Source organism: Antechinus flavipes, chromosome 3, assembly GCF_016432865.1.
Source record: "Antechinus flavipes isolate AdamAnt ecotype Samford, QLD, Australia chromosome 3, AdamAnt_v2, whole genome shotgun sequence".
NCBI lineage: Eukaryota > Metazoa > Chordata > Mammalia > Dasyuromorphia > Dasyuridae > Antechinus > Antechinus flavipes.
Window position 1 is genome coordinate 369,402,062 of NC_067400.1, and position 72,089 is coordinate 369,474,150.

Genomic DNA, 72,089 nt, shown 5'->3' on the forward strand with positions numbered 1-72,089 from the left:
TCAGAAGTTAAATCTGAATTCAAGAGTCCCTGAATCTAGTTCCTTCTCTCAATTCACTGTGCTACATAGCTTTCTGGAGGCCAAGTGAAAGCTATAATATCATATGGAATAGTATTGCACTAATCTGGAATAGTCAATAGAAAAATACTAATTCTAAGTATTTGATATACTTATGAGCTGAGATTATGGTATGCATTAATTGGAGTCCATTGACATAGGGCAGCTGTTTTTAAACTTGTGATCTTTGAACCCCTTTATACTCTTAAAAATGATCAAGGAGCTTGCTCTTCCAAAGAACTTTTATTTATATAGGTTATATCTGCCATAATTCACCATATACAAATTTAACAATATTATGAAAATAGTTTTGATTTCATGGACCTCATCAAAGAGAGTCAAGAACTTCCAAGGATCATCAGCCAAAACTTTGAGAATGGTTTTGAAAATGCAGAGCCTTCCACTGGAAGCATAAAAGATCTGAATTTGAATCTTCAGATATTTATACTAGCAGCATGTCTCTGGACAAATCTCTTAACAACTATCTGTCACTGCTTCCTCATCTGTGAAAGAGGGGATAATAATAGCATTTTCTGTATAGGACTACTAGGTGGATCACATAAGAATGGTGTGTGAGAGTGAATGGAATTAAAAACCAATTTGTACTAGGAAAAAATATAGGAGATCAGAGTTTCATAGCTGAAGATGATTAAGAATGCAAAAGACCCTCTTGTTGAAAATGGTATAATTTGGGTTGCCTTTTATCTCCTTAATTTTAAATGCTTCTTTTCTGCATACACACACACACACACACACACACACACACATACCCCTACATAATAGGCACAAATATATATATAAAATTAGATAGAAAAAACTGAAAGTATTGTACAAATATCAACTGAAATATGTTAAGAATGTTAATAATTATAATTATGCATAAAATTTCAACTAATACTTTAATAATTATTACTGGTTATTATTAGAAATTAACAATTAGTAATGAAAGGAATTTATGACAACACAAGGTGATTTTTATAGTCTCCCTAATTTTTTTGTGATTACTTATGATCTTTGATAAGTGTATGTGCATGTGTATGTATCAGCTAGGTGATATAGCATATAGACAGACCTAGAGTCCAAAAGACCTGAGTTCAAATTCACTTTAAGAGATTATCTGTGGTAACCTGGGCAAGTCATTTAGCCATTTGCCTCAATTACTTTATCTATAAAAAAAGTTGAAGAAGAAATGACAAGCCAAACCCATGGGGTCATAAAGCATAAGTAAACAGCAACAATATATAGATAAAGATATGCATTTTATATATATATATATATATATATATATATATATATATATTATATATATATATATACACACATATGCATAAACACATATATAATTAACAGCACATATATGTATACATGCATATATATGCATATATATATAAATACATACACAAATAGTTATCATTTATTCTCAGTTTTCTATAAAATGCTAACAGACAGTCAATGATAAAGCCTTCTCTGCAGGGAAGATAGTTTTGGAGCATTTTTTCATTGGCTCACTGCAGGATTTCACAAATCTTTCTCTGCAAGGAATTCCTCTTCAACAATCTCTCATCTATTACATCTGCCTAGAAGGCCTTGAAAATGTCCCTTTGCTGGTGGTAGGTCATATATTCTAGAAAAACTGAATTAGTTTAATGATAGGACTGAAATATATGTGCCTAAAAGCTACTTTTCAGAATCATATTACTTGAATCTTTAAATAACATAATTATCCAGTGCTTTGAGTGATACTTTGCATAGACAATCACCCTGAGGAGACATATGATGTTCATGCAGGTTGAAGTACTACTTTATCTCTTACATCAAATCAGGTCATCATTTTGTCCATTTGATTAGCTATAAATATAGTAGGAAGCAATCTGCAACTTTTAAAAGCATAATTTAAAAAAGATTTATCAAACTAGATGTTCATATATATATGAACATCTAGTTTGATATATATATATATATATATATATATATGCATTTGCTACACAGGTATGTATATACCTACATATGTATGTATGTATGTAGTGCACATATACATCCATACATAGATATATCTCCAACACATTCACATGAATGTATACACATATTGTACATATATGTGCATGTGAATTTCTTACCCTGTCATCTAATGCCCTCTATAATCAAGAGGCACCTTAGTTTTCCAATTTTTTTTTTCTTAATACTGTCACATAAAATCCTCCATCTTTCCAGTTAATTGAACTCTCTCATGTTTCTTGAGCATCCATTCTAGCTCTTGTTTTTTTGCTCCTGCTTCTCCTCTCACACAAAACAATTTCTACTTTCGACTGTTTATTGGGAGTCTTGTTTAGCTCAAGTCCTTCCTTTCTATAGTCTTTGCCAGACTTGGATTATAGACCTTTAGAGATGTCTCAACCACAGAATTTTGAAATTATAAGGAACTTCAATGTATTTCTACTTCATCCATTAAAACATACATGATATCCCAATTAATTAGTCTCTTTATGAAGTCTTCCAAATAATAGGAACCTGTTATACCTCATTTTATTTCAGGATCAATTACATTGTGAGAAAGTTTCTTTTTAAACCTAACATTGATATCACACATAAGTAATTGCTGAGATTTTCCACATCTTCTTAATAGAAACAGTCTAGAAACATAAGTGTTTTAGTTTGCTAGGACCTGCCAAAGTTATATTCTTCTGATGCAGTCCTCAAAAACCCAAAGTAACCTCCATTTTATGATGAAGTATCATAACAGGACTTAATTGCCTTGATGGTATTATCTATTCTATCTTATTTGTTTACTTAGAAACTTTATGTTATAATTTTTAATACTATTAGGAACTCCTTTCTATTTTTAAAGTAGTTATTTAGGTAGAAAGCCAATGTGGAAATTAAGAAAAGTTTTGTTGCTATGTAAAAATGACTTTTTAAAAGAATTTTCTTGATGATATTGTTGACTGAAATTTTGGAATGGAATTTAGAAAAATTTCAGAACTGTTACTAATTTTGCATGATTCATATATTATCAGCAATATGCAAAAAATACATCTAGAGCTTTTGATTTATTGAATTTAAAGAAATCAAGAGTGTTTAGAAATCTGAAAATTAGATTCATAGATTTAGAGCAAAGAGATATCTTAAAAGTCACCAATTCCAACATCTATTCCAATTCCTTTACTGTTGTCATTCCTTTTATTTTTTTGCTGAAGTAATTGGGGTTAAGTGACTTGTCCGCATCATACAGCCAGGAAATAAGTATCTGAGGATTTTTAGAGAGGACCAATGGCTTAAGGAGAGTGATATTTTGACATACATGTGAATTGTATTTAACTTTAACAGGATTATGCAAAGTCATTAACCTATCACTCTCTTCTCCAAAGTCATGCAATGGGAGAACTTGGCCTTTTAAAACTAAAGTCTTTCCTACATATGAGGTAACACCTATTTAGGGATTAAAGGCTGAGTAAGAATGGAGACAAAAGATGACCTAATTAACCTTCTCAAAAGAATCCATCTGAGAGGGAAAACCCTCAAGGTTTCTGGCCAGAAGAAAAATAATTATCATTTATATATATTCTGCTACTATTAAAACCCAAACAATGCTCAAGAGGGAATTGGGGAACAAAGTGAGGTTACCAAAAGTAGAATGACTTGTCCAAGGTCACACAAGGTACCTAGTGACTGTGTTATAAATTAGAATTGATAGAAAGGTACATAATTAAAATACAAGAGCTAAGGTCATTGATATTCTGTCTATAGTCAAGATAAACCTTTTTAAAAAGCCAAATATGTATTTGCAGTATTGAAGCACATTTAGCACCTGAGATTCATTGAATTACTCCTCATTTAAACAATATATTTTCTCACAGATAGAATATTCTGCTCCTGAAGTAATAAAAAAGACAAATAAAATCTTTAAAAATCATCTCTTTAGCTTTTTTTTCCACAAAGAAATTAACTTCCAGAAAATTCAATCATGAACAGAACTATTCTTTAGGAGAAGACTCTAAAGAAGGCATTAGAAATATAGTTAGATATAGCAATATAGATAGAGTTGAGAAAAAACAGCTACTGTTTGGAATATGTTCCCCACAAGTTCAATGAACTGATCTCTGGTGATGGGTTTCCTACCAGTCTTCAATAGACTAAAAATAGGTAGATGATGAGAAGCTCTTATATATGTGTTTTTCAATGTCTACCCTGAGTTCTTTATGAGTAATCTTCTATGTAAGAGTATGGTCAGTCCTAGGGGGAAAATGGCATTATTTTATTTGGTGTCTTCATGGTTCCTTTATATTTTCTACCATTGCCTTCTGTTATTTCCTGGAATGTCAATAGCTCAACCTCCCTCATACTTATTCCCAAAACTTATTTTTGTTACCTATTTTTTTCAAGAGGTCAACTAGTACTTGCTAATGCATTAATTGTTAATGTGGCATAGATTTAAACAATAAAAAGCTCCTATTGCATCTTCTTGTTTTTTTACATGAAAAAAAAAATGATGCTCTAAGTTGTACAGGGACTTATGCCAGGTTCTACAAGTATTGACTGTGATAGAAATGGGCTAAGCATGAAATATCTACTGGGGCTCTTTTCCAGTGCTTTTTCTCTTAAATTCATTACCTTCTCCAAAGAACAAGAAGTGTTTTTTATGAGAATATTGGAGCTTTAAAAGAAGAATCATTAAGACTAAAAAAAAATTCTGGAACAAAGAAGAATATCTGATTATATTTTTTAAATGATGGAATAGTGATATTAGTGTCTAGTACCTCCTTTGCCAATATATTTTTGTAGCCATTTATTTTGCCCATGGATAAAGCCATCCTTCATCCTAAGGTCATGCATGACAATATATGTGTAAGATTCTTACTAAATACATAAATATATGACTAAAGGCCACAGCTCATTGAGATATGACATTCAGAGACAGAAGCGCCTCTGTCTTTTTTTGGATTAAGTTTCTCAAGCTCACCACAACATGCTGAATTTTAAATAAACTAGTTTACTGATAAACAAGTGCAAAATAGAGGAATTTAGAATAGAAAGACCAGCCTATTACACATGTTGGCTATGCAATATGAATTAATCACTTAAGTTCTAAGAGCTTCAGTTAACTCACTAGTAAAATAATATAAAACAGTTGACATTTTGGATCAATGGAGTGATTTCAGTGGGTGGGAGTTCTCATCACTGATCTAGATCCCAAGTTCAGATCTTTAAAAAGAAGTGAAAAGTTTTTGCAAAATACATTTTATATTAAATCAACTTTACTCAATTCAATTCAAATTATAGTTTTGTCATAGTATTACTGGAAAAAAGTGACATATATTTTGAATCATCCTACATGTATTCTGAAATGAGTATTCACATTTTAAAATGTTTTCAACCATGAGTTCTGAGAATGCTTTCTATTTTTAGCAAGACTAGTATTTTTCCCATCTTCTCTCAGGAGGTAATCAAATAAATTCAATTTAAACTCTTTCCTTCTCACCTGACATTAATTGCTACTCAAACAGGCTGAGTGTCTAATACATAAATGATCATCTATATGGTTCATTTGTCAACACTCGAAATATTTCCACAGAAAAGTCACTTTTTACATAGTATTTAGTATGAACATCCCATAATACCTGTAAAGAGACCGTTATCTGCTTACATGAATTTACACGATATACTCTAATATTTAAATATGTATTTAATGCTTGATAGAAGATAATTTTTCTCTTGAGGAATTTATATGCAGAGACAGTATGTATTTAGTTCATTTCAAACTATAAATTAATTTTCTGATAGATTCAAGAAAATTGAATAAATATATGCAGTACTAAAGGATGGATTAAAATAAGTATATTTACATTGTAATCATAATCATTCATAATGAAATTAACAGAATGAATGTTAAGTGTAACAATTTTTTAAATAAATGTATAAAATGTATTTATACAGTCACAGTAATATGCAAGTACCCTATAGTAAATACCTCAAAGTTCACTTTCAGCTGCCAAATTTATATTCTTTGTTTTTTTTTTTTTTTCCTGGTTGTAACAATCTGTTCTTCAAATGGAGCAACAAAGGAATTAATTTCTTGATTGTGTTGTGAAGCAATTTTTAACAATATTAGGATGGAAAGCTATCATGTCTCTGTCAAGGTATTTTGAAAAAATAGGAAATGCTAAGGAAATGTTAATAAATGTGCTATTCTCTAACTTGAGTGCCACCTTCTACACAAGGTCTTTGCTCATTCTTCCCAGTTGTTATTACCTGATATCTCTTGAAATTACTTTGTATCATAGAAGAGTAGAGGAGGATTCATAAGGTTCAATAGACAAGCAGAATGGTTTGATACCATTTTATTTTTTAAACACTGAAATGTTCATAATAAAATACATTACATGGTACATACTTATTAGTGTATATTCTTTATATCCTCATCCCCTCCCCAAAGGAAATATGTTATTTGAAAGAAGCTATTCCATTTTTGTCCTTGTTTCACCATTGCCTTGAAGAATTTCTTATGATACAAGCAGTTGGTCACTGCTTGTAGAAATGAAGCTTGAAAGCTTCTTTCTTTATTTCAATTACATTACTCTTGATAAAGGAACAGTTTTTAAAATTTGTTTTTGATTGATTGTGTGTATGTCTGCTTTTAAATCTGGGTCCTTGTTAATAACAATCCATTGTTACCAGTTTGACTAATCAATTAATAGCTCTTTAAATCATTCATTCATTGAGAGCAGTCAAATTGGATTGAACCTTTCAACACAATTATATTTTAATTTCAAAATTCTTTTCAAAGTGTAGTAATCTTAGTATTCAGTGATTGATTGTGATGGACCAGCTGATACCACCCACAGTCCCTCTCCCCAAATACCTGAGATTATTGCTCCTCTTTTTTAAGTCTTTTATTGATGTACCTATTTTATTAACATTCCAAATATTTACAAATTATTCTTACATTGTAAGAGGTTCATTGTAATAAAGTAAACCTATTACAATAACAATAGACTGATCTCATTTAAAAGTGCATGGCATATTTCATTATTGTAGTGTTCCCCAACAATACATTTCTCTATTAAAAAATAACAATAACAAATCTATTTTCTCTCCCTTATATTCCATACTTCATTAGAAGAAAAACAAATAAATAGATTTCTTGTAACAGTTCCTCATTGTCAAATGAGGTGAAAAAAACTCCCCCAATTGCTGTACATACAACACAGATATTTATATGTCCATAAACATGTATTCACAATATCTGCATGTATGTACATGTATGTACAAACATAGCAATTATGCCTTTGTGATTTATCTCATTTTGTACCCTAAATCCATGACATCTTGCATGTTTCATCATCAGTTGTCTGGAATCATCAATGATCATTGTATTAATCATAGATCTACAACTCCCAAAGTTTTTTTTTTGTTTTTATAATACTGCTGTTTTTATGCAAACCTTCCCTTAATCTCCCTTCTGTCTCATTCTGCCCTCCAATTAACTAACCACACTATCACTTTCTCTTCTGATGATGATCTTAAAATTTTAGGAAAATAGAGTAGTTCCTCCTCACAAAGCCCATGGTTAGAGCAATGCCTTGCCCATATTAGACTCTTTATCAATTGATGTTTGCAGAATTTTGTTCACCATATTGCTTCATCAAATAAACATCTTTTTGAATTACCTCAGCAAGTACTTAAATGGGAGACTTCTCCATGGGTTAAAGTTTAATGCTATAATTCATGTATCTCAAGAAGGCTACCTCAAAAGTGCTCATTATCTTACAAATAGACCAACAAAAGTCATTTTCTCCTTGGTTGAGATGGAACACAGAAAATATCAGAGAGAGAACATTTCCAGCTGTGTTAATCTGCTCTTGAAAACAGAAGTTCAACCTTCTAGTGAAGATGCAGCTAAACTAAAGAAATCAACTGAAGTTAAAAATCTCATTGAAATCAAATAACAGTTTACCCAGTTCATATTTCACAATCTATACCTAATTTTTTTCTTCCCCACAAAAGTCCTTGCTGTGGTTTAGTGAATCATATTTTTGTTATTAGCTAACCTTTTTTGAATATAGTTTCTTGCTGGATCTGAGATGTTCTCTATATTAAAGAACAACAAATTTTAAAAGTTCCTCACAATGGTGTCAGAAATACAAAGTCCTGCAGTTTTCAATGTCTGGTTTCTAACATGCAATGCTTACTCCCAATGTGATTATTGGAGAATGCAGTAATTGGTCCCTTAGTTCAGAAAAGTTATTTCATGCTGTGTTTTGGTGATTGGGAAGAGAAATAAGAGACAATGAGAAATGAGGCAATTTGAATAGCTCTTCGTGTGTGTGTGTGTGTGTGTGTGTGTGTGTGTGTGTGTCTTTTCACACAAATATGTGTACATGAAATCTTTCTGATTATTGGTTTATATATTCTTGAGTCTTTTTCATATAATTTGTTCTTTTTAAATAAATCTTAACCTCAAAAATAGTCTCAAACTGTTTAAAATCTTACATATAAATCAGAAGAAAAGGCAAGCTATTTCAGTTATGCTTAGCAAGGCAAACTTAGAAGAATTAGGACAGGCATTTTTCCCTTATGAGTATATATGACACTTATTAGTATATAAACATATTCCTGCAATTATTTTCACTTCATTAGTAAAATTTCACACCTTTTCCCCCATCAAATTGAGTATAATATGTAATTCTTTTCTATCTAAAAGACAGGAAATGACAGGGAAAGATAAAGTTGGCACTAAAACAAGATCTTTTGTAAATATGATTGTATTCAATATAGAAATTTTTGTGAAGCTTTAGAAGTGTAGTTTTGTTTCAGGCAGCAGATAACCTCAATTAGCACAGAGGCTGAATGTTGTACTTTAAAGACATGCTATTCTCTACTGTCTAAAATGACCTTTTAAAAACTGATATTAGCTTAAATTAAAATCTAATATACTATATATTTTTCCTCTGGTGGTTTTGATAAAAATTAGCCATCACTAGTCAAAGTATTAAATAGAGCTTTTTTTTTTTTTTTTAAATCTGACAGTAAAAAAACCAAAAATGTAAAAACAGATTAATTTAATTATCCATGTCATGAAGAGGCTTATTGCATTTTCAAAGGACTTTTTGAGGTTCTTTTAGCTAATGATGCTAGTAAATTTGTAATGTTTATTTTTATTATTTATTTTAATTTATTTATATTTGAATAGAGCACACCTATTATAGTGGAAAATACATTTTTGTGCATATGTGTAGATAAGCTATATTGTTTGCTGCTAAAAATGTATGCTTATATTTGCTTTTACAAGGAAAAAACAAACTTTTTTTAAACATTCAAATAAGTTCTTTGACACCTGTTTACCTCAATATACAATATGTATCGTGTTTTATTGGACAGAGGCTTAGCTTGCATTCAAAGACATGAACTCACAATTTGCTTCTGAAAGAGATCAAAAGAGAAGGGGGAAACAATTCACTGTATCTTTTAATATAAAACTGAAGAATTGAAAGTTATAGAAGCATTTTTACTGAAAAAAAAGGTTAGGAAAAATAAACTGAATATTTCCTCTTAAAGTCATCATTTTGATACTTCATTTTTGGGTAGAAGACTGTTATTTCAATGTTTTCTAGCAGAATGCATGCCTACTTCAAACTACTAAACTTTCAAGAAGCAAAAAACTCTTGGATATGAACTATAGACTAACTAAATTCAGAGACTCCTCAGCTTGCTGGCCACAGTGAAATAATGTTTTCAATGGAAAATCTCAGCACATTCAACTCATTAAGCCTCTACTTTGAGGACCATTCTACTTACAGAACATATAAGAACAAAACTAAAAATCTGAATCTATATCATGAAGAAATATGGAGATATATATATAATATATATATATACATATATGCATACACACATAAACAATAAAATAATAAGATAATGTGAGGGGGGAAGTCCCTAACAAGTATCAAGTATATGTGTGGGAAGGGGAATTAGTGGATGACTTCATAGAACACAAAGAGTATGGATGCTTTTGAGCCCAACCATAATGTATAATAAGAATTCTGTTAAGTATTTTAGAAAAGAGGGGAATTCTGGGCAATAGATATGACTTATAAGATGCACAGAGGGGTAATTTAGAATGTCAAGTTGAAGAAACAATAGTCCAGTTCAGCTGGACTGTGTATATCAAATTGGAGCAATTAGAAATAAGATTAGAAAGGTGGGTTGGAACAATTTTGTGAAAAGACACAAATCCCAGGCTAGGTATTTGTTTGTTAATTCAGTTAGAGGACTAATATATTTAGGCTTAAGCCATTAGAAAAGTTATTCTGACTATGCATGAAAGCTTGAATGAGAAGGAAAGAAACTTCAGATCAATTAAAAAGTTAATATTAGCCTAGATGAGAACTAAGTCGTTAGTATTGGGAAGTAAGAATAGGGCAAGAGGAACAGTGATGTGTGGAAGTGTTAGGAACTGTTCTTGGCAATTGATTAGATTTGGAGAGGTGGTGAAAGATATGGGGAAAAAAAGTCTAAGGTGATTTCAAGGTTAGAAAATTCAGTGATAACAGTCATGTCCTTAGCAATGATAGAAAGGCATGGATGAAGCATAAGTTTTGGGAGGCCATAATGAGATCTATGAAAATAGAATACATTCATATGAATATGTTCCAATGGCAGGAAATGATACAAGATTGAAGTTCCATTAAAAATTAAGGTATTAATGAAAGGACAACCCAAAGCAACCAAATCACAGATTCTTTAAGTAAAGAAAAATATAGATTTTATGTTAAGGTTTCTAAAATGCTACCCAATTCATAATACATTTCCTTCAATTTTTAGACAGATGGCATGGCTGGATGGAACACAGGAGCTTGGAGTCAGGAGGATCGAAGTTTGAATCCTGCCTCACATATTGAAGCTATGTCTTCCTGAACAAATTTCTTAACCTACTTAAAACAGATATAATAATAGTGTCTACTCTAGGTTTTCTTTGAAGAACAAATAGAGATAAACTGCTTTTCAAATATTAGCATGCTATAAAAATGCTAGTTATGACAGTGTGGCAAACTATTATTATATCTTAACCCATCATATAAGTTATGTAGTTTATGTTCAATCAATTCTTGTTGATTGACAATAAAAAATATTTACAATTGGAGTGCTTAACACAAAATTGAGGGACATAGTTCCATAATTTCATTATTAAAAAGGCTATTTTTTTTAACCATTTGGAGACCCCTTTTCCTTTCTCAAATCTCAAGATATTTCTTTAGTGGACAATTTTATTTCAACTTTAAAGATTAGCTGAAAGTTACATGTTAGCGCTTTAAAAATAACTTTTGCCTCATCAAAGGGTAGTACCTTGGAGGGAAACCATGGTCTCCCACAAATTATTCCTTGGTTCTCCTTCCAAGGACTGGATACTGCGCTTTGGAAGGATAGTTGGTGTGAACTCGGATAGCATTTCTTATCTTCCGCAAAAGTTATACATTCTCAAGATAATTTCAGAATTATGAAAAATGAGCAATAGTTGTTTTCTTTCAGGTGCCTGAACTTTACCAATACTTCCTGTTTTAGAATTTTGCCATGGTATTGTCCTTGAGATCCATAACTTATTGATAAGCAAAATTTATTTTTAGGAAAGTTAAATTAAAAAATATAGAAGGGGAGAGGGGTGATTCAGGGAGATAAAGAAAGTTTATGTGAAAGAAGGTATAAGACCTTTGGGTATAGACATATTCAAATGCTTGCAATACATGAGACAAAACTTTTGCCAACTCAGTGAAAAGAAGTTTAAATGTATGTACTCTGTACAGGATGGGAGAAAGGTGATAACATTTCCCCTGTTAACCAAGGCTTAAAGTGCAAATTCTAATTTCAATAATAATGCCATGTTTGGATTGGTTTCTTTAACCCTGTTATCTATATGTGTATTTCTCTCTTTTTTTTTAATAATGACCAAAATCGGTTTTCTTTATTAAGTCAAAAATGATGGAATCATAAAGCTAAAAGCAAAAGGGATCTTAGAGATCTTTTAGCCCAACATCTCAGTTGACAGATAAAAAAAAAAAATGAAGGGCTAAAGAAGTCAAATGAATTACCTGAAGTCACACAAGTACTCAAGGGAAGTGCTGATTCACTCAGGTTCTCTGATTCTAAGAACAATCCTTTTTCTACGTGTCTTAGTTCTGAAACAAATGTTCTACCATTAGATTTCATTACATGCAATGTGAGAAAACTTATCTAAAAATAGAAAGATTGATGATAAATGATTCAGCAAATTTTACCATTGATTTCAAATACTAGCATATATGATAAAAAATCAATTCAAATCTACCTATATTCTAAAATGGACAAATGACAAAGAGATATATTCCATAGGCATTTTTTTCACAAAAAGATGGTGAAGATTTAGAGAAATCTCAATGCCCTTTAAAATCTCAGTGCCCTTTAAAATCAATTAAGGCTAGGTCACAAGACTAGAGGTTTGTTGTACTTGACTTCAGGATATACTTGAATCCTTCCTCAGACATTTGCAACTCTGTAGATTTAGTAGAAATCACTTCACCTCTTTAGTTCTCACTTTCCCTCTCAAAAACTGGGGATGGTAATAGCACCTACCCTGTGAAATTGCCGTGAGGTTCAAATGAATTAACATAAATAAATATTTTGTAAAGGTTAAAGTGCTGCACAAATGCTAAGCACTACTATTGAACTATTATTTTTTTTCAATATTATCAATTATTTGAGCTAAGTAACACTATCAACAATCTTGCATATGATGAGGTCTATAAACTCAATAGGAAAGGAAATAGGGACCTGTCAATCGAGTGGTATAGACAGCTCCTTTTGAGAACTTTTCTCTAACAATGCAGGTCTGTGCCTTCTCTGTAATTTATGCTGTTATAATTATAGTAAAAATTCTGATAAGTTAATAGATTTGACCAGGATTTATATAGAAAATATCTGTCAGTTGTGGAACTTGAATCCAGATCCACCTGACTTTGAGGAGAGCTGTATGTTACTCTGAATCAAAATGTAATAAAAGGAAGGTATCATTACAAATATAGTAAAGGACATAGGCATGGAAATTAACTTTATAACTATCAGAATATGCTCATGAAAAGATTTTTATGTCTTTAACAATTAAAAAATTTATTACAGTGGCATGAAACAGCTAACAAATTTGCATTGAATGTGGACTATGTACAAGGTCATGATTTAGGGAGGTGGTCTCAGATAGTAGAAAATCCAGAAAAACCCGGGTTCATGTTCTGACTCTGATATCATTTTATTGTCATCCTGAACAAGTCACTTCAACTCAGTGCTCTGGCCAACTCTTTAAAGATATAATAAGTAGAGAAAATGCCAATATTCTTATGGTCAAATTTTATGGAAGTTTCCACAACTGGAAGTACCCTATAACTTATGAAGCTAGAGGCCAAGTTCCAGGCTTTAAGATCATACTAATATCATATGAGTGACACAAAGATATATAAACCATTATCTATCTATCTATCTATCTATCTATCTATCTATCTATTTTTCTCAAAGCATTTATAATAAAATTATTTTGGTAAGATATAGATACAAAATATTTTAATAACAAAGATTTTTAAATAATAGTTTAACAAAAGAAGAGATGTAACATGTGGAACAATAAATGATAAAAGACTTAAGAGAAACAATATTTACATTAATCTGGGCTTATCAAATAAGATATTGTACAAAAGTTAGAATCTCAACTGGCTCATAAAATACCTTCCAATTCAATTTTAAAAATATTGCCCAAGAACTGTGTTCACAGCATTGTGCTCAAATATTAGTAATCACATCTATTTCTTAATCTTTCTTTACCCAATTCTCTTATATTATTTTTTTTTAAATGAGATAATGTGAATGCTTTCATTTCTCAGATAATTAGAGCCTCATTAAAACAGTGTTTTATTATTATTATTTAAGCTAGCAATTATCTGAACAAAGACTGAAATTCAGAACCAACCTTTGAAGGAAATGGACTCAGAAGAAAGAAAAAAAAAAAGGAATGGGATCTTTTGGCTCTGCTGGTCTTATTTTTTTTCTTACCCCCCAAAATCACAATATTGATATTGATTTGTCTAACAAAATAGACTTAACTATATTAAGCATAATTTTTTATTCCTCTAAACAGACAAATAAGGAGTTAATAGCAATCAAAATTACATCAAATAATAATGGATAATTTGTCAAGGGGTTGCAATTTAATACATGTATATACATATATATGCAAAAAGTCTCTTTAAAATCAATAAATGGACACCTACATATTAGAACATGCTCATCATTGTACTTATTTTCAACAAAATGTTAAGCAACTCATGAGCACATCAGTTATTAAATCTGTATCATTCAGCACACAGACATAAAATACACTCTTTAGCAACTCGTCATTAAAAAATTAATAAAAATCGGTGAGATGTTATTACTGCAGGGTAAATTGATTTCAAGGGAGTAGGTAGTTCAATAGACTCCATAGTAAATAGTTCCTTAATATTCATTAAGTACTTAAAACATCTAGTCTAGTTTGTACAAAAAACCACTTAGTTGCATTGTGTGCATCCTTTAATTAAACATTTGGCTTCCTTACATATAAGTATTGTCTAAAATAACAGCAGCAACAAGGTGACCAAGTGAACAAAATTCATTTGAACAATGGCTTACTACTTTTTCTGAGTAAATAAAAGTCACTTTAGAGACTTGTAGTTCTTATTAAATTGCAGGCTCAAAACCCTAAATTATACTTTAGAAGCTCAGGAGAAGACATTCAACTACTAAAGATGCTGCCTTTCAAGCTTGGAAGAATTTGGTAAAAGACAGATAGATTGATAGATAGATAGATAGTTAGGTAGGTATGTAGGTAGGTAGGTAGATTGATTCCTCTAAATTGAAACTGAGACGAGACAATTTGAAAACACAATAGTATTAAAGACATGCAACTCTATACAGTCAATTCAGTATAATTAAATAGTTTTTCCAAGTAGATCAGGAAGCTTAGAGGATTGTTGCTGAGTTGCTGAGTATGGCATCTTTGTATTAAAATCCCTCCCCAAATAAAGGGAAGGCATTACTATGTCAAGATCACTAAGAATTCAATATGAAATGAGTTTGTAGTTCCATGCAATTCGAACTGAATAGTCTTCTATATCAGCAATCATGAAAACCAAGGTGACATTAACTGGAATTCAGGAGAGAAGCCAGCTCTTTATCCACTGAACTACCTTTTATGTGCCAGCATTATTTCTTCTAAATCCCCAAAATAACATTTTGTATTAAACTCACATTTCTTTTTGAAGAAGTTCTGAGACCTTTATAGACATGTTTTATTTAGTTCTTTCCAAATTCCTTATTGGTTATATAGAAGGCCAGGGTATTGTCCACTCCATTTTGTTGTGAAGAATATTGAGGAAGAGATTTACCAACATTGTAAGATTGTCTGTGGAATAAGAAACAGATCTCTTTTTTTCTTTCCCATGAACATTAGAACAAAAAATGTCTAGCAGAGATATTCTATTTTTATAGAGAGTTGCAAGAAATTTAGACTGACTCAACTGGGAATTCAATGAGTTGAATGCATCTATATACCTGAAAATATATCTGAATATGTACATGTACAAATATGTATAGATATGTAAATATACCAATATATTATGATAATATCCTTTATTATATTTATTCAGTCCTAACTCAGTGACCCTATTTGAGATTTTGTTGATCAAAGATATTTATTTTAATTATGAAGAAATTGAGGAAAAGATATTTAAGTGACTTCCCCAGGGTCACATAAATAGCAAGTGTATGAGGTTATATTTGAACTCACAAGGATAACTCTTCTTGATTTCAGAAATAGCTCTTTATCCACAGCACCACCTAGCTGCCATTATGTATGCATCTATATTATAGCTATTCACATACACACATACACTATCTTCAAGGATAATTCACAATCATCTCAATTTAACAAGCACAAATAGTTTCCAATAAAAAATCAATTTATTTGGAGAAAAAATAAATCTATAGGAACTCACCATAAAAATGCTTTCACCTCCCTACTCTTGTATAGTATTATGGTATATCTCTCTAATTTAGTCTGTATTACATTAGCTTTTTTGGCTGTCGTTTCATGCCATTGATTCATAATGAATTTTAGTTCCTTAAAAAAAACAAAACAAAACAAAACAAAAAAACTTTTTTTTTTTTGATGAACCATGATTTAGCACAATTATTTTTTCTCTTCTTGTCAGAAACATATATGATACCTTTTGACTCTGGTGATTTTTGTCAAATATATGGTTTGCTAAGCCAGTTTTAAGATGTTCAAAGAGTATTAACTGGAATACAGCATATTTTAACACATTTTTGATACTATATTCTTGCTGGCATTGAGCTTTGATGCACATTAATGGAGTTGCTGCTTTTGTAAATATTAAAGAACACATTTACAATAATTCAAAGAACAGCAGCATGTGTTACCAGAATATTTTATCCCAGATCAGAATAAACTGTTTGGTTCATCAAGCAGCTGCATTTTTTCAAAATAATTACATTTCTTAAAAGAGGATATTCCACAAAATACTAATGTTTGAAACTGTCCATTGTTTTAGTCAACTGTTCAGAGAAAATTTGGTCAAGCTAAAAAAAAAAAAAAATCAAGAAATGTACTTCTTATATTAGGATGCTGATAAAAGTTCAGGAATTGAATGAACAGAATTGGAATTCTAATTTCCCTAGGCACATCTAGATTTGAAGCCTTCAGAGATTTGTCAGTAGGGCTGTTTCAAACATATTTCTAATTTGCCTTCTCTATGAGCTTTATCCATTATACATGGACAGCTTAGAAATGAAGTGATACACCAAATACATCAAGACTGGTTAAGTGTCAAATGATCTTTATCCAAACAGTGTAAGTAGCCACTGATTCCCTTTTATGATTCACATTCATAATGATTCAAAGTAGGTATATTATATGTGTGTGTGTATAGATATAAATATATGTTTATGCATTAGACATGCATATCTGTAACATGTGTGTGATATATTGCTTTTGTTAATTTTGATACTTTTATTCTGGAAGAGCAGGTAACTTTATTGGGGAGAAGGTATAGATTTTTTGATAGTGGTGCTATATTAAATCAAATGTTCTTAGAAGAAAAATCAAAGTAATCAATACATGCATTCTTTTCGAAGGAAAATCTGACAAGAATATATGAATCTTCAAAGACAATGTTGAATATAGAAAATATGGAAACAGATTTAAAAGAATAGATCTTCAATAGACTCACAGATAATTATTATAAGAGAAGATGTCCCTTCTAACACAACCCATCCCTATCTGCCTGTTTTTTTTTTTTTTGGAAAGATTATAAGATGAATTTCTAGAGGACTTTTCTCATGGAGATATTCCTAAATAAAATCACAAATACATTTTTAAGTTAGAGAAATAAGCCCCCAGACAAAATGTATATTTTGCCCAAGACCACATAGCTTGTTCATAGCATTACCAGGACTTATTTAAATCTTGTGCTATATTCTCAGGAAGCAATTAGGTTTATCTCTGAAAGCTGGTAGAGAGATCAATTCAATAGTCTTTGAATCAAATCCCAATTACTTTCTGTGTGACCCAGAGACAATCACTTTCTTCACCTGTAAAATCAACAAGTTAGACTAAATAGTCTCTGAGTTCCCTTCAGAATTATAGAACTTCAATCTATGAATTTTCAAACCCAATAATAGTAGGATTTGTGGTTCCTGAGTTGGTACTGCCTTAACCAATTGATCTCAATTATGTACATGAGATCAAATAAAAGTGCAAAACTAGTTCCTCCTCTCAGGGCTTTTTTAATGCAAGCAATATTCAAATCATGTCTTAGTGACTACATCATATACTTGATGTTATTCTCCCACATCATCTACATCTCTATTATTGGATGAATGGGAACTGATAACCAGAAAGATGACCCTGGAGTAATATGTTTTCAGATCTACACAGCAAGTTTTGCTGAATAAGGATTATGGACTAATATGGTTTATAAAAATTTTCAATTGATTAAAAGAAAGAAAGAGTTTTCTACTTGATGCTCAGTAAACCTGGAAATGCAACTCACTGGAATGTTTCCATTATTGAGTCTGTCAGCAAACAGATTATACTTCAATTGCTCAAAAAAAAAGGCAAGAAATAAATGAAACTCCCTTTTTTAAAAGATGTATATGTCAGTTGTTATATAAAAGTTAACTGTCAATTTTTAACCCTAAAGGTAGAAAACTGGTAGTATCACTTTCTAAAATTCTATAAGAATTCTGTATATCACATCCAAGGTGTTGCTACATAAAATCAAGATATTGCATTTATGTTCTAAAGGGTTTCCTTACTCTGTATTAACTATTGGCAGTTTTGATTGCATAGTAAATTTAATCAATTTCATCTTCCCAAGGCTACTTTGCATTTCTTCTACTAAAATGTCTGTTCTCTTACTCTTTGACACAAGCTGTTAAGGTCAAAACCATTAATTATAAGGACTGAAGAAAGAAATGAATTGTCCAACATGTCATTCTTTGATAACGAAATGTCATCCTACTGCTTAAAAAGTGCCATCTATTTTGTTTTGTTTCTAAAGAGTAAAAAAAAAATAATAATCATTTAGAATTAGCAACTTTAGGAAGTTGTTCCATAGTTCAGAGATTTAAAAAAAAGCTGCACCAAATACTGTTTCTATGGTAACTATTTTCATTATAACATCATTCCTGGGACAGGTAGCTTGTATTCTAAGTGGTAGAAAGATGTGCTTTATAATGGAATGAAAGATATTTAAGAATTAGTTGATTGTAATACAAAAAATATTTAATTTCAATGGCTTGAAAAGGTGTGACTGCATGCAATGTTCTAGCAGGGAGTTGTAACAGACTTTTTACATTGGCAAAAGAAATGCTTTTCTTTGCTGAGTACATTTTTTATCCTTTAAAAACTAAACTGTATGTTATCTGCTTTTCATTATTTCCTTAGGTTTTAATCCACCTATGCTTGAATTTGATGGAAATATTAGTTTTATCCTTTGTGAAATGGCAAGAATAATCATAATGACTTCTCATCAGGATGTCAAGTGGACTAATATCACTCTATTCACTTAGAAAATACAAATGTTTTATGAATGTACTATTATAATATTGAAAATTTCATTAGTGCTTGTTGTCATTTAAACTACTCTGTTGCAAATCTTGTTCTATAAGGAAATGTAAAACTAAGATGCAAAAGTGAATTCTAAAGTGAATAATCAGATTTTAGAAACTAACATCTGCTGAGCTCCAGTGTTAGTGGCACGTCCCAGCTGCCACAGAAAACAGATTTTCTAAAGTAAATCTGCCTCATTCATTACTTAGGGAAGTGGGCATTCAAAGCTTGAAATCAATTAATGCTTATTTGTGATTCATTTTAATCTATGATTTAGAAACTTTAATTGACAGAAATAATGGATGACTACAATACATTTTGGAAGCTGCTTTGCATTTTAAAACAAGTGGAGATAATTGTGAATGAAAAATGGAAGAAAAACTGCATACCTCACTAAATGAGTCATTAACCTTTCAACTTTGGAACCACAGAAGGACTCCCAATGACAGTGACTGAAGAAGCTCTAATAGTCCTTGAAGAAGATAATAAATGTAATTTGATTATTTTGGATTGATTCTTTTAGATCCTTTTTAAACTCTTTTAATTTGGTTTTTATCTTACAAGGACATTCCACGTAACCCTCCCAACATACATTCTCCCATTCTTCTCTTGCATGAAGTACAGGGATAACAATAGCAAAGATCTAACATATTTAAGTTGGCAGTTTCAAACACTAAAAATTAAGAGTACTTTTTATGTGCAGTTTATTTTTTTCCTCATCTTGCATTATAGTCTTCTAGATAGCACTTGGCTATTGGCCTCTATGATTATCAGAAGACTTTCTTTTTAAAAAATAAAGAAATGAAAAGGGTATAGCAATGGCCAATCCTATCTGGAAACAATTTTGGATAATAAAATGTTAAAGGAACTAGATGGGCTTATTCTGTGCAGATTATCAACAGATATGATTGTGTTCAAATAATCTAATATCGCTTGGGAAGGGGGTCTAGATCAGTAATTTCAAAGATGGAAAAACTTCTCACCCAAAAAATCCTTTCCACCTCCACAAATCAGCTATTTCTCCATAATTTATAATTTTAGAATGTTGCTCATTGCACTGGTCATGGTCATATTAATGTGGCATATTTCAGCCACAACTTGAACCTGTGTTCTCTAACCTCATTAAATCCTCACTGAGGAGCAAGACCCAGCCTAGCATTGAGATTCAAGTACTAGATCTCTTGCAACCACAGCATCTTCCTTATTTTTTGAAAGAAAATTAATGCCACACTTTGACACAGTATTCTTGAAGGTAGTAGGTTCAGTGAAAGATATTATATCTCCACCATAAGATTGGTAAACTCCTATAATTAGTCTCTTAATTCCAAGATGCTGAATGCATAGCTAAATGAAAACCAATCCTCTTTTCTAAAATGACTCACCATTATTTCATTCCCATCTACCACAGACCTGTCCCTTCCAGTTCCAATCCATCTCTGCCCAATCTTTCTAATGTTGCCTCTAAAATCCTGTTCTATCAATAAAAGACTTTCTTTCATTTTAGATCTCTTTTTTTTTTCCTTCCATCTTTTGGCTATCATGAAACCTTATCCCCACAAGACAGTGGCCTTAGTCATCCTTTCCAGTATTTTACGATCCTCTAATTTCTTTGGGCTAATGTTCCAGTGAAAAGGACAATGATTTTCCATTTCTGTTCTAAAACTTTTCCTATCAGCATAACTCAGCAATCTCTCCTTTGATGTTTACATTACATATTTTCTTATATAATACTTATCAATATACTCTGTTTTTCTTTTCTTAAGGAGTTGAATATATATTTGTCTTTCACTTGAATTTTCCCTTTTGGGGATTCTTAAACACAAAAATTAATCTTCTTCCAATTTCCTTGGCCTCCTAATTATTCATTTTCCTCAACTCTCATGATTTACAACTTTATATTTAACCACATAATGGTTACTCCATCATTCACAGATATTCCTTTCTATGATGAAACAATTCTGCAGTTCTTCTAATTATAATATTGTAAGATTTCATCTCCTCCTGCTTTGCTTTTTAAAAAGCTATGCTTTGCCCTCACTGAGGCCTCTGTTTCCCCTTCCCTTCAGTTATCTCCCAACCCATTATTTCTTATCTAACTTCATTTTTCTGCATACCTCCTGTGAGTATATCTTAAGTTGGTGCCTTGGGCCTTTTCTACTCTACCTATATTTTCTTACATAGTAACAACATCAGGTCCCAAGGGTATAATGATGATCTTTATGCAGATGACTCCCAAACACATATCCATTGCTAGTATGGCAAAACAGAAAGAGCATTTACTAAGGAATATTAATAAGTCAATCTTTTCTATTATACATTTCTTTGAAACCTTTATAACAATTCTTTTTTTATACTTCTTCCTTTCCTAGATATTGAGTCCATGATGCGTGTGCCTCTCTATTGCTCTGCACGCTATTTTTAATCTTTTAGAGATTGCTGTATTCTATGTGTTGCAATCCCAAAGCCTGCTAGAATATTAATAGAAAGAATGGCAGTAAAAATAACTAAGAATAAGTGTATATATATGGTTCTCAGAGGTGTGTAAAATTTTTACATGCTATTTCATTTGATTACTAAATATCTGCCTTTGCTTTTGTGAAAAAATTGGGGGTCATTGAAGGCATCTTTTAATTTCTTGAAGGCAATTAAATCATCTTCTTCTTCTTTGTTTTTCTCCTATTCTTCCTTCTCCTCCTTCTCTTCCTCTAGGCCTACCTCATTGTGTATCTATATGTGTCTATATTTTCTCTTCAAAAATAATAGGAACTAACCTAATGTTTTAATGTGTCCCAGTGACACTTTGAATAATAAACATATATTTATCCAGATTTATCCAGTATGTAGTATGTAGTATATAACATTATGAATATAGTATATAGAGTGTATAAATCTCCAGCATTTGGCAGAGAACTCTGTGGAAAAAAATTTATTTTATGCAATTCAGTTGCATAAAAATGTATTTTGTTGTCTGGGACACAATTGTTAATCTTTTCCCTTAACATTTCATGGCTTAATGTAAGTAACACAATGATGTCTATAAACAGAGACACTTTCCAAAGGAAATTCTTCTTCAACTTGGACTATGAACTGGGTCAACTCAATCATATTTATGATCATCTTTGATGAGCACCCATTTCCATTTTTTTATATTTTGCTTATGTTTTATTATCACATGGTTATAGAAAAGTGTTAATTGTATTGTTATACTATTCAAAAGCATTTTGAATAATTTTGCTGTGAGGATGAGATACATCTGTTAAAAAAGGCTGCTCTACTCAATCAAGTTTATTCTATGTAATCAACAAATAATAAAGATCACAAGATCTTATACTTTTCAATATTATGCATTCTACCAAAAAAAGAAAAGAATAATTGTTTGTGTGTGTGTGTATATATATATATATATATAATATCTTTAACTGTTTATTCACATTCTATTTTTTGAAATATGTCTATATAGAAATATATCTAGATATCTAGTTCTATAAGTCATTAACATTTATATACGGAGAGAAATCTTTTAGAATGTTTGAGGTACTGTTTTAGAGATTAGGAGAGAAATATATATGTATTTGTATATGTATATGTATATGTATATATATATGTATATATATACATATTATATAGGTTATGGTTAAAATAACAATTTTAATGTAATTTTCTTAATTTTTTGGTGTAATGTACAATATTGAGGCCTTAACAACTATAAATTTGGTCAAACTGAAACCTGCAGAGATTTAAACATTGTTTTTAAAGGTGAAATTACCTTTTCTGTTTTCTAAGCAGATAGTGATCCTTGTGTCTTCTATTTATATATTAAGCATGCAAATACTAATATTGATATAAACTTTATATTCTTCATAGAAAAGTTAAATATTGACTTCTATAGACTCATGTTATTTTATCTATGGTAAAATGTACCCTAGATTTAATGTATTTATTTGTTTGTTTCTGGTAGTCATCTAAGAGTTTTTTCTCTTCAAAACTAATAGGAACTAACCTAACATTTTAATGTGCCCCAGTGACACTTTGAATAATAAACATATATTTACCCAGATTTTTCAACCAGAATATATGAAGATTCTTATAGAACACAATAACTAGAAACATGACATAATCTGAACTACTGTCCATTGACTAATACATACTTGTTCCATAATGAAAAATCAAATAAAATATTATAAAGTTTCAGTATCATTAATAAGGCCTATCAACCTTGGAAAGGTTTTCTCACTATCATGTGACATATACTCAGGTACAAATGATTTGTTCAATTTAAGTTACAGTATTATAAGGGACCCAAATTCATTTCACCCATTTTTAAAATTTTAAAATGTTTTTCGCTGTAACCTTACCAAGAAATCATTAATGAAGACAAGAATCATGCCTTTCAAAAACTACTCCTCCTTAACTGGTCTTTTTTTTTTTTTACTTTGTAATATGATATTCATAAATATGGTGAGAAGAAAATAACTTGGTGGGAAAGAAGAGACATGTATCTAATCTGCATATTACCAAATGAAAAACAAAAGTACCATTTTTCATTTCAATGAGAACTTCAAGTAAAGGTTTATTTTATTATGAGAGGCACTAATGCCAACTCAAAACTTCTATCCTTTAATATAAAAGATTTTTGTAAAAGTCTTTCTTTTTTGAAAGAAACTATCATCAGACTCATTGTCAAGTGATGTTTATTGACATTAAAAACCTCCTTAGTTATTCCCATTTTATGTATTCTTTTTTACAGACAAGAATTGCTGAAGTGACTGGTATAGGAAATTTGTGGTTTCCTTTAATTTCAGCAATGCCTTGCATGTAATCTTTAGTTTTAAAGAGCTGACCACAGCAGTACTATTACTGAATCTGGATCCCAAGGAAGTCATAAAGGAGGGAAAAGGACCTGCATATGCAAAAATGTTTTTAGCAGCTCTTTTTGTGGTAGCAAAGATTTGGAAAACTAGTGGATGTCTATTACTCGGGGATGGCTGAACAAGTTGTGGTACATGAAGTTAATGGAATATTATTGTTCTATAAAACATGATAAACAAGCTGATTATAGAAAAGCCTAGAAAGATTTACATGAACTGATGTTGAGAAAAACAAGCACAACCAAGAATATATTGTACACAGTAACAGCAAGAATGTGAGATGATCAATTATGAAAGGCTTGGTTCTTTTCAGTAGTTCAGTGATACAAAACAATCCCACTGGAAATACCATTTGCAGCCAGAAAAAGAACTAAGGAAACTGAATGCAAATCAACACACACTATGTTCACTTCTTTTTTTCTATTTTTTTTCCTTTTTCCCATGGTTTTTCCCTTTTGCTCTGATTTTTCTCTTGCAACATTATTCAGAAAGTAATATGTAATGAAAATAAATAAACTTACTACAATAAAAAAGTTGATCACATTTTCAGTTAAAAGATCTGGGTTCAAATCCTGACTCTTCAACTTTCTACCTATATGGCCTTGCACAAATCACTTAACTTCTCTTGTCAGCAGTTATCTCACTTATAGAATTAATAGTTGTAGCATATAGCATTGAATACTTGTTCCAGATCTGTCTTATTTATTGATTTCAGCAGTCCTTGTGAGTTCAACTCATTTATAGGGAAATAAAATTATGATCAATATCTGGTTTGGATTGTTTTCCTGAGCTCCACTCCCACATAGATTTCAGATATAATGATTTAGATGTCTCTTTTCCATATCAACATTGATATGTCTAAAACAGATCTCCTTATATTTACCACCAAAGATCCTTCTTTCCCCCTATTCTTCAATTACTCCTGAAGGCACCACCATTGTTTCAATCATGTAGTCTCACAATCTTGGCATTATCCTTAAGTCCTCATTCACAGTCACCACTTATATTCCATGTGTTGTCAATGCTTGACATTTCAAAGTTTAGAACATCTTATGTAGATCTCCATTTCTCACCAGTCATATAACTACCATCCTAGTACTAATGCTTTACTTCATGCCTGGTTTTTTACAATAGCCTTCAATTGGATCTTTCTATCTTAAGTCTCACTCCATTCCATTTCATTCTGCACTCAGCTCCCAAAATTTCTCTGGAGTACAAGTTTAAAAAAGTAGCCTCTCCCAAAGCAATAAATTCATTCTAGTAGGTTTGTATTGCTCCAGATATAAAATGTTCTGTTTGGCATTTAAAGCCTCTTACAACCTTTCCACTATCTACTTTTCTATTCTTATAATTAATTTCCCTCCATATACTTTAGTTTAGTTTTTTTTTTTTTACAGTGGTAGCAATTAACAGTAGCTATTGCTTATTCCTGTAACACTTTTCTTACCTCTTTTACTGTGTTTCTTCAAGTATCAACTCAAATCACAACTTTTACAACAGATCTTAACAAACTATTCTCTCTAATCTGTTCTTTCTAAGATTAATGTTCATTTTTTCATATTATTATATATGTTTACAAATTTTCTACCCAATTTCAAAGAGCATAGAGATCAAATTTCAACCTTTATTTGCATCTCTAGTTTTTTAACATATTACTTAGTATATTTGAATAAATCTGTCATTCCATGAATTTGGTCCTAAAGAAATGAATAGCTATATTTTAAGTTGGTATATAATTTTCATATATTAGATAATATATAGTAGAATGTTAACATTGGTATATTTATATAAACCAAACTTCATGAAAGTGATCAATACTTTCATTTTATCATTAGCTATTTTTTCTTAAAATGTTAAGGTAGAGAATCATTATTTGACAGGAGAAATTCCCAAATAATCAAAAATCCTTCTAGTACCATGTGCCTTCTTATTTCAACGTTTAATTCATCATCTATTTCTTACTTTTTTAAGACTATTCCTGGCACTTACAAATTTTTGTTCTGCTATGAAAAATTTACCTCATATACACTTCTAAATCTTAGGACTTCTGTGATAATACTCATGTATGATTATTGTTCTTTAATATACTAAACCTTCAGAGGTAAACATATTTACAAAAAAAAAAGTTAACTGGAGACCAGGCTAACCCAAACTAATAAATTACTTATCAAAGTTTAAAGCAGGGCAGTGGAACACACTTTTTAATTTGGTAGATTTTCTTTTTGGTCATCTTTAAAGCATAATATTCACGCCACCTTCTCTCCCAATTATAATTAAAGCCAACAATGTAATACTATCATTATTCCTATTTTGAAAAATCTCAAAGATTAATATTAATCTCATAGTTATAATTGATATTCACCATTACATAATACTACTTAAAACTAAAATTCACACTTTGTGTGAATTGATAGATGCAAGAAATAAATATATTTCTTATATAATGCTCAATTTCTTATATGGAATATATTCAAATTTGAGTTGATTGAATATAAGGGTAATGAATAAAATCTTATCTCAACAAGCAATTTGATAAGAGAGGAAAAGAGCATTTAACAAAAATAATTTTGTAAATAATATCTCTAAAGACCCAGTTACCTTCCTTGTTTTTAGGGAAGCTATCTACCATGATCATCTGTTCATCTGTAATCCAGAAAAATTTATTTTGATGTTTTCCCCTCGGTTGTTATGATTTTTAATTAATTCTGTGACACAGCAATTATGCATAGCTTCTCTTGCTTTATTTTTTTTTGTTTTAATTATTGATACTGCTGGTTCCCTTTATGTAATTGAATACTTTAAGTACTAATATCTTATTTTACTTCCTCCTTGAAGCTATTTAAAAAATGCACCAGTTTAGAAACCTAAAGCAAAGAGAGAAAAACAAAACAAAACAAAACAAGACAGATTTCAAACATTTTTGAATCATACTTGAAATAAGAAGACATTATTATAAAACTAAATTTTCTTTCCATGTGCATAAATTGAATGAGGAAGGAAAAGAAAGCTTATGAAATATAATATAAAATATTTTGAAATGGATCACATTTTTAAATTATACTTTATAAATTTCAAAAGACATAGTTAAGGTTCAAAATATCTTCATGGTGAAGAATCACCAGGAAATTCACACTACACTAATGAAATTTGTATTATCTGGAATGTTACCAATTTTTTAAACAAATGTTTATGATGTACCTGCAATTCATAAATAGCTGGGTTTTGAATGGGGTTTGAATGGGAAGATATGCATGTATGCAAGATATGGTCCCTGCTTGGATGGTGTGTGACATCATACCCACATACAAACTGTAGTGGTGTGAAATAACATATTCAGAGTGAACAAGACAACAAAAATCAAAATGCTATCTGAAGTCATTATCCACCAGATTTGAATAGGATTCATGGAGACAGCAAAAGAATTGGGCTATAAGGGATACAGGTAATCAAAAATGAAGGCAAGGACCTTCAAGGCAAAAGGAATGAGCAAAGCCATAGTTATGGAAAAAAATACTGGAGAGGTTGAGTAATCTAGTTTTCTGGAGCATAGAGTTTGCAGAGGGTTATAGTATCTGTTACAATGGAAAGATAGAATGTTGCCAGATAATGAAGGATCTTGGAAGCCAATCTAAAGAATTTTTACTTTGTTGATAGGGAAAAGAAGCCATCATATGATTTTAGTAAGGGAAGCAATGTGAAGAACTGATCTGTAATGGCTTTCTAGCTCCAGAACTAAAATGATAAAGTATTAACTAATATCAACTGACCTGCAAAGCATATTAATCTGATTTAGTCCTCCTCTCCTTTCTTCTTAATCCTTATACCCTACACTACATTCTATGCAATCCAGTGATGCTGGACTTTTTGCTATTCTTCATACATGATACTACATCTCCTAAATACAGACATTTTAATTAATGGTCTCCTATGCATAGATAGCACTCCCCCCTCTTCATCCCAGACTTCTAGCTTCCTTGCTTTATTTCAAGTCCAAGAAAAAATTCCACTTTCTACAGGAAAATTTTTCCAATCTCTCTTAATTCTAATTCCTTCTCCATTTTGATTATTTCCTTTTCCTTCTTGTATTTAGCATGTTTGTATACACTTGCTTACATGGTGTCTCCTTCATTAGACTAAACTCCTTGAGAGCAGAGATGTTTTCCATTGTTTTTACTTTCTATCTACACTATTTAGTACAGTGTCTAGTATATAATTATGTATTTACAATTTTTATTATATTATTGAGTCACTTGTTCATAAAAAGCCAGTAAAAGTAAAAGAGCATGAAAATATTTATTAGACAACTATTATAATTTATTTGAGTAATAATGAGGATCCAGACTAGGGAACTGCAATAGGACTAGAATGATGAAGATAAATCTAAGAAATTCTGTGACTGTAGACCTGATAGAGAGTATTGGTTATTTTATTTGGCAGGTGAGGAAAAGAGAAGAATTAGAGATATCTCATCAAGGTTCCCAGTTTGATGGGAAGGATAAGAGACTCATCCACATGTCAAAGTAAAGATAAAATTAATAGACCACCCAAATACATATATCCTTTCAAAAGTTTGAAATAATTTGGGAATTTGAGGATAAAATAAAAACTGGAATATAGGTTTGGGATTCCTTCATGTAAATTTTGGGGATTTTTTTATCCCTTGATGTAAATAATCAAGGATCACAGAAATAGCTCTATAAGAGATGTTAGAACTCATCAGTTTTAAACCACAGTTTTAACGATAAGCACACTGAGGCTTACAATTAATGATTGTTTCAGACAGGATTTGAACAAGTTTCTCTTGACTGATCCCAACTCCAATGAGAAAATAGTGGGATAAAAGAGAAAGAAGTTGGTAAACAGTCTCCATAAGGGGTTGATAAAAGGAAAAATACTCTCAGGGCAAAAAGTTCTTATAACTAAAAAATAAAAATGAGACAGTAGTGCATTTGGAGCCAAGGGAAGATGGAGAAGTAATGAGAAGAGTATAGTCAGTTGTTCAAAGTCTTGAAAAAAATTTCAAGGAATATGAGAATTGATAAAATGCCACTGAACTTGAACAGTGGTAACCTTTGAGAAAGCATTTTCACTAGAATGGTGGTAATAGAAGCCAGGTTGTAAGTGATTACAGAATAAATGGCTGGTGAATAATTTGTACAGATGAAGTAGATGGAATAGGAGCTGGTTGGGGCAGCAGGGTCAGAAGCACTTTTGGAGATTGGGCTCATATTTGAGGCTTTTCCAATTTAGTAAGAGCAACAAGATTGTGTTTTTCTGCCATTGCCTTCAAGAGCATTGGGTTCCCATCAAGCCAAACCAAGGTTTCAAAGATATATTTTAGTGGATTTCCTTCACAATATGGACTCAAAAATGCTCAATAAGAGGATCAAAAATTAGGATGGCATTGCAATAAGCTCTACCTATCAGTTATTTTCATATACATCTTAGGGGAAAGAAATCATTAGAAAATTGAACTTTTACTTTTTTTTAAAAAATTGTATGTCTCATCTTAGTGACTAATATAACTGGGTACTTTGTCTTGTTCCTTGTTTATTTGGCAACAGAGGCTTTAGCAAGATTTGGAATCTGAAAAGTATAACTGACAGAGCTAAGAGGTGACAGATGTACACTAAAAAGCTTATTTCATTTACTACACATAGCAGCTGCAGCACATTTTCTTCCTTTTCAGCTACTCCCTTGGAATCATCCTTGGGACATTTTCAGATCTGATGTATAAGTCTTCTGATTATGTGATATGTATGGACAAGCAACAAGAGAGAATGAATTTGTTTTCTCAGGAGAAAAAAAAATGAGCACTAATATCATACTCCTTCATATGGCCTGGGTATAGGAGATTTTGTGTTACAGGTGGTCTTATTCTCTGGTTAAAGGATACTCCCTGTAGGTATTCTCATTCATATCAATATATTTGGTCTGTGAGGTATGAAAAGACCCATTTTTCCCACCAAGAAAGTTTAAACAAGATTCTAATTAAGTGTGCCTCATCTTGAAAGGTCTATCACATCAGCTCTTGCTATCTTAAGTTGTTTGTAATACAGTTTATGTACCAATAAAAGTAAAGGATGATTACATTCAACTATCCATATTCGAAGAAAAGACCCATGAACTCTTACCCCATTTTCATTTCACTATCTTTCATTGCATTTTTAAAGAAACAGATTTATTCCCTTTTCATAAAATGTAGTACTATGCTGATAATAATGGACATTTGAATTTTATTCTAGGAAGGGATTATAATTTTAAAACTAATAGGTTAAGGATAATGATAACAACAATAAAAAAAGCAAAAGAATCTTGTAAGTTTACATGAGCCTCAGTAATTTTAGAGAGCATCCGTTTAAAGCTTTGCTTGGGAGAAAAGAAGAAAAAGTAAAATTTTATGCTTATAAATCTTGATATTGCTTCATGAGATTTATGAGCATACATCACTTGCTCTGTTTTAAGCATGGATCCCTTCAAATTCCCTTACATTTCCCCAAATCCTACTAACTGTTAAAGGTGGCAGCTTTCAGAAACTTTAACACCTTTGAGATGTTTTGATGCCTTTTCTCCTTTCTCTGTAAAACTGGATTAAGGCTAAACTTAACTATGGAGAAAACAAAAAGATCAGCATTATTAAAAAGTCTCATTGCCCTTTCCTGCAGAGGTTCCACATTGTTACAGCTGGGAGAATTAATTTTATAAGGCCATGGTTTACCAAGTTTTATATTTACAACTTGCTTAGAATAATTCTGAAAAGTTCTACAACTTATTTGATCCAAAGACTCTTCTCAAAGCTCAGCTCACATCAGAAAAATTATGTCTTTCCAGTTATAGAAGGGCAGAGATTAGAATACTATAAAAGTATCTTACATTTTATTGTTTTTAGAATTCTATACAAAAAAAAAATAGATGCCTATTTTGATTTAAATGAAAAAGGGAAGGAAAACATCATCATTTGGACATTTAACAATCATTTTCTTTGAAGGACAGTTGCGCCTACTGAGAAAAATAATGTGTATATTTTATATCCTCCTCAATCCCCCCCACCTGAAGAGAAAATAATAGCATCTCTATAGTGTCAACAATTGAAAGCAATGGCAGGCTTTGTGGTTTTCAAAGGCTATATGAAATATGACTAGGATTAAAACAGACAAACATAATCTTGATTTTAGTCTTCATTCTGATTTTCTGACAGAAAATCTTTAAGATACAGATACTAACAAGAAAGCAAACTATCCTTTATGTAAATTTATCATTCACAAGCATTTAATATTTACTTGTAATTATACAGTCATATTGTTCTTACTGCAAGAAATGTTTTTTTTTTCCCCAAAGGCATATAAAAGCAATGATACATACTTTTTCTTTCACTTTTTAAGCCAATTCCTGAAGAAGTGTAAGTTAAAAAAATTCCCCACTTGAAAATCTTTGCTGTTTACTAATGTTGAAGAAATACCATATTGGACAACAGCAAAAAACTCGGAAGGATATCCAATCTTGCCAGTATTCCATTTTTAATACTTTCAAGATCCAAGAAAACCACATATCACAACCATACAATCAATATGTAACCAAAGTTATGATCTCCAGAACCACCAATAATTTAGTCGACTAGAAATAGGGAGACAAAAGATCATATCTTTAGTTACAGAGACTAAAACAGTTCAGTTTCTAGTCAGTAAAGAGAAATAAGTCAATGTAAATAAAGTTCTTAAAATTTAATACCATGTCCAAATACTTATTTTTGATATAAATTAGCCTGTCACTCACTTTTATGAAAATGAACTGAAAATTTCTAAAGGATAACTGAGAAAACCATCCATCTTGAATTCAGAGACCTGTATACTGCTTTTCTTTTCTTTTCTTTTTTTATTTTTAAAAATATTATTTTAAAGTTTTTCCAAGTTGCATTTCAAAAAGATCTTTAGCATTCATTTTCAGAAGATTTTGAGTTTTAATGTTTTCCCTTTCTTACTACCTCCCCCCTTCTAAAGATGGTAGGCAATTTGATAGATTATATATGTGCTATCCCATATCAGTCACATTTGTAAAAGAAGAAACAGATCAAAAGAAAATAAAACAAGATAATAAGTGAAAAAATATGGTGTGATCTGCAGTCTGAGTTCGTCAAATACCACTTGAATCCTGTATATTTGTCTGGAATTACTGAGTTTCCCAGAAGAGCTAAGTCAATCATAGTTGGTCATGCAATGTTGCTGATAAGGTGTACAATTTTCCTGGTTCTGATACGTTCATTTTGCATCAATTTTTACAAGTCTTTACAGGATTTTTTCCCCTGAAATCTGCCTTACATCATCTCTTATTGCACAATAGTATTCCACTACTCATATATACCACAGGTTGTTCAGCCATTTCCCAATTGTTTGGCATCCCATCTATATCCAATGTTCCCAATATGAAAAGGGGCACCACAAATATTTTTGCACATTGAGTTCCTTTTCCCTTTTACTGCTTTATAATATACTTTAAGGTCTTGTATTAATAGATATTGTTTTGCATTTTTCTTGGTATTTTTTTCATTAATTTCCTTGATATTCTTAACTTTTTCTTCTCTTGGATAAATTTTTCTTTCTTTCTTTCTTTCTTTTTTTTTTAAACTAAGGCAATTGGGATTAAGTGACTTGCCCAGGGTCACACAGCTAGGAAGAGCTAAGTGTCTGAGGCCATAGCTGAACTCATGTTCTCCTAACTTCAGGGCTGGTGCTCTACCCCACTGCATCACCTAGCTGCCCCTCCTAGTTATATTTTGTTAGTTTTTTCTAGCTCTAGTAGATAGTATTTTTTGGTAGTCTGATTAGTATGGTATTGAATAAGTAAATTAGTTTAGGCAGAAGTGTCACTTTATGACATTGTCTCAATCCACCGATAAAGTAATTAATATTTTTCAGTTCTTTAGATCTGACTTTGTGTGAAAAATGTTTTGTAATTCTATCCATATAGTTCCTGAGCTTGTTTTGGCAAGTAGATTTCTAAATATTTTATATGGTTTATAGTTCATTTTAATTTGAATTTCTCTATCTTTTTCTTGCTGAGCTTTCTTGGTCATATGAAGAAATGGTGGTGACTTATGTGGGTTTATCCTATATACTGCAATTTTGCTAAAGTTGTTAATTATTTCAAATAACTTTTAGTTGATTCTCTATGGATCTTTAAGTATACCATTATATCATCTGCAAAGAGTGATAATTTTGTTTTCTCATCATCTATAGTGATCCCTTCATTTTTTTTCTTTTTTTATTGCTAAAGTGAACATTTGTAGTACCACAATAAATAATAGTGATAACAATGGGCATTCTTGATTCACCCCTAATCTTATTTGGGAAGGCTTCTAGTTTATTTCCATTACACTTAATACTTGCTGATGGTTTTAGATAGATACTGCTTGACATTTTAAGGAATAGTCTCTTTATTCCTATGATCTCTCATGTTTTTAATAGGAATGGCTGCTGTATGTTGTCAAAAGCTTTTCAGCATCTAATCATATGATTTATTTTGGTTTTCTTATTGATATGGCCAATTATTTATTTCTTTTTACAAGTGATCTGGGAATGTTCTGTCATTAGGTCTGTTTCCATAAAAATAAAGTTTTGACTTCCTCAGTGAACATTGAAAAAAATTAATCACTAGCTATTGTTAGTAAGAAATTGATTGAACTAGAGCTATACAATGTATGTATACCAATAATTTACACTTTCCCCAATTCTTGGCAGTGAGGGAGAGATTACTACTGTGAATTACAAGGTTATAAAATAAGATGTGAGGTAATAATTAGAAAAAAATAGAAATCATCTTTTCCAATGATTCCCAACCTGAGGACCCCAGGTTCCTGGAAACCATGGATGCTTTGCAAAAAAAAAAAATCTATAAAATAAATAATCTAAGTAAACCAACAAATCCTATATAGTTATGTGATATTGTTTTTGAAACAATTAGATTTTGTGATTAAAACAAACAAAATTGTTATTGCATGAAATTTTCTCTGGTTGATGAATTTAAAATATTTAGTACCTATTTCAATACTATCCTTTATCATTTATTTATTTTATTTTATGCATGTAAACTATTATTTTTAGATATTTTGTCTATAGCCTTTATTAGATCATCAAAAGACCCATGACAGACACACACAAAAAAAGTTAAGAAACCTTGCATTACTGCCTTTCAAGTAATTTTTTTATTATGATTTGTTTAAAAACATTGATGGAAAGAAGAAAAGAGAATAAGAATATGAGTATTATCATATTGTATATTTTTTAAATATCCTCATAATGAAAGAAGTTTAGTATCACTGATTTTTTCATCAGATAGAGAGTGATACAAAGGTGGTTTTCTCTTTCAAGTAAAATCAGCATGCATTTATTAAACAATGAAAATGTGCCACAAATTGTACTGTCTTCTGAGAATATAAAGCAAGTGAGATGGGAGAAATGAAATAGTTTCTGCTCTCAAGTTATTCCTCACATATTTCTATTATACCTACCTGGATGACTCTGTACATCAGATGTAAGATTCTGTGTGCCTGTCCATAGTTAATGGTGTTTGTGTGTGTGTGTGTGTGTGTGTGTGTGTGTTTAATCTGAAGCCACTACTCTTCATTGGTTTATTTCAAGAATCATTGTGTATAGATTCTTTAGATGACTTTACTCATCATGCTTTCCTATCATTCTTCATCGCCAATGTTTAGAGTCTTTTCCTCTTTGGGGAATATAATTGGGGGAAATGGGCTCTGTTGATGTGAATGTGTACACAGTGTATATGTGGATATGTATGTATTTACATTTATGTGTATATGTGACTGTATGCATATGTGATGTATGTATTTCCATTGGAATACAATTGATTGAGATCAAGTACTATAATTATGGTTTTCTTTGTATTTCAATGCTTAGTAAAGTATTTCCCACAAAATAATTGCTTTAGTCAATTAACTTAATTTGTGCATATACACACATGGAATGTGTGTGTGTGTGTGTGTGTGTGTGTGTATGTATGTGTGTATACAGTCTTTTTCCCTTAAAATAAGTTTCACAATTATCTGTGCCATTCAGTGCTGCTGTTGGTAGTTGTTTTTAGTTAATTGATTTTTTTTTTCATGGCACGACTTCATTAGTTCTTCAAAAATCAATTCATGTCATTTCCCTTAGAAGACATTCTGAACTATTACAGACTACATTGACCATTCCATTCTTTGACCTCTGAAACCATAAGCTAAAGGGCATTTATTTTTTTATGTTTGGATAATTTTCAAATATTTTTTTCTTTTTTTTTCAAATAAAAATGAAAAATAAAAAAAAATAAAAAGGGCACTATTTCAATACTTGATCCTGTATAGATAAGAGTCTAATAGAGTTCTGGAATTATTTAATTTGTCTAGGATTCCTAGACAGAATAGACCAAGAACAGAAACCTGAAATTTATGTCTAATTATTTCCATTTTCTTCATAGTATGAAGTACATTGTAGATACTCAGTCCATATGTTGATTGTCTGATGTGATGATAGAAAGATCTGCATGTATGTATGTGCAGATATGTGTATATGTATATATCTATACATATATACATTTTTGTATATATATGTGTATGTATGTGTGCATTTATCAAGTTTTTAAGTACTTGTTTTTTTTTTAATGATATGTTTGTCTATTGCCTACAGATTTAAAGGAGTTTGATAATTGAGAATTCTTGCTGCTGATACTTCTATAATGGATCCTCTTTCAGATAGAGTAGAAGGGACTTATCAATACCGAATCTAGGTGCTGTTCTATTTAAGGGCAATTTGAGATTAACTTTATAACCAGTATCTCTCTCACACACACACACATATACATACATATGCACATACAAATGTATGCATGTATGCACATATCTATGTTTATGTGGAGACAGAGAGGATCTTTTATGTCTATGTAAGATGTATGTTTATATCTAGCTATATATTATATCTATATCTTATATAGTCATAGATACCTGTAATATAATATAGAAATCTTTAAGCCCTATGCAGTGGTTAATTGAGAAATGATATAATTTAGTGTCATAAAATAGATATTTCTTTTCACTTGGCTTTACACTTACACTATTTAGTGCAACCTTTTTATTCAATAATTTGCTAAGAAAAAAAATCAATAATTCTTCTGAATGAGAACAAAAAGAGCCCTTCATAGATTGGGAAATTCAAACTAACCACATCCTAGTGAGGTGGGAGTCTTTCATGCATTATTCTCTTCATTCTATCAGGAAGGAAATAGAAAGAGAGGGGTTAAGTGACTTGCCCAAGGACAAAGAGTGAGTCAGTGGCAGAGCTGGGAATAGAGCCCACTTCTGGTTCCCAGTGTACAGTTTTTCTCAGTGTGCCATAACGCCTTTCAGATGGATCATTTCCTAAAATGTATTAAGTTGTTAAAAATGCAATATGGGTGTTGAATTGCTTTCCAGCTAGCTATATTCTCCTGTATTTTACTAATGCTATTATTGGAAGCTATTCTAGTGGTCATATCAGCGGTTCACCTCTCTCTCTCTCTCTCTCTCTCTCTCTCTCTCTCTCTCTCTCTCTCTCTCTCTCTCTCTCTGTTTTCTATCTCTGTATTTCTGTTTCTCTGTCTCTCCCAATAAAAATTAAAAGAGTATTCAATTAAACACCCAACATGAATCAATGGTTCTTAGGTTTCATGTCATTATATTTAGCTGGAGTTAATTAGGAGCAATGACTAGGCTGAACTTCAGTAAGGTCTTAAACATCTTTGTAATAAGTTTTGAACTGAAAACCCACTAGTTGGAAAAGAGTAATAGCAAAGGAGGGGAGGAAAAGTGATTTATCAGTATCCAAAGAATGAAATTGTAAAGCTCTTTGCCAATTCCCCTGCTTTTTTTTTTTTTTCTAATAGATATGATTGTCTCTTGACTGCAGATTTAAAGGAGTTTGATAATTAGGAATTCTTGACCACAGACATTTCTATAAAGTCTTCTCTTTGAGATGGAGAAGGAACATATTATCATATACATATCATATAGCATATTATCATTGCAGTGCTTGGTTCTTTCTACTCAAGGAAAATTGAGATAAACTCCATGGCCCATGATTGACACTAAAATCCAACAATACACATCTTCAATGTGACTTATCTATGTCTATGATGAATTGTCTTCACAGAATTAGATCATCAATTCCTTAATAGGAAAGATTCCATCTTTTCAATGTCCCACAATTCTGGTTTATGGTATTCTGAGATATAGTTCAATAAATATTAATAGTCTTGAAGTATTTAATAGTAATTGATTTTGAATTTGTTATAGGAATTCTTCTAGTATAAAGTGACCTAAGTTCCTAATTAAGTAGGACTCCCAATCAGCATACTGATTGTAAACATTAACTCTTATCATCTGTTTTTAAGTTATTTCAAATTACTCTAGGCTCAGTGGAAATTTGGGGGCTAACTCGAATTATTGCTTGTAGCAATAATAAAGAAATGGTGAAATTATATTTGTAAAACATGAGATACACAATGTGCTAAATAAAGCATGCACCTTAGAACAAGAAAGATATGAGTTCAAATCATGTCTTTGACATAAGGTAAGGGACCACAAATAAATCAGTTATTTTCTCAGTATCATAAGCAATTAAAGCTTTAAATTACAAATGAGTTGTGCTGATTTTATATATATATGTGTGTGTGTGTGTGTGTGTGTGTGTGTGTGTATACACACTTACATACACAAATTTGTCAAAACAGGCATTAGAAGAGGTATTATCTGTGTGCCTCTGTCTTTCTGTCTCTGTCTCCTTCCCTCTCTCCCCCTCTTTCTTTCTCTCTCTCTTTTTCCCTCTCTCCCCCTCTCTTCTCTCTGTCTCTCTCTTTCTTTTTCTCTCTCTCTCTCCCCCCCACCCTCTCTCCCCATCTCTCCTATATGCATATAAGGAAATGTACATTATACCTAGTCGTAGATTTTGTGTATATACGCAAAAAAGGAAATACATATAAACAAATACATGCACGCAAACATATCTATAGAAACACAGATATGTATTAACACAGAGATATACAAATTCATTTTGTGGATATTTACACAATCTTTTGTTTTCTTTGTCTGAATCTGTCATTATATTTGTGTAAGTTAACACCCATATATCCAAATTGGCAAGTTATTTGTAATTTAGAATTCTAGAGGATTACCTGGGGCTTGAGAGCTGAAGGTACTTTCCATGATTCCATAACTAAGGTATGTCAGAAGCAGAGCTTGAAGGCATATTTTCTTCATGGCTTGGAGAGTACTCTATCTACCCCTTCACACTTTTACATATGTAAAAGCTGGACAGATGAAGTTTGGGGAGAGGCAGCCTTTTTGATGGTCTTTATCATTTAAATTCTCACCAAATCGATTTCTGGATTACTTTATAAGTGTAATAACATATAATAGATTATGCAATATATAATAATAGCTTGCATTAACACAATATTTAATTATTTGAAGAGCTTTGCATATTATCTGATTTGATGCTATCTTATTTGATCCTTACAGCAACTCTGAACTAGTTATTATAGCTATTTATATCTACCAGAAATTATATTTGATGATCAAAAATATATTTTGTGAGAATTTGAATATATTTCTAGTGAAACTTTTCTGGAGAAGTAAAGACATATGTGTATTTTGATTTTGTTTATTTTTAAACCTAGTCAGCATTTAATATCTAGCTACATTAATTCCTAAATGCAACACAGATATAAAACTTAAAAATGAACAGAATATTATACACAATTGGCTCTGGTAAAGTCACAACTCTCCCCAGCAAAAGGAAAGATGAAACTTAAACTTATCCCATTTAGTCTCAGCTTGAAAATTTGTTACTAATCAGGGTCACATCTTCTCTTCATTCTATATTTTTCCTTTGCTTTTTTTTTTCTTTCTATAGCTTTTCAATAATCATTTTACATCACAACAATGCTGATTCAATCTGGTGGCTTTATCTTTTCATGTTGCAATCTATTTTGAAAGGCTCCTGGAGTGATGGAGCTGACTGAAATCATCAGCATAATATTTTCTAATCATTATTAAAGGAATTTAGTTATGTGCATGACTTTCATTGACATTTCTTGCCCCACATTCCAGTCTGGACCAAATCTCTTTAAACCTCTATAGAAATATAAGGAATAGAACCTTGGTTTTCTTTCTCCCTAACATTTCTTCCTGGATAACTGGCTGGATGAAGGGAATTTCCTGGAAGATCTTTAGATGATGGAGAAAGTCATAGAACTGTATATCTGGAACCAAAAGAGAATTCAGAGGTCACTTAGTTCAAGCCCTTCATTTTACAGTGGAGTAAAATTGAAGTTCAGGGAAGTTAATTGACAATGAACTGCACAATGTGACAAAGGTAACTAATCAGTAGAATTATAATTTGAACATAGGCTTCAAATTCTAAAAGTAGTTATTCTTAAGCAAAGTCCTTTTCATCCTATTCATTCCCCTTCACACATATGTAATTTATCCTACTATTTTGAGACCTTAATCCTAATATTACTTGGTTATATTGTATATTTTAAAGTCCAAAATTAATATTCTCCCCACAGACTTGTTAGTGAACTAGTGATTCCATGAAACATGTTAAAGCCTATAATTAAAAATTATCTTGAGGAAGGAAGCTCTGTGGGCTTAATACAGAACCCATTAGTCTTAGTGTTAAAAGTCAGAGCTTCAAATCTCCCCTATGCCATTTATTAACTCTGTGTGACAATAACAACTCACTATTTTTTGTTTTGAGAAAATTATAGCCTGATTCCCAACTTACTGATCTTTTATTCCATTCCAGAAAATAAATATATGTTCTATATTTATTTTTGTTTTCTCTCATGTGTTTCTATGTCACTTCATGATATCTATATTTTGCCACCATATCCCTGGTGTACAACACAATATCTGATACACAATAGGTATTTAATAAGTGATTGTGATTAGTTTATTGTGAATCTAGATGAAGCACCAATATTGTTTCTCTGAAATATAACTGGAGAATTTTTTTTTCTTGAAAAGAAAATAAACAGATGCCAAATGTAATTTTTTTCAAGAATTTCTTCTAAATTAAACGAATGACAATATCTTTATTAGCACAGTGAACTGAATCTTGGCTTAGACAAGAAGTAAATAATTTAGTTTGAAATATAAGGATAGAATCATTACTACTTAATTTCATTCAGACTACAGTTTTGTTAATCCTCTTGGGTCTTTATCTCTAAATCTGGGTGCACTCAAGTAATTTCAATGTTTAGAAAAAGAATTTATTCATAAGAAGCTTTCTTGTCATTGCAAGATTTTTCAGATGTCTCACTAGTTTAACTGCTATCTAAATAAGCTTTGTTTATTTTCCTTGGCTTTTGACAAAATATTCTAACTCTGTCCCAGTGGGTCATAGAAACTACTGCCCAAGAATCTCTTATTCCAGCTGACAAGACTTTATTTACATATTATTTTATTTCAACTGAAACACTAATAATTTTCTGTGGCCTAGCACAATCCTACCCTCATGTTTTCTTTGAGATAAAAACAAACAAATAAACTAATAAATAAATAAACAGATAGATAGAAAGACAGAAATAATAATGAAAACAAAGAGTGAACTCAGTACCTTATTGTGTAGTAAATAGTTTCAGCTGAGGCACACAAGCCATGCCTCACATTTACAATATACAAGTAACTCTTCTAATTCCTGTTGTTTTCAATTATTCAGATTAATTTATTTTGAAACTTGGCACCCTTCTGTTTAAGTAGACAGTCAACCAGTTTGTAGCAAGAAGCCACAATTAAATATCAGAGAAAAATTTCTTAACTTCAAATATTTTACTCAGGACCTAACTTGACTGTGGTTTCATTTACATATCATGTTCCTTATTTAACTTTTTCTTTTTTCATCAGGTACTTGTGTAGGATCCTATGGAAAATTTTAATTATAATATTGAAATGACTGGGGGAAATGCATTTTCAAAGAGTTTTTTGACAACAGAAATGAAAAATAGGCATTTTAACTTACAAATTCAATTTGTACATAGATTTCTATAAGATATCTATGAAAACTGCATATCCATGTAAGCCCTTTCCTTATGAAATATATTGGGTGGAATGTTCTGTATCCATATACTACCTTGGCATTTTAAATATTAATTTTTACTTTATATCTTCTAAAAATAATCTGACTTAATTGTGAACTTTGTTATTAATAAATGTATCTTTGAAAATAAAAAAAGAAATATACTCTTTTTAGCATTAACCATGATGATTATTTAACAATTATGAAAGAATAACTTAAATGGAATAACTACCTTCTTTTTTTGATGCTTTCAGTCAGCTCTTCCTGAAGGCAAGAGTTCCCAGAAGCACTAAGTGAATTGTCCAGAAGCTATCTAAATGACAGAAGAAATCTGAAAAAGCCAACACCTGATCAATATGAGTTGGTGGGGAAGGTTCTTAACCAGGCATGTTCTAAACAGGACAACATTAGCTTTAAAACCAAACAAGAATTCTAGAATTGCAAGAAGAGAAATAAAGGCTGTGTTGAAGATATAAGGAACAGATAGTGAAGAACAGTATCCTAATGTAGCTGAGTTTCATAAGAGTCTGGGACCTCAATTAAATATCATTCATATGAGAATATATCTTTTATATCTTAAATATTTATCCATCTTTCTTCTCTAGATTTTTTTCAGCACTAACTAGACTGAAGTCTTCAAGCCCATATAGTAAGCCCCATAAACAGATTGTGAAACTAACAGCACCTCCGTTTCTCTGACTTTGAGACTGTAGGTTTAATAAAAAGAAGTCTCTTCTAGAAGACAGGAATTACTAGCTCTGTCAGTAAAAACTATATGAATTGGGGCTAATAATTTCACCTTTCAGTAATTCAATTTCTGCATATGAAAAATGAAGGGATTGGACTAGGAGATCTCTAAAGTCCCTTCTTGCAATAATATTATATAATTTATGAACTTACTGTGACACTAACCCTTTATCTCATAATTTTAAGGCTCCAAGAGAGAAACTTATCTTACTTTGAAAAAGAGAGAAACTATCATTCAAGATTATCCAGTCTAGCTCTTCAAATTGAAGGAGGAAGAATTTAGGCCCAGAAAGGTTAAATGATTTGTTCATGGCACAAAATGGATTTGTTCCTAGTAAGTAGGAAACTCATTATATAAATCTTTTTTTAGTGATGGAAAATGCTTTGCTCCTTTCACTATACAACAATCATCTCTCAATAAAATAATAACTCATTTATAAATCTCTTAAAGTTTTAAAAAGTACTTTTTCCTAAAATCCCATGTAATAGGAAATATAGATATATCATCCCCATTTTACAGATGAAAAAAAAAACTAAATTAACAAGGTTCTATGACTTGACCAGATTGTATTACTTTTAAGTATTGCAGTCTTGAATTTAAATATCTATGTATTTTTATTTTAAATCTAATGTTCCTGGAAGAGACAATGTCCCCAAAAAAATCATAACCAAGAACCTAATGTACCATTGTGATAATCTATGTTGAAAAACAAAAAGGAAAAGAAAGAAAATATATTTCTTTTATTTCATTTAGTTGTATTATTTTCTCTTTATAGGAGATTTTTTTTAATTTTTAGTAATCACTTTTTATTTTCAAAATACATGCAAAATAGTTTCCAACATTTACCCTTGCATAATCTTGTGTTCTAAATTTTTCCCTCCTTTCCTCACACTCCCCTTCCCTAAAATTTCATTATAATGGCAAGTAATCCATTATAGATTAAACATATGAAATTCTTCTAAATATATTTTTACATTTGTCATGCTGCACAAGAAAAATCAGATCAAAAAGGGAAATCAAATGACATAGAAATAAAAGCAAGCAAACAACAAAAAGGTAAAAATATTATGTTGTTATTCACATTCAGTCCTCATAGTTCTCTTTCTGGATCCAAATGACTCTCTCCATCACAGATCTATTGGAATTGTTCTGAAACAATTTATTGTTGAAAAGAATGAGATCAATCAGAATTGGTCATTTCATAGTCCTATTATTTCTGTGTACAATGTTCTCTTGGTTCTACTTTTTTTTACTTTGTACCAGTTTGTGTAAATCTCTCCAGGCCGTTCTAAAATCATTCTAGTGATTGCTTATTATAAAACAATAATATACCATTATATTCATATACCATAACATATTCAACCATTCCCCAATTAAGGGGCATTTTCTCAGTTTCAAGTTTGTAAGGAATTCTTAATATAGAAAATTCCCTCCAATGATGTAGATTAGCAAAATGTGTAATTTATAGTTATGGAGAGTTTCTTGGGCACTAAGTAACTATATTTTGCCTATTGCCAAATAGCTAATATTTGTTAGAAAGGGCCATGAATCCAGATCTTTTTGACTACAAAGAAATCCCCCTATCATAGATTCTAAACTCATCTATCTATCTATCTGTCTAATTATCTACCATTTGACTTCATCCCTTTTAAAATTAAAATGAAAAAGTTTTTGTTGTAAATGACTCACCAAACTCAAGTTGTTGCAAAGCTAACTTGACCATGAAGAATACATGTGAAAGACATGTCAAAGACAAATATTATCATAATTATTGCCACCTAATCATCTATTCTCTTCAAATATACCATAAACTAAAGATGCTGCTACTCCTAAAACAAACCACAAAGGTAAATAATAGTGAAATTTAAATTTACTAATGCTTCTACTTTTATTATTTATTATGAAAAAATAGGGAATGATTTTCAATTCAGTAAGCATTTATTAAACACTTAAATACTATAGAAGCTATGAATTAAAAAAGAAAACAAAATTGACAATTCCTGTCCTTTAAGATTTTGCTGTGCATATATGTTTGTGCATGTATGTACATTAATACAAATAACAAATATATGCTTAGTTAGGAAAATTTTATTTAGTTATGTTTATTAGAAAAAAAGGAAAAATACTAAGAAAGAACAAAAAGGAGAAGAATTTAGGAATTTGTATGTAAATGTAGGGCATCCAGAAATGGAATAATGAGCTCCAGGATTACTTTTCAATTAAGAGAAGTGATTGAGAATTGAAGTCTTTAGAGAAAACACACACACATACACACACATACACACACACACACACACACACAGAGACACACACAGACACACACACAAAGACAATCCAGATATTTTATATAGAAATTCACTTTCTTAACTAGATAGTCCAGGCACTTCAAGTACTTTTTGTGAGCAGAAAGCCTTGGTAAAATATCAATGCCAACTTTTATTCCTATAGATTCTTTGTCTGTCTTTGCAGTATAGCATTGCAACACAATTAAGGAGGGGATCGTCCAAAAATTGTCAGCTCATGGAGATTACACTTATTATATTTTCTTACAATTTATTCAATATATCCCAGTATTTCTCAAAGCAACATAATTATAGCAACTTTTCTTTCTCCCCACCCTTTTTAGTTTTCTTTGTTCATTGCAAGAAGAAAAGAGCGAAGCTTCCAAGTTTTCGTTAAAGAAAAACTCAGCGGTTGTAAAATTCTCAAGGAATTACATATTCTTACTTAAAATGTTAAGCAGTCTTGTATGGCTAGAAGATAAGTCAAAGAAATGTGCAAAAGTTGGGAAGGAATTTCCTGTTGATACTAAGAATGAAACAAGAGATGGTCTGTGATGATACCTTGATCTTCCCCCAAAAAAAGAAATTCATTCTTTCTGTCAAAATGAGACTGCATTTCAACAATACACCTCTTCAGTTTGAAGACTAAGCCATTCAAGACAATGAAGTATATGTAACTTAGGCAGAGATGTCCAACTGATAATAAGAATGCATTGCAAGATAAAGTATAATATGTGGTTCTTACCAAGGCAAACTTTCTTCTTCATTCAGTGTATGCTATTTAACTAAGTTGGAAGAAATAGCATCTGAAAAGTATTTCACTTAAGGTGATGTGCTAAAAAGAAAAAAAGCAATATTATGTATCATGGATACATATGCACATATCTAAATATAACTATATTTTAAGAGTAGGTCAGGAAGCAGTGAGATTAAACAGAAAGAAAGCTGCTCAAATATTGGAACAGTCTATTAATTCTTCATATTTTGATCAGGGATGAAAATTATTTCAAAATATATGTGTTACATAGGATAGGACCTAATTAGTTTAAGAGAAATTCTAAATTTTCAGAATTGGATTATTAAACAAAGAAAGAGTGGCAATTGAATATAATCATTCACATTAAGTGTTGACTCTTGGCAAATGAAATTTATGAGATGTTAAATGGGTCTGAAATCAACAGAAATACCACAACTAAATGTATCTAGATATCAAATGTTGTGGTCATATGTTTGTCACCATTAGGCATATTCAAAATATTTTGACACATGTACACATAAAAGTAATTGTAATTCATTTAATAGCACAATGAAATTCTTTGTTATCCATCCTATCGTTTTACCGACTTAATCTCTAAACTTAATTAAGAGAAATTCTGAATTTCTTTTATATTTTTCCATTTCATTAATAAAATAAAAAAGTTAAATTAAAACTAATAAAACAATATGAAATAGGTTTATAAGTGATGAACATATTTTCCTGAGTCTAATTACTAATAGGTTAGACATTATAACAAAACTGAAAGAATACAGGCCTTAAAATCAGGAAGACGAGTTCAAGCATTGCCTCTAAGACATTCCAGCTTCATCAGATGCTGAGATTATATCTCAAGCTGTAACTACATTGACCATCTATTTATCTACATTTGTAGTAAGTCTTCATAACAACAGTTCTCTCCAGTTATTAGTCAAGACCAAAATAGATATATAAGCAAGAAAATACAACAAGAACAAAAACAAAAGAAAATACAACAGTATATCTGGATTGGAAACATTTTTATTCTAAGTTAGATTTAAGTTCAAAGTAAATATTAACTGAAACTAAAACTTAGTAAAAAATTCAAGTTACCCAATATGTTAGGAAATGTCAAAAGACAAAACATGTGTTCTTATAGCAAAGTCAGTCATAACAGCTGATTGATGGGGTTTATGATTTCTTCATAAAATACATGTGACTATATGTGTAATTTTGCATGTATTGATAAATTAACAGTTAGCATCTTGAAATTTTAAAAGCCGGTTATTTCAGGCTAACAATATTGCTAATAAGTTAATACAAATCAAAACAAGTATGTTCGTATGCAAATCATGCATTATGATGGAACTGAAAGAACATAGGACAAGGAGGTTTTTTGTTTTGTTTTGTTTTCTTTTCTTTTAGTATAAGTTCTACTGGACAACAAAACTATGTGTATAGGTTGGGAAAGTCACTTACCTATCCTGAGTTTGTATTTCTTCATTTTAAAATGGGCAATATTGACAATTGTCTTGCCTCCCCTACTGGATTATTTTGATAATCAAATGAAAAAATGTTTCTGAGAAAGATTTGGAAAATAATTTTAAAAACAAGGTTCTTAGTGTGTGGAATAGAGAGATAAGGCAAAGAACTTACAGGCATGTATGAATTATTTTTTCTGTATTTTATTTTCATTATTTCTGTGCTTCCCCTATGACCTGTATAATATGTACAGACTCATATTTTTACTTGAGCCTTGGCCAGCTATAAACATATTTACTTAATCAGAGATGATGACATTTATCCTTATTTAATGTTACCAATATTTAGATTATTAAATGCTAACAGCTCAGTAATCTGAAGTTTGAAGGTCTGATAGATGATTCCTCTTGGAACCAGGGAAACAAAGCATTCCATTCTAATATGCCTTTGGCACCAATGTTTAATATCCAATTAGAGGAAGAGGGCACCTATTTCACAATGCTCCCCAATTTATGATGTAATCCTTTATAACAGAACCTATAAAAGCTGTATATCTTTACTAACTCTTTAGCCCTCCTACCATGAGCTTTCTCTTCCTTATCTCATGATGAGACAGCTCGCCCTCTGGAGGTTTTAATAAACTTCTTCTTTCTAGTCAATGATCTCTGAGTAATCATTTTAGGTCAGGATCTTCTACATTCTTCACATTAGTAATATGTTGAAAATAACTGCCCATATCGCTGCTGCTTGAAGTCCTGATTGCATCTGAACAGAAATAGGTTTTCACAGTGCTACTAGAAAGAGAAGAGCAAATTTGTTTTTATTGGAAAGAAAGAAATATCAGCTTAAATCTATTGGTATAGAATATGTTAAATAGAATTATGTAAAATCATGTCACAATTAAAATATATATTTGCCTGTCTATTGTAAGGCAAAAAGTTTTTAATCTCTCTATACCTCAGTTTCCTCATTTCCTTTTTTTTCATCAACTACAAAATGAAGAAGTTGGATTGGATCACTTCTAAGATTTTTTGTAGCTCTAAATATATGTAATAATATAAAACTTCTTCCATGACTCTTAAAATGCTTTATATATTCTTTTGCTACATTTTTCTTTTTTAAAAATTTTCTTCCCTATCTAATAGTACTGAGATTAATAGATTCAGATTTTTATGTCAGATCATAAAGCTTTATATACAAAATCATTTATTAAAAAATTGTGGGGTTTTTAATTTTTTTAATAAGCAGAAGCCACCTTGAAATGGGGGAAGTAGTACCATATTTACGCTACTCATTCATATGTCAAGAATTTTCATTGACATTGGGCAATTACTCAGACTTCCTTTCTTTTTTCAAAAAGTCCTCAGCTTGCTTTCCTCTTTTCTGTAGTATTTAACCTCTGGAGATAATAAATACCTTCTTAGGAAAAGAAAATGCTTAGGGAAATAAAATGTTTTTTTTTTTGGTTTTTTTTTTTTTTTTTCACAAAACAAAACAATTGGGAAATGTCATGATGACCTGATGACAACTACTTTTCTGGTATTGTTAGTTTTATTATTTCTGTTTAATAACAGGATAGAAAGTTTTATGTCTACTTGCAGGTACCTCACTGCCAAAATGTTCAATTTCAGACAGTCTCTCATGTAGAAAGAATATTTATATTCTGATAAGTTCAGTTAAGAAAAAAATTTTTGCTTGTTTATTTAATGAAAGCAGGGCACACAGGTTATAGAGCTATAAGGGACCTTAGAAATCATCTAATCAAATTATTTCATTATGTATATGAGGATGTATGTGAGCTGAGGCTCACAGAATTTAAGTGACCTGTCCAGGTTTGTTTTTTTGTTTGTTTTTGACTTTTCTGTTGGAAATTTTATTTTCCCCCACTCTCTCTTCCTAATCTAAGGCAACTTTTGATATAATTCTGAGATAAATACTGATGTTTCATTTTCTAGGGACATAATGGTGAAACTAGAAAAAGGCCTAAAAAACTTATAATCAGCACAATTATTGAATGATGAGCGCATTCAAAAAGACTAACTTATTCAATGTCACAGTTTCATTAATGCTGTAACTGGAGAAAAAATGAACATGAATAGTAAAGGTGATTTTATATTTATATATGTTTATACACAGATATGCTTTATATATATTTATATATGTTTATACACATAAAGCTTTTCATGAAAAAATAATTCTGTTTTCCAGAATGCTAGCCACAAAATTGGACTCAAGCTGAAAGAAAGACAGAGACAAAGAGAGGCAGAGGCAGACAGAGAGAGAGAAACAGAAACAGAGAGACAGAGCGAGAGAGAGAGAGAGAGAGAGAGAGAAGAAAGCAGAGAGAGAAGGAGGGAGGAAGAGAGTGAGGGAGCAAGGAAGAAAGGAAGGAAGGAAGGAAGGAAGGAAGGAAGGAAGGAAGGAAGGAAGGAAGGAAGGAAGGAAGGAAGGAAGGAAGGAAGGAAGGAAGGAAGAAAAAAGGAAGGAAAGAAGGAAGGAAGGAAGAAAGGAAAGAAAAGTTATATATGTAATGTTACAGTTGGTCTTATTTAAGTGGTAAAACATGACTATTAACTGATGACATCATGCTGGCACATTTGATTTTAAGTATAAATTCCTCTATTCTGTTTGAATGTTCCTATCTAGAATGAAGACAGTACTTCCTTTGAAAAAAGAATTGTTTTGACAGACAGACACAAAGATAGATTTATCTATCAATACTTCTAGTTTATACTATTACATACATAATCCACTTTCACCAGAAAAACAGCTGAAGTTGTAAAAGTAATAGATGGATACATTTCACACTAAATGAAAGTATTGATAATAGAAACATAAATATGAAAAATGTTTTAAAATTAGGCTGTTTAAAGATATTATATGTTTCCTGTAATAACCGGTAATCATTTAAAGGGCCAAATTACATTTCTGTGTACTCAAAAGACATAACTTTAAATGAAGCCTAACTTTATAGAACCCCTGGATGACAAAAATAAAATTGTGTGCTATGAGATCAAAAAAAAAAAAAAAAAAAAAAAACTATTCTCAGGGCATTTGTTATATCTTGCCCAAGCTATTTTGCAGACTAAGAATAGTTTCATGATTTCTACCTGAATGCAGATAGCATTCAAAAGGCAGCATTCCTTCCTAAGTATAATAGGACCTTTTGTTGTTGTTGTTGCTGTTTGTCTTCCAGATCTATACTCCACTCTCTTAAGATTATTGTTTGAGGACACTTGAATTTTTTTAGGTTTCTCTCAACCAAATGTTGCCATTATTGGTTAAAATTTAATCACACTAAAATGTGCCTGTACATTTTCATCCATAGAACTTCATTTATATTTTACCATATTTGTAGGGGAGAACCATCAAAATGATCATGGCTCTGCAAAGTTTCTTAAGTGATTTTTATCTTGAAGTTATTTCAAAATCACTCTTACTTTATTTTTTAGAAATGATCCTTTTGGCTGGGAAAAAACTTTTTCTTACCTCTTAACAAACTGCTTTTTTTTGTTGTTATTTCATTCCATTCTTTCCCAACTCTTATCTTTTACTTGAGGTTGTATGATTCTCTACCCCAGCCATTATATTTTCTACTCTTAACATTCTCTCAATTTTCTTTTTCCTTTCCCCTTTCTCTTTATTTTGTTACATAGCTTAACATACATGGTATCTAAAGAGGCTGAAACAAAGCACTGAGAGACTGTAGAGTCTAAATTAATAAGAGAATATCTGACAAGTTTAAAGCCATGTAAGAAAACTATATATGTATTTATATGAATTTTTAGCTCATTCTCATGGATGCAATAAGACATAGAAAAAAATCCATAGTAGTTAGCCTTTGACATATCAAACATCATCAGATCTACGAACTGAGAATGCATACTAGTGGAACCTTTTTCAGTCTCCTTTCAAGAACAATAACAGTTTTAAACATTATATCTTTTAATTTTTAATTTTAATCAAACAGTGCTTTGATATATGGCATTGTGGTGATGAATTGGTTGATTTTAAGTGAAACTGATTTATTCATTTTTTTGGGCTGGTATAATTTACAATGATATTGTCTCTTTAAGAAGTGATACAGTTGAACCAGATTTGATAATGAGCAATACTTCCTATTTTATCTTTTAATCCCTTTTTGGGACCAACATAACTGAAAAAAGTAAGCAGAAATCTTTAATTAGAAGACATTAAAAAATACAACTATGCCACATTCAAATATAGCTTTACAAGATATCAGAACTCATGCTTACAAATTTGCACAGAGACTAAGCAAAACATAAGATTGACAGTAATGTTGAGATTTTTTTAATCTAAAAAAAGTTTAGTAAACTTGCCATTGACCAACATATACTTAGCATGAGAAAGACTACAAGTCCTCTGTTATATATACATGTTCTCTCATTGAAAACTCATGGGTATTTCAGGATACCCAGGTGTCTGATCTGTTCCTAAAAGGCAATGAGTGTAAGCCTGTTCAATAAGTTATAGCTCATTCACCTCTTTCTTGAGTCTGTCTTCTTTTAGCTTCAGGTTTTCCCATTGCCATATGTCATGCTGAACTTGAACTATTTGCCCCTGTAAAACCAGCCAGATTCTACCATTCTCTTTTGTTCTAATAATTAGCTGATTAGTGATACTTTGTGTTCCTTTCTAACAGGCTTAGGAGTTCAAGTATAGCAGATAATTATGCCAAAATAATCAATTTTTGATCATTTTTACTTATTCAAATGCATTTGACTTGGCTATACAATGGGACAATGCATGACTTTTAGACAAAAATGACAGGTTCTTTAAACATCAGATAACTGCATGAACTATAGAGGTATATAAATAATCATTTATCATGTCTCTCAGCTACAAAGGTAACCTATGTGTGTGCATATATATGTATATATACCTCTCTATACATATGTATACATATATACATAGATATACCTAGATGCCTATATATCAGATTTTCTTAGTGGACAAATACACACATGAATATAAATACAAAAGTATCCAAAGCTTTTAGTTTCACAGGTAAAAGAAAACCCTTAACTTTTTTAGTCCATAGTTTAGAAGAAACTAGCCGAATTAAAGCTCAACATGTGTAACTTTTTTTTTTTTATTAATTCTTTATCTCTACAGACATTCATCCCCATCACCCAGGAAACAGCCATATTCTCATAATAAGAACCAAATTCCTGATCTCAATGAGACCAAACCTTTCTCAATGTGAGACTCAATCATAAACAGTCCAAAATAAATGTCTGCTAATTCCTTCTTTTTTTATTTGCTTATTTGTTTAGAAGACAGAATTTGGATTGAGAAAAACAAACTTCATTCTAGTATCTAGCTTTGATTCTACTTCCTAACAGATTTCCTAGGAAAGATAGATGCCTGATATTCACAATTTTGAAGATTATTTTAAGGTAAAAGCATTGGTCCCTAACCTCATTAGCACATTAGTGTCCTGTTTCCAAATCAACTCCAAAACAAGTTAAAACAAGTTCAGAAGCAATCTGTCAGAGGCTGTAATCCAGAGATGGAATAATTTTGCAATGTTTCAGAGATATTTTTTAAAGAAAAAAAAGACCATTATTAACAGATGTAAAACAACATGTCATGTGTTTTGAAGGAATTCATGCTAAGCTCACTACTGGACACAGTAAATGTAAGTGTGAATATGTTACAAACTCTTTAAGCTCTGAATGGGAACAGCAAGTTGGATAGAATCATCACAATTAATGCCCATGTTTTTTCTTATAATGAAGTAATAATTTTTAGCCAATGTATAATTGCCTTTATACAACACAGTTATTAGATCATTCAATGCTACATTTTCCCTTTTTGCTTGCCATTATCTTTTTTTCTAATTATTAAAAAAAAAAACCTCACTATTATCAGTCGTTACAAGAGATCCCTTTAATGATCAAGGATTAGATGTATGTTATCCTATTCTACAACTTAGTAGTTAACTACTACTATCACAAACACTCCCAAATATGATGTTTGCTTTTTTTTTTTTTTTTTTTTTAACTCTTCTGTTTGCCAAAGGTTATCCAACTTCCACAAAGATTCTTGGCTTTCCAGATAGAAAGTTTTGCAGAGTCCACCTTTATTCTGCTCTCATTTCCCCTTCCCCCACCCCGAAACTTGGACTACTTATAGGCTATTGGATCTAAAGCAACAACAAAATGCCAGACAGGAAAGCCACTGCACTATCCAGTGAGTTTGGCATCTCAAGGTAATAGAGAAGGCTATGTTGCCAAGCTCCAACATACGAAAAAAGGGGCCAGAAGTTTAGGAACCATTCTGGCGGTGGTTTTTTTTTTTTTTTTTTTTTTTTTTTTCCCCAGCTGGGCTCGAAGAGCAATTGCTCCCTATCTCGGAGATATAAATCTCGCTGGGAAGTCTGTTCCACTAACACTGCAGGAAAGGACGGGAGGCTGTCATCAGCCTCGCGTTTTTCCCCTTCCCACAAAGGTTGGTTGTATCAGGTAAGGAAGTTCAAAATGTAGTGATAAGTTAAGGAGAGAAGCGCACAGAAGCTCCTAACCTATGGAGGCTGGAGAACACTCAAAGACTTGCAGAGCACCAGCCTGGCTTAGCAATAGGCAGCGAAGGGAGCTTCTTTAAGACGCGGAAATCTGATGCTAACATCTGCAGCGTTCGGGTGCACTGGTGGCAATGAGCTGAGAGGTCCAAACGCTCTCAACTGGGCAAAATCAGAAGTGTGTGTGTGTGTGTGTGTGTGTGTGTGTGTGTGTGTGTGTGTGTTAAAGGAAAGGGGGGAAAATCCTTTAAAAAAGAGAAAGACTTCTAGAGCTTCGCGTCTCGGACACCTGGTTTTGAAACCCTCATCTTGCTAAGAGGAGGAGGACGCGAGAAAGAAAAGATAAAGGAAAAAAAAAAAAAAAGCATATGCACACATACAAATCCACACATTAAAAAAAGAAGAAGAATGTGCACCTTAGCATACTGTGTCCCGTGCAGTGGGGCTGCAGGACCCAAGTTTCCCAATCACTTCTTCCTTAACATAGCCTTAGTAGGAAAGCGGGGCGAGAGACCAGAAGACAGGGGAAGGAAATCATAATAAAGTATTTTCCTTACCTCGATCGGCTCCCACGGTCAGCACCTTAGCAATAGGCAATAATCCCGAGATTGTGACTAAGGCTAAGAGAAACTCAGACATTGTTGTTGCCGGGTAAGGCAGCCTGCGCTCAGGGTTGCTTGGCTGCACTCTCGGCCAGGCAGCGGCAGCAGTACTGAGCCCGGAATGGAGCAGCGTCATTTACAAATGTCACTGGAAATTCTTCTGCTAAATGAGCCCAGCCCGTCTGCCTTCTCCCTGCCTTCGGCAGGATTTGGAAGGTGTATGGATGTATGTGTATGTGACTGTGTGTGTGTGTGTGTGTGTGTGTGTGTGTGTGTAAGAGAGCGAGAGTGTGTGTCTATGTGTGTGTGTGTGTGTGTGTGTGTGTGCGTGTGAGCCGCTTGTGTGTCTTGACTTTTCAATGCAGAGTACGTCTGATCTTACATCACGCAAGAGGGGCAGTGAGAGATGCCAGAGGATGGGAATTCACTGATTAATCACAGAATCTACCATACACCCCTTTGCTGTCCACATAAATCACATCTATTACTTAGTAAGAGGCATTTAACACAACAGGAAAATACCACCGCAAACTGAAAGCACTACAAATCACAATTATTCGCGTCTCCTTGAAGGGAAAGTAACTCCACGCCGTTCTATGGGGATTTGGGTATTTAGAAAAGGGGGAAATTTCTGCATTGGATTGAACAAGCCAGCCTCTCTGCTCCACATTTAGCAGCCAGCTCGGAATTATCAGCTAGATCATCCAAAGGCTCTCTCTTCTGGAAGTAGATCTGTCTCTCTTTTTTTTCTAGTGGAAGCGTCATTCTTGAAAAGGAGGAGCAATAAGCTAACTTAAGCCTTCTCTTAGGCAAATGGTTTCCTCTACTAAAGAAGTAATTAAAACGCTTTGTAAAATACTCTTAACTTTTACCTCCAATTAGCCCTACAGGCAGAGAAGCTTAATTCAGTGACTCAGCAATATATGTATGTGGGTGTATACATATGTAAATACATACAGATATACATATACACATGTGTGAATGTATGTATGCATATGTCTGTATCCATAAATGGACTTTATGTGTGTATAACATTCAATACATTAACCACTGTTTAAAAGCATGAACATAGAGCCAGCCACCTATTGGTTTCTATAAATAAGCAAAAGTCAAAAAATTGGCAAGGAACACTTGGCATTGTGTTTGTCTTTTTCTAATAGTCAACCCAAGATCCAAAATATTCCCATTGTTATAGATTTTTCTTTCATTTACTTCCATGATTTAAAAAAATTGCTATAAACCCCATTAAAATGAGTCATTGGTATATTAAGCACTGCCATAAATTAAGTCTTAAATGTACAGTGAGGCTTGATAGATAGGTACATGTTTATCAAACTTTCCAAATTTTAGATTTCTTTAAGCCAAATGAGCAAAGGATTTAAATATCTCAACAATATTAAGGTGATACTTTCTTCACTGAACTCTTCACTATTTTTATATTGTTTAGCATAAAAGTGGAACAATAATATTACACCAAAGTTTGAAAATCTGGAAGGTGATAAGAAAAATAAGGGAAAATATTAAAATAAACTAAAACAACAAAAAAATTTAAATGTTAGAGAAAGAAAATTAAGATTATATTCATGTGCTATGTTAATCCAAAGATGGAGCCTTGAACTAGTTGTGAAAAAGAATAAACTACCAAGGAAATTTTTTAGATGATTTAAAAAACTTTAGATGACTTAAAGTCATATAAAACTAGAAGGAGCCACAGAAAAACTTGAAAAGGCTGGGGAAATAACTACATAATGTACTATTTCCTCATTTATAATTGCTATTAATCTATAGACATATCCTTATTTATGGTTACTTTGTGTGTAAAAACATGGATTTTATGCCAATAGCTACCCCAATATTTTGCACTTCTATATTTCACTTATACTATTAAATATAAAAAGCATTTAGTTTGTGGGTCTAAATTTAGCACAGTGCTACTTCTTCATTAAAACAAACAAACAAACATAGATTTAAAAATGAAACTTGTTTCACATAGTCTTTATTTTTTCCCCAAAATATTATTCAAGAGGAATCAAATGGGTTTGTAGCACTTAGCATTGTAGAAGAATGCAATCTAATATAAACAGGACAGGGCAGAATCTTTAAAAGAAAGCGTAAATGTTGGGAATAATCAGGTCATAAGAAATCTTTTATAAGAAAACTGCCCAACTTAATTTAGTTTGTGATATGCCTATAAAATTGTTGAGATACATTAAACACTTTGGCTATATTGATTTAACCCCTGAATCTCTATCTGGGAATTCATCAATGCAGCCACCCTCTTCCTTCAAGCTCTGATTCTAAACAATTTTACAAATTCACTAGCTATTTGTCTCTCCTCTCTGTTTCAGGTAATTCCACTTCTACACATTTATTAAAAATTAATAACAGGATAGTGAAGAAACCCAGAACAACCTAACAAAGACTTTATAATGCAACCAAGTGCTACAATACATTACTTGGGAAATTAGACTTTAGTTTTCCACATCAACCATCTGTGTGTGTGTGTGTGTGTGTGTGTATAGTGGGGTCCCTAAGTTATTTATAGTAGATTAAAGAGGAAATATCAATAAAGATTGATAAAGATATAACTACTAGAAAATACATATTAAAATAAATGAAATGCTATAGGTTGAATGTGACTCCCATTATCAAAAGAAGTATCAGGGCAACATGGTAGCACAGTGGAGAAAATGTCAGGCCTGAAAAATTAGAAAGACTCTTTTATCTGAGTTCAAATCTGGCCTGAAATTCTTACTAGCTGTTTGACCCTAGCAGGTCATTTATGCTATTTTGTCACCTGAGTGTCATTTTGTCAAATGAGTTGGAGAAGGAAATGACAAAGCCACTATAGTTCTTTGATAAGAAAATCCCAAACCAGGTCAATCAAAAGTCAGAAAAAAATTAACAACATGAAAAATGAATTAGTCAGTCATAGAAGCCACATCACCCCTGCTAAATTATTTGGATGATATTTAATAGACTTTTCCTCTGGTGCGCTCTCTCTCTCTCTCTCTCTCTCTCTCTCTCTCTCTCTTTCTCTCTCTCTTTCTGTCTCTCCACCCCATCTCTCCATCTCTATCTCTCTTTCTCTCTGTCTCTCCATCTCTCCATCTTTATCTCTTCATCTCTCCATTTCTCCATCCTTGTGTCTCTGTCTCTCTCTGTCTCCCTGTCTCTCTGTCTCTCTCTGTCTCTCTCTGTCTCTCTGTATATATACCTATAAATATAATATATAAGGAATGAAAATATAATTCATATTAAGTATGTGTGAAATAGACATACATGAGTGATACAGAGCTTATAGTAGTGCTATATAATGATTATGATAAATTCTTAGTTTTTAAAACATATGCTACTGGGACAAAAAATGTTACTTTTAATTATAGCTTTTTTAAGATCATTGGACCCATCAGTAATGGCTAAAAATGTACTTTTGATATGAATATGAGAGCATATTTTTAAAAGATTCTAATGGGGAAGAGTTCATGGCAAATAAGACATATCTACCTCAAAAGGGTATTATGGGGATCAATCATAAAGCATTTACAAAGTGATTACTATGTGTCAGTCATAATGCCAAACCTTGGGACTAAAAAAGATGCAATACATAGCTTCTGCTTCTGAGGAACTCACAATCTAAGAGGGGAGATAACAAATAGTCAAATTTGTACAAACAAGCTATATGCAGGATGAAGAGGACTAATTGAAAGAGGGATGATATTAAAATAAAGAGGGTTTTTGAAAGTCTCCTTGTAGAAGATGAGGTTTTAGGTAGGAATTGAAGGAAATCTGAGAAGCTAGGAGGAGGATTTGAGAAGGGAGAAAATTCTGGTAATTTGGTATATCCAGAGAAAATATCCAGAACTGAGAGATAATGCCATGTTCATGGGAAAACAAGAAGGCCAGTGTCACTGTACTAAAGACTAAATGGTAGGACATAAAGTAGAATAATACTAGAAAGTTTGGGGGGTTCGGAGAGGATGGGTTATGAAAGAATTTGAACACCAAAGAATTTTATATTTGACATTGGAGGTGATGAAAAAAAAATGTGCATAAAACTGTTAAATTTAAGTTGCCACATGACAGGGAGTATTGTTATTGTTGTTGTTATTATTGGTATTAATAGTAAAAGAGGCAGTAGTAGTGATATTATACACAATTATTACACTTTTTGTTAGGTAATATATCTATCTTTCCTAGACAGGAAGTGCGATGGTTACTCACAGTCTAATCTTAATACGTATTCTGAAAGAAGCTTTAATGCACTTGGATGCTTGTTTTTCCCAATCCTGGGCCAGTTCAACAGGCTGTCAGATCTCTAATCCTCTGGACTTAGCATAGTGGTATTGAACTTAGTGTGACCAACTGAGTGACTTTTAGCTCTACTCAGAACTATAACTCAAGAAACCTACCAACCATAACATCATCAGCAATGGAGACTACAGGCATTCCCTGTATCCAACTCATTGGTTAAATTTTAAATAGAAATAAATAATGAAGCTGGTGATTTCATCATTTTTTTTCTCCTCCTCCCCTTCCTCCTCCTTCTTTCCCTGTTCCTTCTTTTTCCTCGTGTGTGTGTGTGTGTGTGTGTGTGTGTGTGTGTGTATGTGTCTATGTGTGGGTAATGGTGTGTAATTTCATCCATGTAGAGAACTTCCAACGAGAAGCCTTCCAACATAGGCTTACAATATTTTTTGCAACTTATAATATTAGATAATTGCCTAAAGTATGAGGTTAAATGACTTTGCCAGGGTTTCACAATCAAAGTTAAAGGGTATTGAATAGCTTTGAAGTCAGCTGTGTATCATGCTACTTCCCCCTAAGCTGAGCAAATATACATCATTTCTAACTCTAAAAATAATAGTAAATTAAAATTTAAAAAATTGTGTTTAATAATGAATTGAAGTCATTTAACCCATACCCAAATAAAGACAATATTAGACTGTTCATATTTTGTACATGTCCTTCTAAGATTGACTTATCTAGCAAAATATTCTTTTGTGAACTTCAATAAAAGAAATAAGCCATTAGCCAAGTTCAAGTTCAACAGTCAGGAAATTTATTTTTACCTTTTTTGAATGATTCATTTTATCTCATTGTGATATAAATAAGATTGAGATGATTATATTTTGGTAAAATGAAAAGAATGTCTTAAGTGTCTCTGGAATTATTTCCATCTCTCATCACAATGATTGTAATTAAATAAGAAATTAACAGTGAGTTATTGATAAAAAGAAAAATCTAGAAGTACTGTTCAGGATGTTTGTTCCAACAGTGCATTACAACTTCTTCATCCTAATCAAAGTTATTAACACTGACAAGTTAAATAAATTAATTCATCAAGCTATAGAATATTATGAAATATCTTATTGAGATAAATTAAACAAAGTAGATCCAATCATTCTTACTTTCAGGTTTAGAACAACATAAGAATATTAATTATCAGCCAGCAGCAATTCTAACATTAGCAATAAGGATGATGTCTTAACAAAGATGTGATTACAATTGAAAAAAAATAATCTGCCTAAACTGAATTGTTTTCCTTAAATGGTTTGTTACTGCCAATAGCAGCATCTTACCTGTTGCATACCTGGAAATAATAGGTTTAAAATAATATATATAGAAAGAGTTTGCCTAAGAAAGTTGTAGGGAAAAACATTGGCAGCAATTGCAAAGACATTTGGGTGTTCTATCCTGCCTCCCCAGACAAAGAAGTTGCCAGATAGCATTGATAAAGGAAAATGAAAATTTAAATTGGAGAACATAAAGAAAGGAAAGAGAGAGGCTAAAATTAAAATTATCTGAATTCAGCATTTTGAAATAATAGTGTATTCATTTCAGAGAAAATCTACAAAGGAAAATTTCAGATTTATGGAATTTCACGTTATTTTCATTTGTCATACTAGGTATTCTGAGCACATGTCTATCTTAAACAGTAATGCTCCCTAAGTTTGGTGTAATGGATTGGTATGTACATACCAACTGGGATAGGTGAAATTGGTTTTGGCATCCAAAACTGATACAGCTTTAATATATGCAAATTGTAATATATTCAGTGGTTTGTCAGAATGAGGAAAATGGAGTGTGATATAATTATCTAATTAAACCTGAAAAGTAGAAACATTTCCAAACAAATGAAGTCCTACACTTCCTTAAAATGTCACTCTACAATGTTTTCTATCACAATTTGCCCTCTCAAGATAAATCTCAGTTTTACCTTGGTATAATTTATGTGTAAATGCTCATAGATGTACATACTGCATCATCAGATGATTGACAACTACTGCAGATAGCCAGATATAGCTTTTAAAGAGGGAAACATAGACTTTTAATATTGATTTGACTATTCCAGATTTTCTCTGAAAGCTTTTTGATGAATTCTTGAAAGAGGAGAGGAAAGGATTCTTCACTTGTCCAATCTTATTGGATTACTTGAAAGAACAAAGATATCTTTTTATGAACTTCTTTTCTTTATACTGACTTCTAATATTGTCTCAAAAGGCAAACTTTGAATTGCTTTCCTTCACATTTAAAGCTGGTGACTAAGTAGCATTGCTAGATATAGATATGGTAGAAACGAATAAAGCATGGGACTTCTTCCCATCCTTTATACATGTGGAAATTGTCCTTCTGTGTTAAGATTACTGCTAATTTCAGTCTCATATATTGCATATTGTGATTGTCCATATGAGTTTGAAAATCACCTCATGTTTTTCTTCAAGAAGAACAACAATCTATTGGACTCAAAGTTACCATTACCACTTTTGCCATTATCCAAGACATCATGAATAATCCTTGTGTTTTGAAGTTGTATTTCATGTAGTCTTGTGGTAGTTCTGCCCACCAAGTTGTGCCCTTTCTGCTTTAGGTCATCATATATCATCTTCTTAAAAGCAAAATCAGACTCATAAAAGTTTTATATCTTGTGCAGAGCTTCAATATTGTCTAGCCTAGGTTCTTAGAGTTAAGGAAACTAAAACTCAAAGACATTTACCAAGTTCCCCAAAGTCACACAGCTAATTATTGTAATACCTGCAGAGATCTCAAGTATAACTTTAGTACTAAAAGGCAGAGTATATTTCAGAATCTTGTGAACATTTTTTGCTTGTTACATAAATATGGGTAAACTTTTCAACATTTTTTTTCATCATAAAGTAAAGCAAATACTAAATTGTGTAGATCTTCAATTGGGAATAGGCTTTATCACTTCATTGATGCCAATGCTGTATGACCTCTTGATTTTTTCAAGTGATAGCTCTTACTGTGTAATTTTTCTTTTTTCTCTCTTTTTCTTTGATATATAAACCTCAAAATCTGGGAAGGCAACTGAAACATAATGTGATCCAGTCCCAGCCCTAAAGTACTATCAGAATAACGGTTTCCATGATATTTTAAATGGGTTGAGATTTCACAGCCTCCTTTAGTAAAAGTATTTAGGTATAATTATAGCAATTCTATTGTATTAGCCACCTGATATACAAGAATTTCTTAATAATGTTTTTCCATTAAGATTCCTTGGTTCTTTTGTCCCTTTTTTATATTAACGATTCTAATACTTATTGCCTCAAAGTGAAAAATATTTTTGAGAGTACTTTTCTGGGACTATTGTTTATATGTATTGTGAAAGATTTTTTCCTACTCCATTTTCTTGCCTTTTTACTGTTTACCTTTTTTATATTGTCCTTCTTTCTTCTGACAGTATGTACCATTCCTGCCACCAAAGTGAAAAGAAAAATACAAAGTATGTGCGAGCAGGTAGGAAGAACCATAACTGGGGAGATGTCAAGCAACACTACATATTTTAATAACTATCAATATACTTATAATTTTCATTTTTTGAACATATGGGGGGACTTAGGAATTAAGAAGTTACTTAAGAACATTAATAAACTAGGTATTTATCTTTTTAGTTATTTTCTCTTTTTTTTCTTTTTGTTTCTTTCTTTTTCTTTCTTCCCTTCCTCTCATTTTGCTATCTTTCCTTCCTCCTTTCCTCCTTTCTTTCTCTCTCTCTCTTTTTTCCTCTCTCTCTCTCTCTCTCTCTCTCTCTCTCTCTCTCTCTCTCTCTCTCTCTCTCTCTCTTTCTTTCTTTCTATCTCTATCTTTTTTTTCTTTCTCTCACACACACATACACACACGTTTATTCTTAGGGAGACATTGAATAATAATGGATAGTGACAATTTGCAATGTAGTGAAAAATGGATTCAAGTGTTATCTCTGATATATACTAGTTATATGATCCTGGCCAACTCATTTAGCCTCATTGTCCCCAGGAAATGTTCTAAATTATAGAGAAGATAATGTTGAATGAATTGGCAGAGGATGTTCTTTTCCAGGAGTTCCAAAAACAGTGTGGAAGTCATAACACAGATCTTGCTAATAAATAAGGATGATGGTCATGATAATGACAATGATAAAATGTGGAGAGTGGAATGAGGATATCAAAGATGAGCCTAAATTTGATTACCAATGCCCTTTATATGAACAAGTGTTTTTCTAAAAAGAATCACTTGCCAGATTTAGCTTAAGTATTTGCCAGTCAATACTATCAAAAAGGCCATTTCATAAAATAGATTCTAATGAAAATATTTACACAAAGTCACTGTAAGTTGGCTTTAAAAAAAAATTCCACACAACTATCTTTTCCACTAAGTTCTTATTTTTTCCAGATAACAATACACACTTTTATCATATATGAAATGATTCTTTACTTCTTAAAACATTTTATTATGAAAATTATGCTTTTTAAATACAATAAGAATTCACAAGTAGTAAGATGTTTTAGCTAAGGGTGGAATATCCCATTTTGTGTCAGAATTTCTTTTTCTGGCAGAAAAAAATGGTGACATTTGGACTTAGATTTATTTATGACAATTTATAAAAATATGTGCTTTTATGTATGAATACTGACAAAGTTAAAATTACAGTTGGGAGACCATTAAATGCTCTTACAATTTTCTGTTGCTGAATTTTGTACTGCAAATAGCCTTTGTCAAGTGTAGTAGTCATATCCTTTTAAAAATCCTAGGAAAGAATATATTTATTAGAAATATATTTATATATATATATTAGAAATGCAAAAGGCATATTTGGCATAATAGAAGTTTGGGCTTAAGTATAATGTCAATTTTTTATTGGCATATATTTGCTTATTTGATTATGACTGGTAAGATTAGAAAAATTACAAAAATGTCCAATGAAAATTAGAGTGGGAATATGATGTGGAGCAAGGATTTTTAATTAAAGTTTGGGGATATTATAAAACAATTTCCATTAATGATTAAAACAATTTAGAAAAATCTATATTAGTGTTTTTTTTGTTTTTTTTTTTTGTTTTTTTGTTTTTTTGCTGAGAGGTTAAGTGACTTGTTCAGTCAAGTTCATACAGCTAGGGAGTGTTAAGTGTCTGAGACTAGATTTGAACTAAGGTCCTCCAGACTTCAGGACTGGTGCACTAACCACTGCACCAACTAGCTGCCCAATTAGTTTATTTCTTTTAGAACAATAGTAATTTTGATTTTTAAATAACTAAATTCCTTTTATCTCAAGAAAAAAAAAAGTTGAAATGACAAAAAATCATTTCCTTATCTCTAGGTATTTTAAGTCTGGGTGCTTTAATTATTATAGCAAGTAAAAAATAGGAATAAATTTGCTTTAAGTGACTTTTAATATTTCATTTCCTGTGGTCATTTAAAAATAAACTTTCATTACAAATTTATTCTCTTAAATATTTTATGATGAAATCTTGGGCCTTGGGTTTGGATTAATTTTAGTTGGGGTGATTATGGAAGTATCAGAGAGATAGAGATAGACATAAGAATTTAATTTCATTAGAATGGCAAACTCCTAGTGGAAGAAACTCCCTCTACTAAGGAAGTGCATTGTCTTTTCTGCCATTTATGGTCTTAAAGATTCAACTGCTTAGAGAACTGAGAGATTAAGAGACTTTCCCTGATGACATAGTCCTCTGGCCTAGAGGCAGGAATAGAATTCTGAATAGAAAATAGAAATAAAATACCAACTTCTTCCATCTGCCATGTGATGGATGCTAAACGTCCTCCTTCTAGTCCCTCCTAGTTCATAATTGTTCATAAATGGTGTTCATAATTGTATTTTTAATTGTACCCATCCTTATCTTCAAATGTTCAGCAGTACTCCAGACAGTCTAAACATTTTGTCTAGTGACACATCCTACACTTTTCCATTCTTTTACCTTTATATAAACCCATTCTGACTTAGAATGCCCTGCTCTTGGAAACTTATTTACTATCCTGCTAAATTCAAATCAAACTTTACTTTTCCTAATCAGTCTTTCCTGATACTCTAATCAGATGCAACTCCTCCTCATCTTAAACCTCTATGCATCTTTGTTCATAGTTCTTATGATACTTTTGACATCTTATTTTTATTATAATTATTGGTGTGCTTAACCTTTATCATAGTTTATAAGCTCCACAGACATTTCATTGAGACCTTTTCTGCATTTGAATCCCTTCAGACAAGTTGGAACATAGCCACTCTATCAATATTTGTCAACCTGAATATTTTGAACTACATAAAGTTAAATTACCTTATACTATATTTTTGCTTATATTAATATCTGCATGTACATAGGGATTAAAGAAATATGCCACCATGGAAAGTAGTATAATCAATAGACAAGATGCAATTTTAATATCCCAAGTTCTAACCACTAATGACTTGTATAGTGGTTTGAGTGCTCAAGCCTATTGTCAGTCCGTCTCTCTTAGTGATATTCTGTGTTGCTCCACACCTTCTCAGTCTTTGTGTATCTTGTGTATCCCATACCATCAAATTCTTCATAAATATTTGACCAATGCCCTAAAAGTTTCATTTTTGTTTGTTTTTGTCTCGAGATCAATGTGCCATTCTGATTGAGAAATTACCAAATTTCTATAAAATCTCTGTTTAGCAAAGAAAATTTCCAGTTAATAGTACTTAGATTGCCAATTTATATTGCACAACATAATGCCTTCAACATAAAGTCAGTAATTTGGAGTCATAATATAATTGACTTAGAGTTAAAAGAATTTGTGTGTGTGTGTGTGTGTGTGTGTGTGTGTGTGTGTGTGTGACACAGATGATCTGGAAATAATATCAGATATCAGGACAATATGTTCTCAGTGGGATTAAACTATGTGGAACTCTTCATTTTAAATTCCAAATTCTTTCATTTTTGCCAGATTAATAATTATCTTAATGATAGTTTGGGAAATATCTTAAGAGTATTTCTCATTTTTTTGTGGATTGATTATAGAATCTAGCAAAATAGAAAGTGACAAATTTAAATTAGAATTTCAAAGCTCAAGGCTCTTCTTCTTCCCCATCCAGACACCCATGTGTAAACAAAACTCTGTGATTGCATTCAGGTGCTATAATATGTTTTCATTTAGGTTTTGACTAAACCTTATTCATCAAAGTCTAGTTCAGCTAAAGTAGCATCTGGTATGAGGGCTAGTAGATCTGATTATTTATTTATTTATTGTTTTTCCATATGGACATTAAGAATGACTCTTCCTTGTTCCTTTAAGCCATTTTTGCAGATGAAAAAATAACTGGCTCCTCCTTAGAAATATTATTTCAGAATAGATTTGAATTATCCATTATCTTGTGCCTTAAAATGCAGAAAACCAAACGCACATGATTCCTTTTTAACGTTCCCCACAATTTCAAGGCTCCACATGAGGATGATAATTATCCCTAGCACTGAAATATGATGTATTAGAAACCTTGTTTAGAATTTTGAAGATGCAGACAAACTAAACTGTCTACACTATCATGCTTTTATGCTTTTAAAATAATAAGGCTCAGGAAGACGTTTAAATGCACTTTTTAATAATCTTTTGTCTTTCAACAGAGAATAGTATAAATGTGACAAAAAGTATTTTAGTTTATTTTATTCACTTTTGTTCTCTATATAAGAAGTAATATGAAAATGTGCCCGGGGGTCTAAGCCTTTTCCATCTAAAGCACAAGCGAGACTATTTTGGAGAAACATCTGTTTGTTATCCTTGAGTGCCCCCTATCGGACACTTTTCAAATCGCTGTTCTATCATAATGCCGAAAAAGATTCTCAACTATCTTTTAAACAAAAATCTTTTTAAAGAATACTTTTTAAGAGAGCCTTAATTGATCAAAGATGGAAAGAAGCAGCTACACCCAGAGAAAGAACACTGGGAAATGAATATAAACAGCTTGTATTTTTGTTTTTCTTCCCGGGTTATTTATACCTTCTGAATTCAATTCTCCCTGTGCAACAAGAAAACTGTTCGGTTCTGCACACATATATTGTATCTAGGATATACTGCAACCCATTCAACATGTAAAGAACTCTTGCCATCTGGGGGAGGGGGTGGAGGGGGTGGAGGGAGGGAGGGGAAAAATCGGAACAGAAGTGAATGCAAGGGATAATGCTGTAAAAAATTACCCTGGCATGGGTTCTATCAATAAAAAGTTATTAAAAAGAAAAAAAATACTTTTTAAAAGGATCAAAATGTGTGCATTTGCCACAGAGAGTGAAAAATCTATGATCATTCCCCCAAATAGTTCTTGGATTTTCTGTTTTGTTTATATATACTATATGTTTTGTAATCACCAATAATATTTTTCAGGGTCTGTATGCTATCAAGTTGTTAAATAAATATCCCTAGGGAACAAGATTCTACAAATATAGATGTTTAATTTAAATCAAGAAGTGAAAACAGTTGGTTATTGCCTGTACATAAAGGTTAGAACTAGAATGGGACTTAGTGAATATACATTGAATTGGACTGAGTGGTCTGATAATAGTCCCATCATTCTCGGAATAGCATATATTTTATTAGAAATGCAAAAGGCATATTTGGCATAATAGAAGTTTGGGCTTAAGTATAATGTCAATTTTTTATTGGCATATATTTGCTTATTTGATTATGTGGACTTCTGAGTATTTTTGTTTGCCCTTTTTAAAGCCACATATGTAGTTTAGGGTCTGGCATAAAGCTAGGTGAAAACAAGCATTTCCTCCAAAATAAGGTAATGCTTTGTCCTGTGTAAGGTAGTACACCTAATGGGAACTAATAGTACTGGGATTCAAATTTAAATGAATCCTCCAATGTGAGTTATTGTAGGGTACTCTCCAACTTAAAAAAAATATATTTTGAATAAGAAAAAATGTTTCTGTTATACTGCACATGACTATCTGATCTCAGATTAGCTAATTTCTGAATACTGAGTATAGAACTAGAAAAGAAATAGAAACTAAATCTGAATTGCTTAGAAAATCAAGGTGGGAAAAAATCTTTTCAAATAAGATGGCTTCTTTTTTTTTTTTTTTTTTTTTTGAGGGGGTAGTAGGGAATTACTGGGATGGGAATGAGTCACAGTAGAAAAGATGAAGGAGTGTCCCTTCAGGTGAGGGAATTGGCATAGCAATGTCTGAGACATATTCCAATAAAGTAGTATGTCTTAGACAAAAAGCAATAAGCAAACCAAACTGGCTAAAGGGCAGGATTAATATATAGGAGAAGTTAAGAATTTAAAAGTCGGAGACCAATTGTTCAGTGTCTTGAATACTGGATAAGTGAGTCAGACAAGAAGAGTTTAAGTCTTTATTATGTATCAGGTACCACTGTGTTAAGCATTGGGAATACAAAGAAAGGCAAAAACATGATCTTTGCCCTCAACAACCTCATATTCTAATAGAGGGGAAATATGCAAATATAATAATAGCATTTATGTGGCATTTTATAGTGTACAGAATACCTTACAAACATTACATTTTGCTTTTACAGTAATCCTGGGAAGAAGATACTATTATTTGTTCTATTTTACAAATGATAGAGCTGAGGCAGGAAGAGATTAATTAATTTTCCCATGGTTCCCCAGATAGAAGATGTACAAGACTGGCTTTTAACTTAGGTCTTCCTTGTTCTAGATCATTGTGTCACCTAACGGTTTACATAGAGTATAAATGAAAGTCAATCTCTGAAATAAGACACTGGGGGAGTTAATTGTAGTGTTATTGGACAGATTCAGAAAATCTTCTGAAGAAAGTAGCATTTGTGCTCCATCTTGAATGAAGCCAAGGAAATGAAAAGTGAGGAGACAGAAAATTCTGTCATAAGAGATAAGGGCAGCCACTGTAAAGGAATGGAGATGAGAGATGATGTTTTATATAAAGGACAAATAACATAACTGGATTGTAGCATATGTGAAGGGAAGTAAATTATAATGTCATGGAAAAATAGTCATGGATCGATTATAAAAGGCTTAAAATATTAAATGTAATTTCATGTTTAACCTGAATACCAGAATGGGCCTCTAACCTGGTTTGTTGGAGCTGAACAAAGTAGGTTAGAGACAAGGGAGTCAGGAATCTAACAAGTTTAATTTCAAACTGAGGAAAAGGCTTGAGTAGAAATCCATCATGCTGAAGAGGGCTTGTGACTTCTGTCAGGGGGTTTATATACATGCAAACCATAAAGAAGCTGAACCACAACACAATCATTCTTAGACTTGGGCATTCCGTTTCTATAAACAATTCTCAGCTCTTAGGATTTGTTGAGCCTTATAATCATTAAGTAGAGGAGAGTCAGAGTTAGCATGATAGGAACAGGAGTGTAGTACCTAGTACAAGTTTATTTAGTAGTTACAAAAAACATGCTTGTGAGCATGTCAGAAGAGGTGATGAATGGCTTTCTACTATACCATATCACCTGGTTCTGACTCTCAAGCCCTTGTGAAAGAGGAGGAACGCCAACAAATCCAAATAGTTATTGATTAATTTGAAAATCATAAACCCCTCAGTGAACAGTGGATAGTGGTCAAAATACTACTCTGCCAGATGGTAAGATCATGCAGGGCGCAAAAGATTGTCATTCTAAACCTAGGGCACAGACTGCATGCTAGGTCTTAGTTCTGGGAAACAAGATATCTCCTAAATATCTTGACACTAGTCACTGAAATTTATATACTGCACATGTGGAAAGGAATTGAGGGAAGACAGTATTAAAGCAAGCTCTGAAGTAATAAGGAACCGGAGGCAGAAAGACTCACCAAGAGAATATTGCAATAGCATAGACATGTGATGATGATATTTTATATCAGGCTGATCATTGTTTTAATGGAGAAAAGATGATATATATGAAAAATTCTGTAAATGTAGAAGTGAAAACTGATTGAATGTGCACTAAACACAAGTGAAGAGACTGACACTGACATTGTGAGTCTAGATGACTAGGAGAACAGTGGTGCCTTTGGTGGTATTAGAAAGAAGAGAGGGCTCTTGTGGCAAAGATGATGACTTTTTATTATAACATTAAGTTAGAGATGCCTTAAAGATCTCCAATTTGAAATGTCAAAAGGGAAACTGGGGATGTGGGACTAAACCAATCAGAGAAAATAAGATGGTAAACATTATATCTAGCAAGTAAAGTTAGAATTATCTCTTTTACTGTGCTTTCTGGACTCCCTCTTCTATACTTAACAAACGTAGGATTTTAAATTAATTTCCTTTCCTGCTTCTTCCATTTTCTTGACTTTACTAATCTCTATCTCATTCTTCATGACAGTGCTTCCTTGGCAATGCTTTCTAGTACTGACTGCACTTTAACTTATTCCCCTCTATACACTTATCTTAGGGGGAAATTGTAACATTTTTTTAATCACATTGTCACTTCCAGAATCATCTTCTTATACCTTCATTACCATTCTTTTTTTTTTTAATTTTTATTTAAAGATTACTTTATATTGACAACATTATCCCTTGTACTCGTTTCTTTTCCGATTTTTTTCCCCTCCCTCCCTCCACCCCCTCCCCTAGATGGCAAGCAGTCCTTTATATGTTGGATATGTTGCAGCATATCCTAGATACAATATATGTTTGCAGAACCGAACAGTTCTCTTGTTGCATAGGGAGAATTGGATTCAGAAGGTATAAATAACCCGGAAGAAAAACAAAAATGCAGATAGTTCACATTCGTTTCCCAGTGTTTTTTCTTTGGGTGTAGCTGCTTTTGTCCGTCATTTATCAATTGAAACTCAGTTAGGTCTCTTTGTCAAAGAAATCCACTTCCATCAAAATATGTCCTCATACAATATCGTTGTCGAAGTGTATAATGATCTCCTGGTTCTGCTCATTTCACTTAACATCAGTTCATGTAAGTCTCGCCAGTCCTCTCTGTATTCATCCTGCTGGTCATTTCTTACAGAACAATAATATTCCATAACATTCATATACCACAATTTACCCAGCCATTCTCCAATTGATGGGCATCCATTCATTTTCCAATTTCTAGCCACTATAAATAGGGCTGCTACAAACATTTTGGCACATACAGGTCCCTTTCCCTTCTTTAGTATTTTTTTGGGATATAAGCCCAATAGAAACACTGCTGGATCAAAGGGTATGCACAATTTGATAATTTTTTGGGCATAATTCCAGATTGCTCTCCAGAATGGTTGGATTCGTTCACAACTCCACCAACAATGCATTAGTGTCCCAGTTTTCCCGCATCCCCTCCAACATTCATCATTATTTTTTCCTGTCATCTTAGCCAATCTGACAGGTGTGTAGTGGTATCTCAGAGTCGTCTTAATTTGCATTTCTCTGATCAATAATGATTTGGAACACTCTTTCATATGAGTGGTAATATTTAATTTCATCCTCTGAAAATTGTCTGTTCATATCCTTTGACCATTTATCAATTGGAGAATGGCTTGATTTCTTATAAATTTGAGTCAGTTCTCTATATATTTTAGAAATGAGGCCTTTATCAGAACCTTTAACTGTGAAAATGTTTTCCCAGTTTGTTGCTTCCCTTCTAATCTTGTTTGCATTAGTTTTGTTTGTACAAAGGCTTTTTAATTTGATGTAATCAAAATTTTCTATTTTGTGATCAGTAATGGTCTCTAGTTCATCTTTGATCAAAAATTTCTTTCTCCTCCACAAGTCTGAGAGATAAACTATTCTATGTTCCTCTAATTTATTTATAATCTCGTTCTTTATGCCTAGGTCATGGACCCATTTTGATCTTATCTTGGTATATGGTGTTAAGTGTGGGTCCATGCCTAATTTCTGCCATACTAATTTCCAATTATCCCAGCAGTTTTTATCAAATAATGAATTCTTTTCCAGAAGTTAGGGGCTTTGGGTTTGTCAAACACTAGATTGCTATAGTTGACTATTCTGTCTTGTGAACCTAACCTTTTCCACTGATCCACTAATCTATTTCTTAACCAATACCAAATGGTTTTGGTGACTGCTGCTTTATAATATAATTTTAGATCAGGTACAGCTAGGCCACCTTCATTTGATTTTTTTTTTCATTAATTCCCTTGAGATTCTCGATTTTTTATTGTTCCATATGAATTTTGTTGTTATTTTTTCTAGATCACTAAAATATTTTCTTGGAAGTCTGATTGGTATAGCACTAAATAAATAGATTAGTTTAGGGAGTATTGTCATCTTTATTATGTTCACTCAGCCGATCCAAGAGCACTTAATATTTTTCCAATTATTTAAGTCTGACTTTATTTGTGTGGAGACTTTTTTATAATTTTGCTCATATAATTCCTGACTTTCCTTTGGTAGATAGATTCCCAAATATTTTATGGTATCAACAGTTATTCTGAATGGAATTTCTCTTTGTATCTCTTGCTGTTGGGTTTTGTTGGAGATGTATAAAAATGCTGAGGATTTATGGGGATTTATTTTGTAGCCAGCTACTTTGCTAAAATTATGAATTATTTCTAATAGCTTTTTAGTAGAATCTTTGGGGTTCTCTAGGTATACCATCATATCATCTGCAAAGAGTGATAGTTTGGTTTCTTCATTGCCTACTCTAATTCCTTTAATATCTTTCTCGACTCTTATTGCCGAGGCTAGTGTTTCTAATACGATATTAAATAATAATGGTGATAGAGGGCAACCTTGCTTCACTCCAGATCTTACTGGGAAAGGTTCCAGTTTTTCCCCATTGCATATGATGCTTACTGATGGTTTTAAATATATGCTCCTGACTATTTTAAGGAAAAGTCCATTTATTCCTATGCTCTCAAGTGTTTTTATTAGGAATGGATGTTGGATTTTATCAAATGCTTTTTCTGCATCTATTGAGATAATCATATGGTTTTTGTTTGTTTGGTTATTGATATAGTCAATTATGCTAATAGTTTTCGTAATATTGAACCAGCCCTGCATTCCTGGTATAAATCCTACTTGGTCATAGTGTATTATCCTGGTGACGATTTTCTGTAATCTTTTTGCTAATATTTTATTTAAGATTTTAGCATCAATATTCATTAGGGAGATTGGTCTATAATTTTCTTTCTCTGTTTTCAGCCTACCTGGTTTAGGTATCAGTACCATGTCTGTGTCATAAAAGAGTTTGGTAGGACTCCTTCAATCCCTATTTTTTCAAATAGTTTATTTAGCATTGGAGTTAATTGTTCTTTAAATGTTTGGTAGAATTCACATGTAAAT

At 31.9% G+C, this 72,089-nt stretch overlaps 1 long non-coding RNA gene across 1 annotated transcript; it reads right to left on the reverse strand.

Annotated features, from left to right (window-relative positions):
- Nucleotides 1-14,891: 14,891 nt before the first annotated feature.
- LOC127554371 (uncharacterized) lies at nt 14,892-41,678 on the reverse strand. The gene is made up of 3 exons (XR_007951957.1): nt 41,443-41,678; nt 38,302-39,390; nt 14,892-15,508 (listed from the first exon to the last, which is right to left on the reverse strand). It is a non-coding gene; the product is annotated as an uncharacterized LOC127554371 (long non-coding RNA).
- Nucleotides 41,679-72,089: the final 30,411 nt, after the last annotated feature.